At 39.1% G+C, this 72089-nt stretch overlaps 1 protein-coding gene across 5 annotated transcripts; it reads right to left on the bottom strand.

Annotated features, from left to right (window-relative positions):
• Positions 1–30846: 30846 nt before the first annotated feature.
• LOC104087280 (double-stranded RNA-binding protein 1-like) lies at positions 30847–44333 on the bottom strand. 5 transcript variants are annotated; one of them, XM_009591693.4, is made up of 7 exons: positions 43989–44330; positions 42763–42918; positions 39421–39656; positions 38550–38766; positions 37912–38082; positions 32355–32483; positions 30847–31315 (listed from the first exon to the last, which is right to left on the bottom strand). In XM_009591693.4, the coding sequence occupies exons 1-7, from the start codon at positions 44281–44283 to the stop codon at positions 30999–31001; spliced, it is 1521 nt and encodes a 506-aa protein (XP_009589988.1). In that variant the 5' UTR covers positions 44284–44330; the 3' UTR covers positions 30847–30998. The 5 variants fall into 5 exon arrangements, 4 of the variants coding, with proteins under 4 accessions (XP_009589988.1, XP_018623271.1, XP_018623270.1 ...); XM_018767755.3 differs by having other exon boundaries at positions 42763–42926; positions 43989–44320; XR_011412571.1 differs by lacking the exon at positions 30847–31315 and adding an exon at positions 36016–36258 and having other exon boundaries at positions 43989–44333.
• Between the last annotated feature and the right edge of the window lie 27756 nt (positions 44334–72089).

Raw genomic sequence — 72089 nt, 5'->3', positions numbered from 1 at the left:
AATATTTGTCACCATATGGCATTTAATGAAGAATATTTTCCAGTATTAAATATGCAGCCATTGCAGAAAATTTTGACATTCATGGCCTGCCGTTACACATTTATCAATGGCCCTCTTTTATTGTCATTTAAGAGGGCTTGATCCTAAGATCTTGTTTATGAAGTATAGCTACTTCAACAGCCATTGTAGAGACACGAAAGATTGAGAAAAACTTATGCTACATTCCACTCTCAAGATAAAGAATACAATTTTACTTTCTGTTTTATATTGCTATTATTTCTGTCCTTGGAGTCATCGCTCCCGGAGCCAGACCTGTCATTTCCTTTGATTTTTATACTAAGTCTTGTCTTTAATCTTATTAATTTATTATATTTGGATCAAATTGGTTCGCTTGTCTATAAACCACGTAACAAATTTAACTGTACCGTTTTACGGGTAAACAGGTTGGCGCCCACCGTGGGACTTAGATAGTTGCATAATTGAGTTAATCCTTGCTTCTATTACTAACTCGTTTGATTCTTTGTTTCATAGCAAAAATCGAAAATGGCAGCTAATGATGTCAACATCAAACATAATGTTGAGGCGCACAAAAATCTGCTTCAACATGAGGATTCAATCAGTGACACCCGCAGCGAGGGGGAAGTGGCAACGGGAGTTGGCTCCCGCACATGTCGGGAATATTGTCTGTCATGGACCGGAGAAGATCTGTGAATACCTCACAAGACACGCCGTAGAGATAGTTCCTCCAAATTTTCTATGTGTGAACAATAACTGCCAACTCTAAATCATGGATGGGGTAGTTCTTCTCATGGGGCTTCAGTTGAGGCAAAGCATAAGCAATCACTCTACCATCTTGCATTAAGACACACCTGATGCCAATCCGCAAAGCATCACAATAATCTGCGCTGACAGCAAAACTAGAACTGGACCTTTGGTCAAGGTAGTCTTGAGCTTTCGAAAGATTTCCTCACACTCATCAGATCACCTGAATGAGGCACCCTTCTAGGTCAATCTAGTCAAATGTGTAGCAATTGACGAGAAACCCTCCATAAAATGGGGATAATAACCTACCAAACCCAAGAAGCTCTGAACCTCTATGGCCAAAGACGGACTAGGCTAATTCTGAATTGTCCCAATCTTCTTTTGATCTACCTTGATCCCCTCACTACACACCACGTGGCCCAAGAACGCCACCGAGTAAAGCCAGAACTCACATTTTGAGAATTTAGCATATAGCTTATTCTCTCTCAAGGTCTGGAGTATAATCCTCAGATGTTGCTCATGCTCCTCCTGGCTGCGTGAGTACACCAATATATCATCAATGATACTATGAAGAAAGAATCAAGATATAGCTGGAATACACTATTCATCAAATGTATGCAGGCTGCTGGGGTATTGGTCAGCCTAAATGACATCACAAGAAACTCATAGTGACTATAGCAGGTCTTGAATGCCATCTTCAAAATATCAGAATCCTGAATCTTTAATTGATGATACCCTGACCTCAAATCAATCTTCGAAAACACTCTAACACCCTGGAATGGGTCAAATAAGTCATTAGTGCGCAGTAGTGGGTACTTGTTCTTAATTGTGACTTTGTTCAACTGCCTGTAATCAATGCACATCCGCATAGTACAATCCTTCTTCTTCACAAATAAAATAGGCGCACCCTAAGGCGACAAGCTAGGCCTGATGAAGCCCTTATCAAGCAACTCTTGAAGCTATGCCTTTAACTCTTTCAATTCCACTAGTGCCATGCGATACGATGGAATAGAGATGGGCTGAGTGCCTGGCACAAGATCAATACCAAAATCAATATCCCTGTCGGGTGGCATGCCAGACAGGTCTGTAGGAAACATATCAGGAAAGTCTCTCACTATTGGAACTGACTCAATGGTAGGAGTATGAGTACTAACATCCCTCATAAAGGCCAAATAGGATAGACATCCTTTCTCAACCATCCGTTGAGACTTCAAATATGAAATCACTCTACTAGGAACATAATCTAAAGAACCTCTCCACTCAACCCTAGGCAACCCCGACATCGCCAATGTCACGGTCTTAGCTGATAATCCAGAATGGCTTGACATGATAACAACCAATCCATTCCTAAAATCACGTCAAAATTAACCATGCTAAGAAGTAAAAGATCAACTCTCGTCTTTAATCCCTCATTACCACAACACACGAACGATACACACGGTCCACAATAATAGATATCACCCATCGGGGTAGATACATGAACATACATAACTAAGGAATCACGGACATATCCAAGTAATGAGCAAAGTATGATGACACATTTCGATAGGTGGAAGTAGGATGAAATAATACTGAAGCCTCCCTGTGGCATAATGAAACAATACCTGTGATCATGGTATATAAAGAAACTACCTCTGGCATGGCTGGAAATGTGTATAAATGGGACTAACCACCACCTGGTCGACTTCCCCCTCTAGGGCGACCTCGAGCTGACTAGGCCCCACCCTGAGCTGGCTGTGCGGATGGTGTAGCTATTGGTACTGAAATCATTGGCTGAGAGCTCTGTTGTGGAACTCCGCTCAATAGTCTGGGGCAATCTCTCTTGAGATGACTCAAGTCTCCGCACTCATAGAAACCCCACTTGATAGACTGCTGATCCTGATAGCCCGGAGAAATACCTGTGGAACCTGGGCAGAAGAAGCTTGGCGAGAACTCTATGCCGGCAACATAATGAATGATGACCGAGATGGGTGTGCACTGTAGGAACTATGACTAACTAAGGAACCATCAGGAACATGGCGAGCTGCCTGAATGGGTCTAGAATAACGACCTCTGATGTAGTAGGACTGGCCTCTAGATGAGGCACTGCTAAAATCACCTGAACTACGAGGCCTCTTGCCCTCCTTCTCCTCACGCTCCTACTTGCGAACCAGCTCTAAGCATCTAGAAATCTCGACCACCTAGTCAAACCTAACATCCGTCGCAACCTCCCGAGCCATAATAAAGCTTAAACCATAGTTGAGACCATCAATGAACCTCCTAATCTTCTCCCTCTCAGTGGAAACCAACCATACTGCATGATGAGCTAACTACGCAAACATCATCTCATACCGAGTCATTGTCATACCATCCTGGCGTAGGTGCTCAAACTGCCTACACAACTCCTCTCAGCAAGACTATGGGACAAACTTCTCTAAGAAGAGAGATCAGAACTCATGCTATGTAAGTGGCACTACCTCGCTAGCCTACTCAACTCATAGGCTTGCCACAATCGATAAGCTGCCCCAGTCTGCTAAAAAGTAGTAAATAAAATCCCACTTGTGTCCAAAATACCCGCTGGCGAAGAATCTACTAACATCGGTCTATAAAATCCTGAGCATCCTCTGACTCTACTCCGCCGAACTCTGGAGGCTTAAGTCTCTCAAACCGCTCCAATCTATTCTACTCCTCATCACTCATATGGGGACCAACCTCATCTCGAGCAGCAATAACCGGCTGAACTATAAATAAACTCGGTGTTTGGAGTCCTTGAGCTAGCTGCTCTGGAGTACGGGCGGCAGGAGTCTTGGCACATCCCCCGGCCTATGAAGTGGCTGGTAGAGCTGGAACTGAGACTGCCTGAGCCAGGCTCGTGCACACTGTCAAAATCTAGGCTAAGGCCTCCTGAAGGTCTAGGATCACAATGGGCACTGTTGGTACCTGCTCCTTAGCTGGAGCAACTGGTGGCTCTACAGGTCCTGCTCTAGCTACAAGTATGAGCCACACCTCAGCCTCTGCAGCGGCTCCGGCCTCTCGCGGCCCTAACTGGTGGCCATCTGCCTGATACAAGTCTGAAAACTATATAACAAAACTATATGAACTAGAAACAACAGTACATAAGAAAATACAAGCCAAGAGTGCGAGTGGAAAATGCAGCTCTACCTCGTCTCTCGATACTTAGCTCAACAAGCAACACTGCTACTGATAACTGGTACCAACACCTAGATCTACACAATTAAATGCAGAGTGTAGTATGAGTATAACCGACCCAATGTACTCAATAAGTATCGTAACTAACCTTGGCGAGGTAAAATAAACAAGATTTATAATTGATACATACTATAACCTGTACAATTTCATCAATTTAACAAGTACAAAACAATGATGTAATCAGGTCATAAAGCACAGAAAGAACCCTCTGTGTGTGTGCGCGCGCAATGACTCAAGTTCTCTATTCAGCAAATGATGTAGCATATAAAGATGATATGCAAGTAAATCAGTTAATTAACCATGGAAATCGCAAGTAGAAATGAAATACAATTCCAGACATAATACTAGCCATACTTTCCTCAGCCTTTCATATCCATTCCAAACTACTGATCAGTTTTCCTCAATATCCACGCGTACACCATCAAAAGAGAAACATGAGAGGGTGACCCTAGGGGGATGGACCCTAGAGGGTGACCTTGCAGAATCCTTCCGCATCTGCAGTACAAACCCAGGCCACGCTTCTCCACATCTACGACCCATAATCCACAGATGCAATCCTTCTCAGCACCTGCGATCTTCTCCAGCCTCCCCTCATTTTGCATATGCGCATAACTCGCCGCACCTGCGACGCCGCATCTGTAGCCATACCCAAGAAGCGAAGGTTCAGCCAACACTCCAAGATCAAAATGATCCGATAACCATCCAAATCACCCCTGAGGCCCCCGGGACCCCATCCAAACATACCAACCAGTCTTAAAACACAATACAAACTCGCTTGACGCCTCAAATCACATCAAACAATGCCAAAACCACAATTGTACATCGATTTAAGCTTAATGAACTAATGAACTTCCAACTTCTAAAACTAACGTTGAATCATATCAAACCAACTCCGATTGACTTTAATTTTTGCACACAAGTCATAGATGACAAAACGGGCCTTTTCCAACTTCTGGAACAAAAAATCCGAACCCAATATCAACAAAGTCAACTCTTGGTCAAACCTCTCAACCTTCCAAATCTTCAACTTTCCAACTTTTTCCAAAATGCACCAATTCAGCCTAGGAACCTCCAAATCCAAATACGGACAAACGCCTAAGTCCAGAATCACCATTTCAAGCTATCAGAACCATCATAACTCTATTCCAGAGTCGTCTACACAAAATTCAAACTCCGATTAACTCTTCCAACTTAAGATTTCAATTTTGAGACTAAATGTCCCAACTCAATCCAAAGCACCCATTAAAACAAACCAACCACCCTGGTAAGTCATATAACCACAAATGAAAATAGAAGAAGTGATAAAAAGGGGAACGGAACTATAATACACAAAACGACTGACCGGGTCATTACATTTATATAAGAGATGTTATATAAAATATTAATAAAAATGTTGATGGAAACTTTATTAAGTGAATTCCAATTTGAAATTGGATTCATGTCAAAGTCCATAAAGGACTCATCCACCACCGTAACAATATGGAATGGAATTGTATTTTTCTATTAGAATATTATGGAAAAGACCAATTATAGAATTGGTCTTCAGAATTGGTCACATTTTTTTATTTTGTCCTTAACTAATGGGAAATAGGTTGGTGATTGAATATATCAAAAATATCACTATATACTGTGTTGAACAGAGTTCTTCAAAGTAATGACACCGAGAGATATTTTTGACAAAGCAAATTACTATCTTTATCGCGTAGTTGGCTAAAAGGTTTTTAGAATAATTTCAAAACTATATATTTCATTCAATTTATTCGCGAGTTTCATTGATCAAAAAGTTGATAGAAAGGAACGGTCTTGGTGTGGATACGTATAGAGTCTTCGCACTATTGAAGAAAATTTTGAAACGAGGCTCTCTCCACCATGTACATCTTAGATCCGATCTTTGACATGTAAATAAATTTTAAACATGAAAAGATCTTACTAGGATTATTATTGTCTTCCACTGCGTGTTACGAAAATCTATATGCAATCCTACATAATGTCTATCCAGTTCTATTAATGTTAAGCCATAAAATAGTACAATTAAATTTGTTACGTGGCTTATACACAAGCGAACTGGTTTGATCTAAATATGATAAGGCTATACGGTTAAAATTGAAATTAGCAATTGAAATTGGAGAAAATGACAAGTCTGGCTCCGAACACAACGCCTCTGAGGACAAAAAATGAAAGTAATGATAAAATGCAAATAAAGTTGTTTAATTGAGAGCGAAAGTAATAAGATACAGTTTTGGTATGCATGAAGTTTCGTTTCCTTACAATGGTTGTTGAGCCTACTATTTATAGCTTTACATAGGGAAACAAGATCCTAGGATCAAGCTCATCTTAAATGATAATAAAAGTGCCATTGATGAACGCGTAATGGTAAACCATGAATGCAAATATTCTCTGCAATAATCGCTCATCCAAACATACCAACCATATCAATTACATTTGTTGATATTCTCCCGTCAGTTACGCTCCCTTCGGTTTATCCAATATTAATTACATTTGTTGTATTCAAAATTGGTTATTCTCTGACTTTTCCTTTGCCTATCTTCAGTTCCACATGTCATGTTACCATTCGACCATTTGTTATAATCCAATTTTATCCCATACAGATAGTGCCCCTACTTTCCGGTGATATTTCTTTGTGTTACTGGGAAGTTGGTAAAGATTTCTTTCTTGGTTTGAAAGTTCCTGAATAGTCTCTGACGCTTGAAATGACGCACGTCTTCTCACATTTAATACCCAGAACACGTGTTGCCCCATGATTCAGCAAATATTTTTGCCAGTTTTCAAGGTAATCATGACCACGATTTTTGCCGTCTATATCTTCTCTGCTATTCATCATTTTACTTCTTCACTTTTTCAACTTTCATAAGTCTTTCTTTTTCTCTGCATTCGCTTAGAAACCTCTCATAACCTTCAATTTTCTCAACAAGAATCTTACTAACCTTTTATTACCATGGCTTCTTACACTGCTTTCTCCGGCAACACTGGTCTTCTCTTCGGGGAGGCCCGAAGAAAAATAAGGACAAGAAGGTTGAAATCGATTCTGAACCTCCCATTGTTAGTACCATCATACCACATCATCATAGTATTGCAAATGATTTTCAAGAAAAAGGCTTCTTCCACATCTTCACGGACTTGTCCAGTTAGTAGGTATCCCTCATCCATTTGCTTGTCCAGAATCCCAACTATGAAGGAGGACTGCAACTGCCCCAATCTTGAAATCCTTGCCCCGGATATTATAGAGCGGGCTACCTTCTCCAAGGAGGGTTTTACATATGTCTACACGTATTCCTATACCTTGGGTCCATTTACCCTAGGATCGAGTGAAGGGCTCGACCCGATAATTTTGGAATTTTGCCACCGGTATCAGGTCTATTAGCACAAGTAGGCCCATATATATGGCGGACAGTGGCCTGCCTTTACCAATTATGCACATATACCGGGGAACCCTAACCCTTGCGCACATAATGAACCTTTATTCTCCCAAAATTTTCCGTGGGGGAGTAATAAACTTTAGCAAGCGTGGCCACCACGCTCTTCTCACCAGCGTAGATGATGACAACAATCACGGGTGGATGGAACGATTAGTCATCATTACTACCAAGGACATCATCCCGACTACAAATGCAACTTTTCCCGAGTTGTGGAATTGCTTTTGTAAGTTTTCGGTCATTCACTTCCTTCGTTCGTGAAATGATTATTTCCTTTCATTACTAATTTCTTGTTTCTTTTATTTCAGCTACCCAATGGAAACCACCATGTGTTCAAGGCTTGGACCAATGGGTTCAGAAAAATTTGGATATCACAACTCCAGAATCCCTACGGTGGAAGGAGATGCCCATAAAATACGGGTGGAAGGCCAAACATCATGGTAAGTCAAGCCTTTCTTTCTGTTACTTTTCTTTGAATACAAGAAATCTCCATGATCCACCTACTAATTCTATTTTTTGGCCCGATACAGGACTTTCGAGGGGCTCCGTCATCTACCATGAAGTTGACATTTTAGTAGACCCTGAGGAGTCCAGGAGGGTGCTGCAACATGCCCTTGCCCATAGCGGATCTTGCGAATCTACTTTCATTGAAGGATCCCCTTCTCGGAGTCCCCATCCCAAGACACTGAATAGAAGATGCTCCTTCTTGGCTAGATCTCAATAGAAGAAAGCGAGGAAGATGCCATCCATGATGACCACATTGGTCCTCGTTGATAAAGGTGAAGCCAATGGCGAATGGGCTTCCCTTAGAAGAAGAAAAGGATCTTCGTCAGATCTTCAAAACCCGACCATAGAAGAAACCTAAGCACTTTGGGGTGAGATGGACCTGGTAGAGAATGCCTATTCTCTATTCCCGACCCCATTGTTGTTTCCGGTCCAAGGAGTTTGGACCCTACGCCTCTTCTTCCTTCGACCATTAAGCAGATAATAATCAACACTTCTTCTGTCGCTGCTGCTTCTTCACCTTCCACACCAATGGGTTCACGTCTATCGATACCAGCTCTCATTCGCCATGAGCAACAACTACATCTCCTCCACCGGTACCATCTGAACAAGAATGAGACATCTCTCCTCCACGGTCTCCTGATCACGGGAACTTGGGCATGATTATTCACCCCCTTCTCCAGATCCTTGAGGGAGGAGAAGAACCACTCTTTTAATTTTGAAAGAGTGCCACCTCTTATCCAAAATGGTAGAGCTTGCAAACTATCTGAAGCCGCTTGCTTCGGAGAAAGACTGGAAGAAAATGCGCTCCCTTTCTAGAGAGTGTTTAATGAACAATGCCATGCATAGCGTGGCGCAGGTACCGTACTAGTTGCCTTATATCTTCTTTTCTATTCATATGTTGCAATGGAAATTCTAGCTTTAATTTTCGTTTTTACATGCCAACTTTCTTGCTTCTAAAGGCAAGCAAAGGTTGATCCTTGATAAGCAAGGACTTACTTCCGATCAGGATCAATTATTGGCCGAAAGGAACCAACTTATTGCACGCCTTCTGGTGTTGGAGGCAAACGTTGCTGAGGTGGGTGAGCTTGAGGCTCGGTTGCAGCAGAGTGAAAAAGAAACAATGGCCCACATCCAGGAAGCTGCTCAATTACACAAAAAACTTCAAGAGGATAAGGCTAAGTGGGCTGAGCTTCATGACACTGTTCTTTGCGCTGCCGAGCGTGAGTCTGCCTTCGAGGAGCAAATCAATATTTTGAAGGTAGACTTACATTCAAAAACTGAAGAGGCCAAGGCTACCGAGGAGAAAAAGGTCTAAATTGAACATAGGCTCAAGGGGCCATGGATCATAATCGGATTCACTCAACTACAAATGTTGGGCTCGACTCTCCCCTCAGTGCCATTAGATCTGAAAGGGACAACATTTAGGTCGAAATTGATAGACTCCAAGCAAAGCTTAAGAACCAAGAGGATTCCCTCATATTCGAGAAGAATTATGCTATATATCATATGAGGAGGACAACCTTGAAAGAGTCCAAAGCGGGCATCATCGATATGAATGATTGTATCATCAAGGCCCGAGAACAGGAGCTAACTGCTCATAAAAATCCTCCCGCTCGACCCGATGCAACTAACTCTTCGAGTACTGATTCTGAGTACTCGGGAATCGAATGGGAGATTGAAACCGGTAGTGGATACGCCTTCCTCTACCGGAGGAAACATAGATCCCTCTCTCCATTCGGGTTCTGGCGGCAATGATGCATAGATTCCTTTTTTCTGTACTTTGTAATTGTGCTAAATCTTTCACCGAGTTTGGCACTTGATAAATAAATAAAGAATTTTTGCTTAAGTGTTGTGCAAAATATATTCCTTTTTTATTTAATTGATTAAAGCTTCGAGTATATTTTTCATCTGATAGATTTTGATTCCGGGCATAAACTCTTTCGGAATCAACCCTTTCCTTTGAGGGTTTCATAAGAGAGCTCCCTTATGTTTACAGTTATCTTAAAGAGGACGTCTCATGTTCATTCCGGCACAAGCATTTGAAGTTTTTGTTAACTTTAAAATGATAAAACTACATCATTTGGATGAGAAATAAGATAAAAATAAAAGGACTTTATTTTATTCCTTCTATATTTAAAAGTACATAAGCATCCATTTGCTAAAGTAAATACTACCAATACATGTGGCTAACTTGTACAACTTATTTCTATGGAGCTGATCATGCAGTCCCCGGTATAAATGAAACATTGATCCCCATTCTTGCAGTCCCGATTTTTGTGGCACTCCTGGTGCCGTATCAGATATTATTTCCTCTACTGTTCGAATAAGAATTATAGGAATTCGAACACAGGAAGTCTTGCTTCATCGGTGAAAACAACTTATGAATGGTCAAATAATTCTTTTTTAGTGATGGAAGGCAAAGCTTTCCATCGAACCAAAAGATTATTTAACCATCCATATAACCGTTTGTCATCGATGTGAAAACTTAAGTTCCTTGATGTCTAAAGGTCTTTCCTTTTTCTAGATGGCGCTCCCTTCGTAGTATGATTTTCTTGTTGCCTCATTAAAAACCTTGCCAGAAAAACCCGATTGGGACAAAAACTGGTCGAAGAAAAAAAGAGTGCAGTACATACTTTCAGTATTGGTAGCATCCATCGGCAATAATACCTTTTGAGGTGAGTCACGTTCCAATTGATGGGCAATTTGACTCTATATTGATTTTCCAACTCGTACGACCCTTTACCGGTGATAGCTGAAACCCGGTAAGGACCTTCCCATGTTGGTCCCAGCTTTCCATCATTGACTTCCCGGGTATTCTAAGTCACCATTTGCTTTTAAGATACCATCCTCACGTATGCCAAGTCCCTGTGTTCATCGAGCAAGTCCAGCCTTACCGGTAACGCTTGATTGTTTGCTTCTTTGTTTGTTCGGGAAAACCTTAAAATTGGTTCCCCTACTTCCACCGGTATTGGAGCTTCTGCACCACACTTGAGAGAGAAAGGTGTTTATCTCGTACTCGACTTCGTTGTTGTCCGGTACGCCCATAGCACACCTGGTAGCTCTTCGGGCCATTTGCTTTTAGTAGCTTCTAACTTCTTTTTAAGGTTCTGGATAATCACCTTATTGGTTGATTCCGCCTGTCCATTAGCACTTGCATAGTACAGTGAATATGTAATCCTCTTGATCTTCAAATCTTCCAAACATTTCGTGACTTTTGAACCGATGAACTGCGGCCCGTTGTCACAGGCAATTTATTTCGGTATTCCGAATCGGCAAATTATGTGGTCCCAAATGAAGTCGACCACTTCGAGCTCACCGATCTTCTGGTAAGGACCTTCTTCAAGCCATTTAGTGAAGTAGACAGTTAAAACTAAAAGAAATCATATCTTTTTGGGACTCGGTGGAAGAGGACCAACTATGTCCATTCCCCATTTCTTGAATGGCCATGTGGACAACACCGAATGCAAGAGTTCTACTGGTTGATGCACCAATTGTGCATGGTATTGACATTTTTCGCACTTTTGAATGAACTTCATTTCTCCATGTTCCATTCGAGGACAATAGCAACCTGCTCTGATCAAATTTAGAACTAACGAATCTGCACCAGAGTGATTTCCGCAAATTCCTTCATGGACTTCCCTCATCACGTAGTCCTCCTCTGAGGCCCCCAGACACCTTGACAATGGTCCTTGGTATGATATTCTGTATAGCTGACCATCCATGATGAAGTAACGAGTTATTTTTGTTCATAGTGCTCGGGACTCCTTCGGGTCTTCGAGTAATTTGCCATGTCGAAGGTATTCGACGAACGCATTCCTCCAATCCTATACGAGGTTGCTCAAATTGACTTTGTAGTAACTATCCACATCCAATACCGAATGTAGATGTTGAACAAAAGTACCAGGGTCAAATCCTTTCAACTCCGTAGATGACCCCAAATTAGCCAAAGCATCTTCTTCCATATTTTCTTCCCTTGGAATGTGTATGATCGACCATTCTCTGAATTGCGCAAGAAATTCCACAACCTTATTCAAATATTGTTTCATGCGCTCTTCCTTTATGTCAAACATCTCGTATACTCGATTTCCTACCAGCATGAAATCGCACTTTATCTCTATGACCTCGGAACCTAGTCCTCGGTCCAGTTCATGTCCTGCAACCAAAGACTCATACTCAGCTTCCTTGTTAGTTAACGGAACAATTTTAATGGCCTGCCTTAGGGTTTCTCCCGAGGGCGTGACTAGAACTATCTGGAGACTGGACCCTATTACATTGGAAGCTTCATCCGTAAACAAGGTCTAAACTCCCGATGTCATTTTTGACACCAACATTACTTCCTTAGCAGCCAAGGGCATTAATCAAGGACTGAAATCGGCCACAAAGTCGGTAAAAACTTGTGACTTGATCACCATCCTAGGTATGTACTCAATGTCAAACTCACTAATTTTGACTGCCCATTTAGCCAAATAGCCTGACAACTCAGGCTTGTGAAGGACATTCCTTAAGGTAAAGGTTGTCACAATAGCTATCGGGTGGCATTGAAAATAAGGTCTAAGCTTTCGCGAGGTGACTACGAGAGTTAAGGCCAGCTTTTCGAGGTATGGAAAGCAAGTCTCTGCTCCCGATAGTATTTTACTAACATAATAAATGGGAAAGTGCATACCTTATTCCTCTCAGACTAAAATGCAACTTACCACTACTTCCGAGACCGCTAGATATATTAACAACTGCTCGCCTTTCAAGTCCTGTTGGCATTCTGGAGTCCATTCAAAATGATTCTTCTTTTTCAAAAGTGAAAAGAAGTGATGGCAGTTTTCAGAAGATCTCGAGATGAATCTTCTTAGAGCCGCCAATCTTCCGGTCAGCCTCTGTACTTCCTTCACATTTTTCAGTTGGTCTGAAATGTCCTTGATAACTTTGATTTTATTGGTATTTACCTCTATACATCTTTGTGAGACCAAGAACCCCAAGAATTTACTGGAACCAACCACGAACGTGCATTCCTCCAAGTTGCGTTTCATGTTATGTGTCACGCCCCAAAACTGAGGAGCGCGACCGGCACTCAACCGAGTGAACCCGACCGAGCAAGCCTATTAGATTTCATTCTCCCCAAATTCATCCATGAATGGAGATAATACATATTTTCATTAATTAGACAAAAAGGTGTTCATGTCTGCAATACCAATTCATTACCAATAGTTTCATCAATTTTAATGTCTCAAATGGACAAATAATACAACCACGACATAACATATCTTGACTTTCCCAGCACCAATACACAATCCACACTATGTCTACGGAGCCTCTATAGAGAAAGAAGAGTACAATGATAATGCTGGTAACAAGGCCCCGGCTATACCTCAAACAGAATACACATAGTACAAAAGATTCATGACCCCGGGATGAAGTGGGGCTCACCAAGTCAGTTGGGAAGAAGGTGTACTGCTATCACTGATTAATATCTCCTGATGTGGAACCACCAGCATCCATTTAAAGATGCAGTGCCCCTCGCAAAAGGGACGTTAGTACCGTCAAATAGTACTAATATGAAAACCAAATACCCTCTCAATAGAACAAATAATACAAACAAGAATATCATAATATCAATGAAAGCCTTAATCAACATCAAACATCAATTTAGGATCAAGACAGTGTTCAAATTAATTTCCATATCTCACATTGGGAGATTTTTAGTATCGATATTCCATTGTTCAGAATACCATTATTCACAATATCAATATTCACAATACCAATACCACCGTACTCTCAGCACGGAATCCGATCATGACCCGATCGGCTAGGCTATCTCATTAGAGACATCAACCACAATTACCCTCAATGTCAATACCACCGTATTTAACACGGAGTCCGATCACGACCCGATCAGCTAGGCTATCCATTAGGGACATCAACCACAATCACCATTCAATTACCATTTCCAGCACAATCACCACCATGTGTGCGGCATGGTGTCCAATCACGACCCGACCGGCTAGGCTGTCTTATTCGAGACATCAACCTTTTTATATTATCAATCATCGCATTTCGAATTACTTTCACATCTTTTCATTTCATTGGCACTAATGGCCATAATTATAAGATCATTCTTGGCACGTTGGCCATATTTAGTATTTCCTGCTCACCTTTTCACTTTCTAACATCAACATCATCAACAACAATTCAAATCAAGGCATGTAGTACACATGTGAACAATTAAGAGTCTAAGGCACATAGAGATTCTTCCCAAAATTTGCATTATAGCCTTCGTTTGAACTTAACTTGAAGTCGAACATTTCTAATGCACAGCCCATATTTTTAACACATCCTTAATTGATAACATAATATAAATAAAGCATTTGGAATACTTGTTGAACATATATCTTTTATCCTAATCTTACTCGTAATAGCCAATTTTATAATGATCTACTCGGGACTTACATAATTCACATGAATATCGTGGGATCCAATTCTAAGAGAAGAGTTTAGCCAACATACCTCACTTGAGCTTCCTTATACTCTAAATGTTCTGAAATTCTTAGCAACTTCAATCTATTGTAGAAATATAACAAATTGAATCAAAATTAGGAAGATGATCATGGTTCTAGCTCATTCGAGCATTTTATTAAATATTAGGTGTGCATAAGGTTTCAAGGTCCTTTTATGGATAATTCCATCATCCCACAACCAAAAATTATCTTACTAATTACTCATCTCTAGACAAAATTCGAAATTGAGGGTTAGGGTGTAGAATCTTACCTCTAGGATGAAGACCTAGTGAGTTTCCCTTCTTAATCTTCCAAAACTTCAGCAAGAATTGAAGAACAGTTATTGAAGAACACCTTCTCACTCCAAGGCACTCTCTCTCACTCTAAAATATCATATTATAGCTCAAAAATGGCCCAAAGAGTGTATTTAACGAAATAGGGTCGGGTTTTAAAAACCCAAAAATGGAGCTCCGGAATAAGGTCTGCGATCGCACATGTGATCGCATAATCAATATGCGAACCTCATATCGGTCGCATAATTGCTGACCAAAACGACCAAAAATATGTCTGTGTCTGCGGTCACTATGAGGTCCGCATAACTATTCTGCGGTCGCATAATGCACCACAGAACAGTTATGCGGTTGCATAGTCGACCGCATAATTGCTTCCAGACTGGCCCTCTCCTGCCTCACTCCTGCGGCCATTATCATCAAACACGTAAGCCTAGTCCGGCACCATGAAACATTATTATTCTTTTGCAAAATTTTACGGGGCCTTACATTCTCCCCCACTTAAGATCATTTATCCTCGAATGAGGGTAAAAATATGTTATGCAACTCAGTTTGCATACCACACACCAGCAGCCCCAAATTTGACTAACTCCCTAAATTTCCAAAGTTTCGCTAGAGTTTCCCTTGTAACTAGGCCTATCCACCTGTCAGAGAGCCCCAAAAAACATCCTAACAACATATACATAATCCAACAACGTAACATAATACAAAACAACACCAATTGTGGCCTCATAAGCAATATATTTCCAGAAAGGAACACCCTTAACGCCAATTGTACAATTGATACAAAGTTCATAGAAAGTAAGTCTTATAATTTTCCTAGATCACAACTTTATAAATACATAATTATTCAAACAAATAAGGATACTAATTCTTCATTTCTTCCTCGGCCTCCCAAGTAGTCTCTTCAACCTGTTGGTTTCGCCATAGCACTTTCACGGATGCAATTTCTTTGTTTCTCAACTTTTGGACCTGCCGATCAATAATAGAAACTGGAATCTCCTCATAAGTCAATTATTCATTAATCTCAATATTCTCAACCGGAACAATGAGTGTCGGATCTCCAACTACTTTATTCAACATAGACACATGAAACGCCGGGTGTACTAATGACATCTCAGGTGGTAGCTCAAGCTTGTACACCACCTCACCAATCCTCTGAATGATTTTTTACGGTCCGACATACCTCGGACTCAATTTTCCTTTCTTACCAAATCGCATTACACCTTTCATGGGGGAAACTTTTAAGAATACCCAATCATCTTCTTTGAACTCCAAATCTCTATGACGAACATCCGAATAGGACTTCTGACAACTCTGAGCAGTCTTCAACCGCTCCTTAATAATTTTAAATTTTTCCATAGCCTGATGTACAAGGTCTGGCCCTATCAACTCTGCTTCCCCAATTTTGAACCACCCAATGGGAGATCTACATCTCCCACCTTATAAATCCTCAAACGGTGCCATCTGAATGCTAGCATTATAGCTATTGTTGTATGCAAATTCTATAAGTGGTAAATAATCATCACATCTACCTTTGAAGTCTAGAACACAAGCGCGCAACATATCCTCAAGCATCTGAATAGTCTGCTCTGCCTGCCCGTCAGTTTCCGGGTGAAAGGCTGTACTAAGATTCACCTGAGTACCCAAACTGTGCTGAAATTTCTTCCAAAAATTAGCAGTGAATTGTGCTCCCCTATCAGAAATGATGGAAACTGGGGTGCCATGCAACCTGACTATTTCTTTGATATACAACTGAGCATATTGTTCCGCTGTATCGGTAGCCTTAACCGGCAATAAGTGTGCTGATTTCGTGAGTCGATTCACAATCACCCAAATCGATCAAACTTACGAGGAGTACGAGGTAATCCTACCACAAAGTTCATATTAATCATTTCCCACTTCCACATTGGAATTTCAATGTTCTGTGCCAACCCACCGGGCCTTTGGTGTTCGGCCTTCACTTGCTGACAATTCGGACATCTTGCCACAAAGTCCGCCACATTCCTCTTTATATCATTCCACCAATAGACTTCCTTAAGATCATGATACATTTTTGTAAAACCTGGGTGCACGGAATACCTAGAAGTGTGAGCTTTAGTCATAATTCTTTCACGGAGACCATCCACATTTGGAACACATAGTCGCCCTTGGAACCTTAGTATACAATCATCCATTCCAAGAGAAAAGGCCATGGTCCTATGTTTATTAATCCCCTCTTTCAACTGGACCAACAATGGATCGTTGTATTGCTTCTCTTTGACTTCCACAACAAGCGATGATTCAGCCCTATTTTGCGCAATTACCCCTCCTTCACAAGAGTCCGTAAGATCAACTCCCAAACTAGCCAATCAGTGAACTTCTTTAGCCAATGGCCTTTGATATGCCTCCAAGTGAGCCAAACTACCCATAGATTTCTGGGTAAGAGCATCCGCCAAAACATTGGCTTCCCCGGATGATATAGAATATTGATATCGTAATCCTTACGTAACTCATACCATCTTCTCTACCTCAGATTCAATTCCTTCTGCTTGAAAATATATTGAAAGCTTTTATGGTCTGTGAATATATCCACATGGACCCCATATAAATGCCAAATTTTTCAATGCAAATACCACTGTCGCAAGTTCTAAATCATGTGTTGGATAGTTCTTTTCATGATTCTTGAGTTGCCTAGAGGCATAAATGATCATCTTGTCATATTTCATCATTAGTGAAACATCTATATCAGATTTCTCTTGCATATGACCTCCTAGGAATTGAGTTCTACAAAAGTTTCCTTGATACAGTTACAATCTTATTAGTACCTGCAACTTATTTTTCTAAATTTCTCAACAAAAGATATTACTAGGTCAGTTTTCTTATGGGACCATCTGTTTCAAATGAATAACATCTACTAGCTTGCGCGCACACCCTGATAACATCAACCTACATGGCATTGCCTCAAATGTGAAGTAACATCGTGCTCAGACCTTTCTTAGCCACCCTCTTTCCTCATTATAAGTCTTATAGGATTTTAAGAAACCACTCTACTTCCCTGGTGAACATTCTCACGATTCCTCTTTAGTGCTAAACACTTTCCAAAACATATATCGATACCCTTCATATATATATATTTAGCCCGAACAGGGACTTTTCTAAAACTTGAGATCCTCCTAAATTCTTTAACGACGACTTCTTGCTTTCCTTATAAGTGTAGGAATTAGTCCACCTGATTCTATCCTCTATGAGCAACTCACCTTATTCCCAGTATTGTGGTCACCAATATTGCTTCCTGGTATTGCAGCCTAAGAACTATCATGTTAAACATGTTTGATTCGTAACAAGTGTTCATCCTTTCTCAATCTGTTTCGAACATTTCCCCCCCTTTTTTTTTCTTCCTTTGGTCTAGACAATATGCTGGTAATATATTTCCTTTATGACTAGAGCATTCATTCCCATCCCATTTTGCCCTTAATTCATAGTTGACAGCCTTATTGTGCCACACACTTATCTGCCTCCCATGAACTCGTAGTATCATTGTTCCTGGTTTGTTCAGTTTATCACACCACCAGTTTATCACCAGTAGTCTCACTTTCCAATGTAATATGTAGACATGAACTCCCTCCAAATCTTTTAGTTTATATTCAGTGCCACTCAAGTCGGCTTCATTACAGTTGATCATTTATATCTTCTATTAACACTTGTGCTCTAGGCGAGTCCACCATTCTGATATGAATTATTTTGCGATAACCATGGCCACCTAAATTTATAGATTTTTTTTCCAATTCTTCTCGCCCCATTCTTCCTAATTAGTGAATAGCCATGTGTTCTTCCATATGTTACGTGGTCTTTTCCCTTAGTTGGGAATTCATCCTGCTCGCCTCTCGGCACTTGTTGGGATATCCGTGGAAAAGTGTGTTCATCCGTGTATCTCTTAACACTTCCTTTCTTGTAAGATTCTTAATAGATTCTCCATCAAGTCTCGATGCACTCTTGGGTTATTATAACATCACCTTTATCTCTCCCACTCTTTCTGTCTTTCTTAAAGACTTGAAACTTTAGCTAAATTGCAAATCCGTGATTAACTCATTCTAAGAACTCGCAAGCCTTTCACATTTGATATGTAGCACTTCCTTGGGTTCCATTGTCCCTGTCTCTCTAACAAGTACAAAACCCTTTTGCAAACCCTACTCTTAGTTTCTAGTATCGTTGACCCTGTCATGTATATTGTCACATACGAAGAATTTACATCTCTTAACCTTCCACATTATTTTTGTACTAGTGGTTTATCATTTGGATATCCTCTCGGATAATCACGTTACCCCTTACCACTTTTCTAGACTACACATGTATTCAAAAAAATATCCAAACATCATAGCTACACGGCCCTACTCTCGTTTTATCGAACTTAAGTAGCCTCACCATGAACCTTCCCTCCCCACTTGGGGTGAATGTTTCACATTTCGACATAAGTATTGAATTTAGCAATTTGAGGGACACATGTTTCGCATCTCTAGTCCTCCTGTATATGATTCACTACTAGGGAGATTTAAATCCCCATGGTATTAACCTCATAAGTTCTCTACTCTTATTCAGCCATATAGACTTGGGATCCAAATCCCTCATGTCAATATCCTTTTTGGAATGTGACACCACTTCGCACATTCATGGGATTTTTATAATATTCATAGTGCCAGGGTCTTCTCATTGTAGGTTCGCTTAACTCTCCTTTAATAACTTCTTGTCTCCCATGAGAGACCTACACATTTATCATTACTCTCCAGGCCATGCCTTTCATATATCACGTGCCTATGTAACAAATTTACATCTTTGAATCATACACATGGTTCCCACACTATCCACATGTACTAGTTAAGCTTAGGTCTCATTTATCACGTCAATGGCTCTTTGGAGGTGGATAATCACTTCTAGCACTCTTCTCATATAAAGTATGCTCATGGTACTATATACTTGTCTCATATGGTCATACTATTCATTCAACATGATACATGTGCCATCTATTTAATATTCAGGCCTTTACCCCTTCGTCATATCACATGACAACATTACTTGGAATAAATCAAAAGAGCATTTAAACTTACCTTGAACCTCAACGCATGAGTTGGAGCAAGAACAGTTTCACAACTAGTTTCATCGCACGATTCAGAATATCAAAGAAGGGTATTATTCCTAAATGCCCATGTAGCATCCTAATTATACATGTGGTCGACAACACACCGATAATAAGGACTCTACTAGACACGGCTTCGAGACATCCTAGGACACATTACAACCTTAGGCTCTGATACCAAGTTTGTCACACCCCAAAACCGAGAAGCGCGACCGGCACTCAACCGATGAACCCGACCGAGCAAGCCTGTTAGATTCCTTCTACCCAAACTCATTCATGAATAAAGAGAATATATGTTTTCTTTAATTAAACAATAAAGTGGTCATGTCTGCAATTACCGATTTCTTACCATAAGTTTCACCATTTTTAAAGTCTCAAATGGACAAGTAATACAACTACAACATAGCATAGTTTGTCTTTCCCAGCACCAATACATAACCCACACTATGTCTACAGAGCCTCTATAGATAAAGAAGAGTACAATGATAATACCGGCAACAAGGCCTCGGCTATACCTCAAACAGAATACATAAAGTACAAAAGATTTATGACCCCGGAATGAAGTGGGGCTCACCAAGTCAACTGGGAAGAAGGTGCACTGCTATCACTGACCAATATCTCCTGTTGTGGAACCACCTGCATCCATTGAAAGATGCAGCGCCCCCGGCAAAAGAGACATTAGTACTGTCGAATAGCACTAGTATGTATAACTAAACACCCTCTCAATAGAAGGACAAATAATACGAATAAGTTTATCATAATATCAATGAAAGCCTTAATTAACATCAAACCTCAATTTAGGATCAAGACAATGTTCAAATTAATTTCCCTATCTCACATTGGGAGATTTTTAGTATCGATATACCATTGTTCACATTACCAGTATCATTATTCACCATACCAATACCACTATTCACAATACCATTATTCACAAAACCAGTACCACCGTACTCTTAGCACGGAGTCTGATCATGACCCGATCGGCTAGGCTATCTCAGTAAAGACATCAACCCCAATTTCTCTCGATATCAATACCATCGTCTTTAACACGGAGTCCAATCACGTGCCGATCGGCTAGGCTATCCATTAGGGACATCAACTACAATCACCATTCAATTACAATTTCCAGCACAATCACCACCATGTGTGCGGCATGGTGTCCGATCATGACCCGACCGGCTAGGTTGTCTTATTCGAGACATCAACCCTTTTATATTATCAATCATCGCAATTCATATTACTTTAACATCTTTTCATTTCATTGGCACTAATGGCCATAATTATAAGATCATTTTTGGCACGTTGGCCATATTTAGTATTTCCTGCTCACCTTTTCACTTTCTAACATCAACCTCCTCAATAACAATCAACAACAATTCAAATCAAGGCATGTAGTACGCATGTGAGCAATTAAGAGTCTAAGGCACATAGAGATTCTTCACAAAATTTGGCATAATAGCCTTCATTTGAATTTAACTTGAAGTCGAACATTTCTAATGCATAACCCTTATTTTTGACACATCCTCAATTGATAACACAACATAAATAAAGCATTTGGAATACTTGTTGAACATATATCTTTCAACCCAATCTTACTCGGAATAGCCAATTTTATAATGATCCACTCGGGACTTACATAATTCCCATGAATATCGTGGGATCCAATTCTAAGAGAAGAGTTTAGCCAACATACCTCACTTGAGCTTCCTTACACTCTAAATATTCCGGAATTCTTAGCAACTTAAATCTATTGTAGAAATATAACAAATTGAATCAAAATTAGGAAGATGATCATGGTTCTAGCTCATTTGAGCATTTTATCAAACATTATGTGTGCATAAGGTTTCAAGTTCCTTTTATGGAGAATTTCATCATCCCACAACCCAATCTTTACCATTTTTAGCTCAACAATCTTCCTACATCTTTTGATAACATATGCATGTAAAATAAACAACTCTCATGCCCAAATATTATCTTGCTAATTATCCATTTCTAGACAAAATTCAAAATTGAGGGTTAGGGTGTAGAATCTTACCTCTAGGATGAAGACCTAGTGAGTTTTCCTTCTTAATCTTCCAAAACTTGAGCAAGAATTAAAGAACAATTATTGAAGAACACCTTTTCACTCTAGGGCACTCTCTCTCACTCTAAAATGTCAGATTATAGCTCAAAAATGGCCCAAAGAGTGTATTTAATGAAATAGGGTCGGATTTTAAAAACCCAAAAATGGAGCTCCGGAACAAGGTCTGCGATCGCATAATCAATATGTAGACCGCATATCAGTTGCATAATTGCTTACCAAAACGACCAAAAATATGTTTGTGTCTACGGTCACTATGCGGTCCGCATAACTATTCTGCGGTCGCATAATGCACCGCAGAACAGTTATGTGGTCGCATAGTCGACCGCATAATTGCTTCCAGACTGACCCTCTCATGCCTCACTTCTGCGGCCATTATGCGGCCCATAGAGTGATTCTGCGGTCGCATAATGGACCGCAAAAATATGTTTTTCTGCCAAAAAGTTTTCTTTACTTTTCGGTGCATTGTTCAACCCCAAAAAGTCCGAGCTTCTACAATCCTCAAACATGTAAGCCTAGTCTGGCACCATGAAACATTATTTTTCTTTTATAAAATTATACGGGGCCTTACATTATGCTTCCTCAAGATGTCGAAAGTCTCTTGGAGGTTTTTCAAATGATCTCCTGCATTCAAAGACTTGACTAGCATGTCATCAATGTATACCTCCATTGTTTTGCCTATCTGATTCTCAAATATTTTATTAACGAGGCTCTAATAAGTGGCTCCGGCATTCTTAAGCCCAAATGGCATCACATTATAACAATATGTGTCAAAGTTTGTTAGGAAAGAAGTTTTTTCCTGATCCTCCTGGTTCATCTTGATTTTATTGTACCCGGAGTAAGCATCAAGGAAACTCATTAACTCATGTCCAGCCATAGCATCAATCATTTGATCAATGTTCGACAATGGAAACTAGTCTTTAGGGAACACTTTATTTAAATCCTTATAGTCAACACACATCCTAAACTTGTTATTCTTTTTTGGCACTACAACTATGTTGGCTAACCATTTTGGATATTTTACCTCCCAGATTGAACCAATGTTGAGTAATCAAGTTACCTCTTCTTTAACAAACATATTCTTGATTTCTGCTATTGAGTGTTTCTTTTGTCTTACCGGTGAGAAATTTGGGTCCAGACTCAGCTTGTGAACGGCTACCTCAAATGGGATACCTGACATATCTGAGTGCCACCACGCAAAGTAATCTTTGTTAGCTTTAAGGAAATTTATAAACCCTAACCTGATCTCGGGATTTAATCCTGTCCCCAGGTGAAACTTCCTCTCCAAAAACTCTTCGAATAAGGCCACTTGCTCGAGATCCTCTTCGGTTGACTTGGTTGCATCCATCTCTTTCGGTACCTGAAAATATCTTGGAACCTGATAGGATTCTGATGAGTCCTCGCTCTTTTTATCTTCATTCGGAAAGGGAGAAGGCATCGGTTCCTATGGTTTCTATTTGTTGGACTCTTTCCAGTTGCTCCTAGAAACAGTCAACACGTGCATCTCCCTTGCCGCTGGTTGATCTCTTCTTATTTTCTTGATTCCTTCAGGGGTTGGGAATTTCAACAATTGATGATTTGTTGAGGGTACAAGGCCTTCATCTCATGTATCCATGGCCTTCCGAGGATTATATTATAATTCATATATCTATCTACCACTTCAAATAGAGTGGTATTTGTTACTTCTTCAGCGTGTGTGGGCAGCAAAATCTCTCCTCGGGTTGTCATGCTTGTCAAGTTGAAGCTAGCTAAGAGCTTTGTTGCCAAAATGATGTTCTTGGTTAATTTTGCTTGCACCATAACTCTCTAGTGTATTATGTTAGTTGAGCTTCCAGGTCAACCAAAACACATTTAATTTTGAAATCTAAAACATAGAGAGAGATTCCATCTTCTTTAGCCGATGGTCTATCGTAAACAGTCTCTCTGCCCCTTCTAGGATAGGGTATGGCTGCGTATATCCTACCCTCCCCAGACCCCACTTGTGGGATTATAATGGGTTTTTGTTATTGTAAAACATTGAGAGAGATTACCAAAGCATCGTTTTATGGCAGAGGAAGTCTGTCAGCATCTTCCTCCATGGAAGTGACGTCATCTTCTGCGACTTCCCGAAGTCTCTTGTTGTGAGTCACCGATATCTTCATTTTCTTTGCTGCTGAAAAGGTTACACCCTTGACTTCATTTATTCTGAAAATCATGTTGATAGTCAGTCGAGGGGAGCCTTTTGTTACCTTCGAAGGCTCAACGCTGTCCTGGATTCGACCGTAGCTATTCTTAGCTCGGTCACTTAAAAATTCCCTAAGATGGCCAATCTTCAAAAATGTCGCCACCTCTTCACGAAGATGTCGGCAGTCCCCAGTTCTATGTCCATGAGTCCCACGGTATTCACACCATAAATTGGGATCCCTTTGGCTTGGATCCTTATCATGCTATATTGGATTGTCATGCCAAGACAGTGACCCTAGCTATGCCGAGGTTACCTCGGTTAGAGTGGAAAGGAACTCCTGGTCATTCTGCCAACAGGGTTATTTCTTATATGAAAGCTCGGCATATGGTAGAGAAAGGGTGTCTAGCCTATTTTGCTTATATTCGCGATCCCAGTGCGGATGCTCCTTCTATGGACTCAGTACCAGTTGTTCGTAAATTTCCAGAAGTATTTCCTGCAGATTTGCCGGGGATACCACCTGACATAGATATTGACTTCTGTATTGATTTGGCTCCGGGCACTCAGCCCATTTCTATTCTACCATACCGTATGGCCCCGCCGGAGTTAAAAGAATTAAAAGTGCAGTTACAAGACTTGCTTGATCAGGGACTCATTAGACCCAGTGTCTCACCCTAGGGTGCACCAGTATTATTTGTAAAGAAGAAAGGCGGCTTTATGCGGATGTGTATAGATTATCGGCAGTTGAACAAAGCCACTATCAAAAACAAATATCTGCTGCCAAGAATTGATGACTTATTTGATCAGTTTCAGGGTGCCAAGGTATTTTCGAAGATCGATTTGAGGTCTGGTTACCATCAGTTAAAGATTAGGGCATTTGATGTCCCTAAAACATCTTTTCAAACTCGGTATGGGCATTACGAATTCTTAGTGATGTCATTTGGGTTGACAAATGCCCCAGCAACATTTATGGATTTGATGAATCCGGTGTTCAAGCCTTATTTGGAATCTTTTGTGGTTATATTCATTGATGATATCTTAATTTTCTCCAGCAGTTGAGAGGAGCATGAGAAGCATCTTCGAAGTGTGCTTCACACCTTGAAGAATAATCAGTTATATGCCAAGTTTTCAAAATATGAGTTTTGGTTAGACTCAGTTGCCTTTTTGGGGCATGTTGTATCGGCAGAAGGCATAAAGGTGAATCCTAAGAAGATTGAGGCTGTTCAGAATTGGCCTAGACCTACTTCAGTTACAGAGATCCGGAGTTTCCTGGGTTTAACAGGTTATTATCGTCGGTTCGTGGAAGGGTTTTCATCTATAGCAAGCCCATTGACCAGATTGACCCAGAAAGGTGTCCCATTCAGATGGTCAGACGAGTGTGAGTTGAGCTTTTAGAAGCTCAATACCGCTTTGACGATGGCACCAGTGTTGGTATTACCCACAGGTTCAAGATCGTATGCGGTGTATTGTGATGCATCTCACATTGGGCTTGGTGCAGTATTAATGCAAGATGGCAAGGTAATTGCATATGCGTCGCGACAGTTGAAAGTTCACAAGAAGAATTAGCATGTTCATAACTTAGAATTGGCAGCCATTGTTCATGCGCTGAAGATTTGGAGGCATTACCTCTACGGTGTCTCGTGTGAGGTATTTACTGATCATCATAGCCTTTAGTATCTGTTCAAATAAAAAGATCTTAATTTTAGGCAGAGAAGATGGTTGGAGTTGTTGAAAGACTATGATATCACCATTTTGTATCACCCCGGAAAGGCCAATGTGGTGGCCGACACTTTGAGTAGAAAGACTGTGAGTATGGGCAGTCTTGCGTATATTCCAGTTGGTGAGAGGCCATTAACTGCAGATGTTCAGACTTTGGCTAATCAGTTCGTGAGGTTAGATGTTTCAGAACCCAGTCGGGTTCTAGCTTGCACAGTCTCTCGGTCTTCTTTATATGAGCGCATCAGAGAGAGGCAGTATGATGATCCTCATTTACTTGTCCTTAAGGACACGGTGCGGCACAGTGATGCTAAACAGGTTGTTGTGGGGAGAGATGGAGTTCTGCAAATGCAAGGTCGTATTTGTGTGCCTAATGTGGATGGGCTTCGTGAATTAATTCTTGAAGATGCACACAGTTCCAGGTACTCTATTCATCCAGATACCGCCAAAATATATCAAGATTTGCGGCAACATTATTGGTGGAGGAGAATGAAAAAGGATATAGTTGCTTATGTAGCTCGGTGTCTGAATTGTCGGCAAGTTAAATACGAGCATCAGAGACCTGGTGGTTTGCTTCAAAAGTTAGAAATTCCTGAGTGGAAGTGGGAGCGTATCACTATGGATTTTGTTGTTGGGCTCCCACAGACTCAGAGAAAATTTGATGCAGTTTGGGTCATTGTGGACAGGTTGACCAAGTCAGCACATTTCATTCCAGTGGCAGTTACCTATTCTTCAGAGAGGTTAGCTGAAATTTACATTCGTGAGATTGTCCGCCTTCACGGTGTGCCCGTGTCTATTATTTCAGATCGAGGTACGCAGTTTATCTCACACTTCTGGAGGGCTGTACAGCGTGAGTTAGGCACGCGGTTTGAGTTGAGTACAGCATTTCATCCACAGACAGACGGACAGTCAGAGCGTACCATTTAGATATTGGAATATATGCTTCGCGTTTGTGTTATAGACTTTAGAGGTTCTTGGGATCAGTTCTTGCCACTTGCGGAGTTTGCTTATAATAATAGCTACCAGTCGAGCATTCAGATGGCTCCATATGAGGCATTATACGGAAGGTGATGTCGCTCGCCAGTTGGCTGGTTTGAACCGGGAGAGGCTCGGTTGTTGGGTACCGATTTGGTACAGGATGTCTTGGATAAGGTCAATATTATACAGGATCGACTTCGCACAACTCAGTCTAGGCAAAAGAGTTATGCCGACCGTAAAGTTCGTGATATTGCATTCATGGGTGGAGAAAGAATATTGCTCCGGGTTTCACCTATGAAAGGTGTAATGAGGTTCGGGAAGAAGGGCAAGTTGAGCCCTAGGTATATCGGACCCTTTGAAATTCTTGAAAGGGTGGGTAAAGTAGCCTACAGGCTTGCATTACCACCTAGTTTATCAGCGGTTCATCCGGTGTTCCATGTGTCTATGCTCCGGAAATATCATGGTGATCCATCCCATGTATTAGATTTCAGCTCAATCCAATTGGACAAAGATTTGACTTATGAGGAGGAGCCGGTGGCTATTCTAGCCCGACAGGTCCGATAGTTGAGGTCTAAGAGTTATCCTTCAGTTTGGGTGCAGTGGAGAGCTCAGCCGGTAGAGGCATCTACCTAGAGTCCGAGTCGGACATGCGGAGTAAATATCCACACTTATTCACCAGGTCAGGTACTTTTTCTAACTCCGTTCGAGTACGAACGTTTGTATTAGAGGTGGAGAATGTGATGACCCAAAATGTCATCTTTAAATTTAACAAATAATTCTGTATTCTAAGACCTCAAAAATTACCATTTATCATTCTCGACTTGCGTGCGCAATCTGTAAAAATTTTCGAAAAGTTTTTATGTGAAAAATGGATTAAAATGCGAAATAGAGCTTTAAAAACTCAACTAAGTTGACTTTAGTCAACATTTTGAGCAAACAGACCCGGATCAGTATTTTGACAATTCTGGTAGGTCTGTATCATAATGTGGGACTTGGGCATATGCCCGGAATCGAATTCCGAGGTCCCTAGCTCGAGATATGGAATTTTGATAAAAAAAATTAAAAGCTCGAAAGCTTAATGATTTTTAAGAAATTACTGATATTGGATTTATTGACCTCGGGTCTGTATTTTGATTCTGGAGCCCGGTATAGGTCCACTATAATATTTATGACTTTTCTGCCCAATTTGGTGAGAATCAGAGTTGATTTGACGTGATTCGGACGTCTGGTTGTAAAAATATAAGTTCTAAAGTTTTCTGGAAAATTTCCTTTGATTTGGTGTCTGATTCGTAGTTTTTGGTGTTATTTTGGCGATTTTATCGCGCGAGCAAGTTCGTATGATATTTTAGGACTTGGGTGCATATTTGGTTTGGAGCCCCGAAGGCTTCGGTTGGTTTCGGGTGGTTAACGGATCATTTTCGGACTTAGAAAATTTGGTTTTCTGCAGACTTCAGGCTTCTGGTGTGTTCTTCTTCGCGTTCGCGAAGGTACTCTCGCGAACGCGAAGAGCAAATTGGGACTGGCACGTTTTATGCTTCGCGTTTGCGACAGAGTGACCGGGTTCGCGAAGGCTTGAGGTTCAAAGCTTCGCGTTCGCGAAGGGAAAGAGGCTGGACAGGATTATTGCCTTCGCGTTCGCGAAGGGCATCTCACGTTCGCGAAGGACAAGCTAGGCAAGCTTCGCATTCACGAAGGGTAAAATGGGACATAATAAATTTATGCGCGAACGCGAGGCACTGACCGCGTTGGCGAAGGGTAAAAGTCCCAGAAATAGAACTTAAGTTCTAGAAAATGGGATTCGTTCCATTTTCAACCCTTTTCCATTTTTGAGCTCGGGTAAGGCGATTTTTACGGGAAAATATTGGGGTAAGTGTTCCTTATCCTATATTGATTATATTTCATGATTTTATACTCATTTATATCATGAATCCGTGAATTTATGGAAGAAAAATCAGATTTTTATAAAATCTTCCAAAAATAAAAATTTAAGATTTGAAAGTCCATTTGACATCGGAATTGGATAATTTTTATATGGTTGGACTCGTCTCGGAATGGGTGTTCGGATTTCGTAAGTTTTTCCGAGATTTGAGACGTGGGTTCCACTGCCGAATATTTTAATGAATTTCGGATTTTTATCCGGAAAATTTATAAATTCATATGGAATTAATTCCAATGATTCGTATTGAGTATATCGAATTGTTTGTGAATAGATTTGAAGCTTTTGAAGATAAATTTAAAAGGAAAAGTTGTGGTTGAGTTGAATAATTCATTGGAATTTGCAAAGCGAGGTAAGTGTCATACTTAACCTTGACTTGAGGGAATAGAACCCTTAAATTATTTGTTATGTGAAATGCATGTGAACGATGTATAGGTGAAGTGACGAGTGTCTACACGTCGTGTAATTTATTGTTTGCATGCTTACTTGAAAAACCATAAATTGTTTTAAACCATAAATTAATTGTTATAATAATTGTTTCTCTCCTATTCTTTGCCAAATATTAATTCTTAAATTCCTGTAATAATTGCTACATGCTTATTTGAATTATGTGCATTAATTGCTACTTGACATTTAGCATATTAAATATTAAATTGTCTATTTTCTCCCTGATTTCCAAAATAAATTGTTATTACCATTGTTTGTTCATAAAAAAATTATAATTATTGTGTGCCTTGATGTTTAATTGTTTCTCGTTGGACGTGGTATTTATTGGAGTAATTTTTATTTACATTATGAGTTGTTTAAAGTTATATATATATATATATATATTGGGGGAACGGGTTGCACGCCGCAACGGAAATAAAAGTAAATATATCAATATTGGGGGATCGAATTGCACGCCGCAATAGACTTATTTAAAAGTGAATATTGGGGGATCGGATTGCACGCCGCAACAGACTTATTTAAAAGTCTATATATATACTTGATTGAAGTAAATATATGACAGACTTGATTAAAAGGAATATATATATTGGGAGAGCGGGTTGAACGCTGCAACTGAATTAAGTGTGAATATATTGTGAGAGCGGGTTGCACGCTGCAACAGAGTTGGTTGAAATGATAATAGATTATGACTGCTGAGTTGGCTTCAATTATTATAAATGAGTTACCTGTTTTATTTCTATTATTTGTTGTTATTAATATTGCGTACAGGTTAATGTAAGTGAACCGCCTTAGTCTCGTCACTACTTCGTCGAGGTTAGGCTCAGCACTTACCAGTACATGGGGTCGGTTGTACTGATACTATACTCTACACTTCTTGTGAAGATTTTGGAGTTGGTCCCAGCGGCGTACCATAGACTTGCTCGGATTTCAGCTACCAGAGGAGACTTGAGGTATAACTGCATGGCGTCCGTAGTTCTGAAGTCCCCGTTTATTTTACTTTAGCTGTGTGTTTATTTCCAAACAACTTTATTTTATTCGAACCTTTATTTATATTTATTCTAGAAGCTCGTGCACTTGTGACACCAATTCTTGGATGGTATTTAGACACCGTTGTTTTTATGGATTATTTCACCATATTTCAAACTTTGCTTCCGCTTTTGTTTCCTTGATTATTAATAAATTAAAAATTATTTAAAAATTGATTAATATTATTCTAACGTTAGCTTGCCTAGCAAGTGAAATATTAGGCGCCATCACGGTCAGAATGAGGGAATTTCGGGTCGCGACAATCTTGCAGATGAAGTACTTCCTTCGGGAAAAGGACAAACCACTTCTAAAGATAAGACAAAGTTAGAAGGTACTATTTATCTGAGGCAAATTGAGATTAGCCAAATCTAGTGATCAAATACCAGATGATTGAACAAAAAACTTAAAAACTCTCAACTTTGAAATGACTTTGTCATTTGATCCAATTGTACTCGTTTAGATCGGAACACAAGTATGACTTCGCATAATATCCAAAATTGATCTGGCAAATGTTAGATTCAAAAGCAATAATTTGAACCTCCTAGCCATAAGAGACATAGGGCTAAAGAGTGCCAGCAAAGGATATCTCAGAATTGGCTAAACTGTTTACTCTTGTGTTTTCTTGCTTCGCAAACTAACATTTTGCCCGTCTTCTAAAAAGTATTACGGAATCTAAAAATTTCTTCATAAACATACACTACATAGCACTTACTCAGACGAGATAGCCTAGATTAATTTCTATATCAATTGTCAGAAGATGGTTTCTTTTACACAAATATATAGTACTAACTCCTAGAAAAGAAAGCAGCATTATCTGAGTTGACGCTTATCAACAAGATTCATCAAAAAGCATCACAAAAGTAAGTTTTTGCAATTAGCGATTTCGATTCAATTCTAAGCTAGCAGCAACCCATTTTTCATCGCTGCAAGGCAAAACACAAGCACCATTTGGAAGCTCCATATTTTCATTCCGGGGGAAAATGAAAATCTTCTCGTTTGGCAAAATACTGGTCCCAGCATATGTACCAGAATCAACAGACTCCGCAACTGAATCAGTTGAATGATCAAAGACCACTGAAGCAGAAGACTGCCCATCAGGCAAGCAGGAGGCAGCAGGACATGGATCCCTGATAACAGAATATGTTTTGGATGCAGTTGAGCATCTGTGTCTGTTTGCATTTGTATCTGTCTCTGCAGATCAGGCCAAATAATGAGTACTGGCACATAACATAACTGGAATAGACTAAATGATGCAGGTGATAAATTGGAAGAAACACAAAGTGCATGTAGATAATATGCCTATATAACCTTGTTGTTTAAGTTGTAAAGACTAAAAGCCAGAACCAAGATGCATGGCTCCAAGACAGTAGGAGACTGAGTTGGACGAAATGCAGCTCTTTACTTCTAAAGAATAAATGTGATTACTAATTGATGTTTCCAATAAGACTAAATAGGCTGCTCTATAAATGGATATTCCCTGGTATTGACCTCAATGATATACAGCCCAACTAAAAGAAACCCTCATAACGACATTGTTCTGAGATATTGAGCAAAAAAGGTATTTGGCCTAAATGATGTAGAGCCATATCACAGTTCCCAACTTGATATCATGATATGCATGTTATTGATCAAACCTATTATACATTAATTTAAAAACGCAGCACTTTGTTTTGTTTGCTGAAAAGTTTAGAAAAATGTTTTTCATGTCTACTTTTGCAGTGATGCATTAAGAAATTATACAGTTCCTTAAAAGAAACAATCATTAACAAGAATTTAAATGTCAGCGATACTCAGTTTGATTCTATCAGCAATATTTACAAAATACCATGAGGGTCCAACACAGCTTACCTGCTTTACACGAATTGAGTGAGAAAATCTCGTGTCCAAATGCTTGGTTCAATCAATGAATTTGGACTTCAGGAATTACCATATTTAAAGTTTGATAATACCATCTAAGACTTTTATCTTTCTTTATCTTGACCTCAACTACTTTCCATGACATAATAAAACCCTCTACAGCTAAGAATGACCAAAACAAACTTGTGACAATATTTTTCCTTTCCAATACATGAAGTTACAGTGACACAGCTGGTAACGCGACACCCGTATATTTTGTTCGATTAAGAGCCTCCACAGACAAGAAAGCTATCACACCAAAACTGAAGAAAGTCAAAGTAAAAAAATCGAGTTAAATAAATGATGTCAAGGGGTTTCAGATTACAGAAAGCACCTTCTTTTTGCAGATTTAGTTCTTCAATTATCAATTTGGTTTTCTGCTGAACAACTGGTTCTGGTACATCGGTAGCAGCACATCCTGAACTGGCTGGAAGGACCTTAAGAGATTCACCTAGTTGACCGCCTGTAACACAAAAAGTATGAAATTGCATACCTGACTTAGAACTTGCCAATGAACCCAACCCTTCCGAGGTTAACGGTGTTGGCTTCGGAAGAAAAACAAAAGATATTTTCTTTAAGTTACAGGAAATAAAGAACATAACGATTGAGCAAATAACCTGATAATTGAGCAGAAATATTTGGATAAATGCAGGATAATTGAATTGTGAAGTGGGAAAATGTATCCAGTCTAGGATCAGCCGAAAGAAGTTCAAATAAAATGACAAGTAGATTAGTACCATCGGATTTTTATATCTTGTGGAGCGCTTTTAAAATAAGACCAAAAAAAGTTTTAGCAACTTTCTAATGCTCCTATTTATAGGTAAAGAAAGGTGAATAGCAGAAGCCATGTGTATTTCTCTCGGTAAAAATGAGCACTGAGGTTATTAATATATTCATACTCAACTTAGTATTTTACCATTAGTATCTCCAGATCACAAAATCTAAATGACTATGATTTTCGAACATTTGCTGATTAAACAGTATGTGGTCGTTCTCAACCAAGGATTCAGGGATTTGAAGAACAAGACATTTTGCTTATTCAAAAAAATAAGCTTTAATTAGTAATTAAAGAAAAATGTTTCTATGAGTTGTCAATCATCTACTGTTTCAAGTTGAGCAGGACCAAGACAGAATACTTGGAGTGCAAGTACAGTGAGGTGATTCATGAAGCGGATGTGGACGTGAGGCTTGATACTCAAGTCATCCCCGGGAGAGGAAGTTTCAAGTATCTTGGGTAGGTAATCCAAGGAAATAGAGAGATTGACGAGGATGCCGCATATCATATTGGAGCGGGATGGATGAATGGAGGCTCGCATCCGGTGTTTTGTGTGATAAGAATGTACCAGCAAGACTTAAAGATAAGTTCTATAAAGAGGTGGTTAGACCAACTATGTTGTATGGGGCAGAGTGTTGGCCAGTCGAAAATTCTCATGTACAAAATATGAAGATGGCAGAAATGAGGATGTTGAGATGGATGTGCAGGCATACTAGGATAGATAAAATTATAAATGAAGATATTCGGGATAAAGATGGGTGTGACCTCAGTGGAGGAAAAGATGCGGGAATCGAGGCTTAGATGGTTCGCGCATGTGAAGAGGAGAGACATTGATGCCCTAGTAAGGAGGTGTGAGAGGTTGGCCGTGGTGGGTCTAAAAAGAGGTGAAGTATTGAGGAGAGGTGATTAGGCAGGACATGCATGGTACTGCTTCAACTTGCCGAGAACATGGCCCTTGCTAGGAGAGTGTGGAGGTCGAGAATTAGGGTATAAGGTTAGCAGGTAGTCGTGAGTTTTCCTTGTCAATACCAGTAGTATTAGTGTTAGTCCTGTACTTTCTTATTTTTAGATTTCTATTATTATTTGTTGTTTCTTTCGCTTCGGCTTCTTGCTATCTTGTTGTTATTACTGCATGTTGCTACCGCTTCTTTTCTCATCCTTGAGCCGAGGGTCTATTGAAAATAGCCCTACCTACTCAGGGTAGGGGTAAGGTTTGCGTACACACTACCTCCCCGGACTCCACTTGTGGGATTACACTAGGTTTGTTGTTGTTGTTGAGCAAGTGTTTTTTCTTTTTATTTTATTTTATTTTATTTCAAAGCTATTCTGACTCTTCCTTCATAATAGGGGTAAGGTCTGCGTACACACTACCCTCCCTAGACCCCACTTTTGGAATTACACTGGGTTTGTTGTTGTTGTTGTTGTTGTCGTCGTCGTCAAAGCTACTCTGAGTAAGAGTTAAAAAGGATGTAACTATCATCTTGCTTTAAGTTCAACAACCTTACTGTACACCAAGAAATGGGTATTGACGCAAGTATTGAACGGCCACTTTCATCAAATATTGTAATATTGTGAGTAAACAGAAACTGCCGAAGTACTTTATGTCCTTGCAAACTTTCCAGACAAGCGATTGAACAAACTAATCTCATTTAATGATGTAAAAGCATATAGTATCTTGTTCACATCATTCCCAAGCAAAACGACATTATCACATTTTTTTCACGCAGATGTAGCCCAATTAAAGAAGAGACACAATGCCATGGTAGCTCATGCAGACTGAACAGATCAAACTAATAATGACGAGGCAGTAATGGAGCTTTGGTGCATTTTAGCTGATCAGAAGGAAAATAGTATATTAGTTGTGAGAAAGCACGGCAGAAAAATATATTATTGATATTCTATTAAGTATTTATAATAGCCCGATTTATAACTATACACAATACATATTCAACTCCTATTCCATGTGGGACTAGGGTTATTAACATAATTATCTATCACTCTCACTCGAGTCGGTGCGTAACAAATCATACATACCGAGCTTGTTACATATATAACTAATATGAGGACTACTGAGGGACTTGGCGAAAATATTTGCAAGCTGATCATTCGACTTCGCAAACTTTGTAGCAATATCTCCTGAGAGTATCTTTTCTCTGACGAAGTGACAGTCAATCTCAATGTGTTAGGTTCTCTCATGAAACACCAGATTTGATGCAATATGAAGGGCAACTTGATTATCACACACAAATTCCATCTTGCTGATCTCACCAAATTTCAACTCGTTGAGCAAATGTTTGATCCAAACTAGCTCACATGTTGCCACAGCCGTTGCTCGATATTCTGCTTCTGCACTAGACCGAGCAACCACATTCTGTTTCTTACTCTTCCAAGACACCAAACTACCTCCTACTAAAACACAACATCCGGACGTAGAACGTCTATCAGAAGGTGACCCTGCCCAGTCAGCATCTGAGTATCCAACAATTTGCTTATGGCCTCGATGTTCAAACAATAATCTTTTGCCTAGAGCTGATTTTATATATCGAAGAATGCGAACAACTGCATCCCAATGACTATCACAGAGAGAATCCATAAATTGAGAGCACGAGGAGCTAACTCATCTTTTGCTAGAGTAAGGTTATGAACAAAACACGTTCTTCCAAAGACACGGGGTGGAAGAGAGAAGTGGGGAAACAAGACAGAGAATGGAACTAGATTCTGGATAGCTGAGGATGGCATACGATTAATAAGATAACAAGATGTAAGACCTGCATCCCCCAAAAACGCAACGGAACATGAGATTGTATGAGTAGGGTACGAGCAGTTTCAATAAGGTGTCTATTCTTTCTTTCAGCTACCTCATTTTGTTGAGATGTGTATGGACAATATATTTGATGAACAATCCCATGAGAGTTCATAAACTACTGAAATGTGGAAGACAAATACTCTAGGGCATTATCACTACGAAATGTGCAGATAGAAACCCCAAATTAATTTTGAATTCAGCGTGGAAGGGCTGGAAAATAGAAAATAACTCAGATCGATTTTTCACCAAAAATATCCAAGTGCACCTCGAATAATCATCAATGAAACTGACAAAGTAGCGAAATCTCAAGGTAGAACTGACCCGATTAGGACCCCAAACATTTGAATTGACTAAAGTGAAAGGTGACTGCTCGATTATTAGGACGCCGAAGAAAATGGGAGTGAGTATGCTTACCGAGCAGTCGAGCTGACATGACTCACTCTCTACAGTGGACAAGTGAGATAAACCAGGAACCATTTTCTGAAATTTTGACAAACTGGGATATCCCAATCGTTTATGTAATAAGTCTGGTGAATCAATAGCAGGACGAGTTGTTGAAGAAAGATAAGATGTGAGTCCATGTGATTTTCCAAGGATAAGGTAATAAAGTACATTTGATTCACGCCTGGAACCAATGATCCGCCATGTACTGTATTCCTGTAAAAAAAAACAAGGTCATCAAGAAATAAAACAAAGCATTTAAGTGATTTGACTAAGCGACTAACGGCTATGAGATTAAAAGGACTACCGGGAACAGAAAAGAACTTAATCTAAAGGTAAGGAAGGAAGTGGACTTCCTTGACCTATTCCAGTTGTCATAGTTTGAGAACCGTTGGCCATTGTGACTGTTGGAAGAGATTGAGAACAAGAAATAATAGTGAAAAGAGATTTGTTACCAGAAATGTGATCAGATGGGCACCTGAATCATAGACCTAAGACTCGGAGGATAAAGATTGGGAGACACAAGTCACGCTATTACCTGTTTGAATAACGGAAGCTATCTTTGAAGATGTATGTTTACATGTTTTGTACTGAAGGAACTCAATATAATCCGGTAGAAAAACCATCTAATTATTCATAGTATTGGATCCCATTTTGCTACAACCAATTTCTCAACTTCTTGACTAAAAGTTGTATGGTTAACCTTGGAATGCCAAATCAAAATACTTCTTTTTTAAAACATTGTTCACTCGCCAGAAAATAAAAAGGTAGTCGGAATTTGATGAAACTTGAATGGACAAACTCGAAATAACCTCCTGAGCAATCTGTCCAAAAGAAGCTTTGTCGGAAACTAGCCGGAAGGTGGGCCATGCGCCTGTGCGTGGACAAATCTCGCCGGAAAAAAAAATCTAGCTCTGGTCGGCGCGTGGATGGGAGTTTTCCGGTGGGGTTTGGTCGCCGGAGGGTGGAGAACACTGTTGTGGTGTTGGTTTATGCACAACACCGGTAAAAAAATAGTTTTGACGCAAACAGCCACCGGAAAAATTGCACGGCGACTGTTTCTTCAAGGAATCATTGGTAGATTGCACAACGAGTATTTTCTCACTACCGCTCTGATACCATGTGAGAAAGCACGGGAGAAAAATATATTATTGATATTCTATTAAGTGTTTTACAATAGCCCTATTTATAACTATACACAATACATTATTCTAACTCCTATTCCATGTGGGACTAGGATTATTTACATAACTATCTAACATCAGTTACCAGTGCTACAACAGGGTGAAGTACATAACAGGATAGCAAGCTTGTAGCCAAAACGGCTCAGGCCAGAAATGATACAGAGATACAAAGAGCGTGCAAAATGTGAAATTCTCTCAAGGATAGAAGAAAATAAGGAAACAAAAGTGACATGAGAGAATCCGGGTGAGATAGTGGAAATGATGTAGCTGGAAAATCAAAAGAACATGTTTGTTAAAAACAATTGACTGATTCTGATTCTAAAGAAGGAAATGAAAGGAACACATAACGCCGCGCTATATATTTGTTGGGACTCTGCAGTTCGTAGCTCCATCCAATTAATTCCAACGGATGGAGCTATTGCAAGTTTGTGCATTAAGGTGACATGCAACCACCCCATTTACAGGTTTTGTTTCCCGTATTTACCAACCATCAATAATCAGACCATTTATACATGCCCAAAGGTTCAAAAGGGGTCCTGTGTGACTTTTTACAGAAAATAGGAGACTCCACTTTCACCAGAAATTATAGGGGGAGTCAGTCGAATTCTACTAGTTGGTTCTCCTGGCCTTTATTTTCATTTTCTTTCACGGGGAGAGGGGCATGCTAATAAATCATGAATGCTACCTTTATTAACAGACACGCCAGTATGCCTCCTGTTACAAGCATCGTTTTCAACTTCATTTGCCCTGATTGTGTGCTTTGCACTATCTTCGATAGTTGACTGCGAGCTAGAAGATGCAACCCCTAAGATACTCTTCAAATTACCATCAGGGAGATCAATTTGACTACCCTTACCTGAAAGGAGATGGCAATGTTATTCCATCAGATATTGGACATTCATATTCACAACAGAACAACAGGAAGCTGCAAGTCTTTAAAACCTATAAGATGCTGGAAATATTGTTAGGTCTAAACAAAATATTTCAGTCACAAATAGATCTTAATATCTCCATAGAAACTCGCGTTAAGCATCCTTTCATAGGTGCAAATGTAGGTTCTTGAACTATTTATGGTACCTTAATGGTTGTTTAACCAGCTGTAACGAAACTTCAACTTGATTGGTGTGCATAGTTTTCCTAGTTTATTAATTTCTGCAGTTCGGAACACCATGTCCTCCTGCTTAGTTTTATATTGTCTTTAAAAAGATCATGTTTCCTTATCATAAAATTCCATGTGATTATTCCTTGTCCCACAATCAAAAAGAAAATCATTGATTGTCAAGAAAACTAGCAATTGTGCTACTGAGTGTATATCTTCCTTACGTTTCACAAGGGCATTGTAAGCAACCTTTGCAGCATTCATCTCTGCTTGCTTCTTGGTTTTAGCTTCTTGTCCTTGAAAAGTCCCACCTCCAACTTCCACCGTTGAACTGAATGTTGGTGCATGAGGTGGGCCAGCTCTGGCTGTATCATAAACTGGAAAAAGTAAACCCTCTTTTTGAGCCAGTTCTTGCAAAAGTGTCTTGTATAAACCTTCATCCTGATGTATTCAAAAAATAAATATATAAATACATAGAAGAACTAAGAAATGTAGTGCACGAATGATCTCCCAGCACAAAGTAAAACAAAGACTGTTTAAATACTCCCCCCCCCCCCTCCCTTCCCATTTTACTTGATGGTGTTTTAATGGACACGGAGTTTAATGTGCTAAGTTGACTTACACGTCATATTAGTAATAGAAGAACATATTAAAATAATGGTTGAAAAACCAATTTGATAGAGAAAATACCACATCAAAATTTAAAATTTTAGCTGAACGAATTTGAATTTTGACAGAGTTACCCGGTACTTGTGTTGGTGGGAGGTAGCGGTATCAGTTACCCCGTGGAATTAGTCGAGGTGCGCACAAGCTGGCCCGGACACCACGGTCATTAAAATTTACCACATCAAAAATTAAAATTTCAGCTGAACGAATTTGAATTTTGACAGAGTTACCCGGTACTTGTGCTGGTGAGAGGTAGCAGTAGCAGTTACCCCGTGGAATTAGTCGAGGTGCGCACAAGCTGGTCCGGACACCATGGTTATTAAAAAAAGAATTTGAATGTTGAAGTTTTGAAAGTTGTACAGAAATAGAATGGATCAAACATTTCGCACCAAAGAGCAAAGAGTGTTACATTAACTGGAAGAGACTAACCTCCTGAATGTCATTCAGCGCTAATGACTCAAAAGCACCTTTTGCAGCTGCATGTTCAGCTTCCTTCAATGTAGAGAAGAATTCCTGAGTTTCATAAGTTTTTCCATCAATAGTCACTTTTGACCTAAAACGACAGGCGTGCGGAGGGCCATCAAGTTCAGAAGAATACACGGGTAAAGTGAGATTTTGCTTTTGGGCATACTGTTGTAGTCGATTCTTGTATAGATGAAGCATCCCTGCAACATGGATGAAGTTGTAAGAGTTAGAAACTTGACATAAAAGTATGAGAAATATCTAAAGTCAGTCAGATGAACTTAAAGGCATTCGCACATTCTTGAAAAGTTGTTCAGAAATGAGGCATCCAGAAATATGAAATATGAAATACTTCAACAGTATCTCCCATTGCTTCCAAGCATATATATTACTGTTTAGCTACAATAAGATCAAAGCATTATCCGTCTTTTAAATGTATCCTTGAACTTAACCACATCTTCTTCAGCAACTTTCTCTTATGAATTTGAAGCTCTGTAGAGATTCACGGAATTCAATCACTGGTAAATTCCCTCACACGCCAACTCTCATTTTGATAAGAAGATGAATTATAAATATGCGAGCAATGAGTAGTCAAGTACAGAGAGATGAACAAAATATTTTTAAAAGCACAATGGAAGGAAGGAACATCTGAAGGAAATTGCTAAGAGATCTCATCTAAGATCCACTATAGCCACCGTTTGAAATTAATGTGCTCACAAGATAGAGACACCAAGAACACTATTGCAGTGGACCATCAACCGCATACTGATATAGAATGAAAAAGTTACACTGGTCCAGTTGACAGATAGGTTGAACCTTCTACTTATCCAGAATTAGAAGTAAGCGACATTCCCACAAATTTCCTTTCCTGGTTTAGGCTTTATGTGTCAAATCTCGACTGCTTACACATGCTTTCTTCCAGGTACTGATGAAGTAATAACTCATAAAATCCAGAAGGAATTTGATCCATTTACCAGGTGTTCCAATTCGCTGAATAAACTTATGCTTTCACCCCACAACTGTAGGTTTATCGCTCTTCTTGTCTGATTTACCTTAGTTTTAAGGGGCATGTATTCAGTTTGAAGCTTTTAAAGGATTAGGTAGAATATTATACAATTGCCACAGCAGTAATACAAAAAAACAACACGAAACAGAGCTAAAAGAAGAGAAAATAGCTAGAAAGATGCAACTCAGTAGGGCAAATAATCATCGACTTCTATGCCACAGAACATAACCTTAGAACCAATACTGCCTCCAAAAACCTCAAGTATACTAGTATGGTTGAGAAGCATGAAATCTACTGTTTCTTTAATTGTCTTGTTCCTTTTTTTATGTTCCTAATGGTAGCTCAGGGTTTAAATGCAATATGTGCAAAACATATAGAGAATACACCATTAATAACCAACATAATCACACAAATAAAATAAATTGCTTAACCAGTAAAATTACTGGTCCTTAGTCATATACAACAAATCCCATCCAGAACTATCATCTATAACATCAAGCAATGAACATAATTAGCATTGCATTTAACTTTAGAGGGTTAGCCGGAGAGGAAGCCAGACCATTTCATCACATCTTCAATGCACTGGAACCAACTTTGTCCTCATCATTTTCAATGTGGTACATTCACATTTAACTCTTTTATTGTTATTATATTCCCTTTTGACAGAGCATTCACAGTTAACTCTTGTAGTTATCATTTACCCTTTTGACAAATATTTAAAACTCTTGTCATGGAAAACATAGACTTTTTATTTCTTCATAGCTTTTCCAAAGAAGCCAAATAGATTACAATCAAAAGTTATTCACCAAATTGTAGAAATTCATATGATTTTACATTTCATTAGCTTATTATATCAGGAGAAAAAAGCTGATTATGAACGGGGTAATCAAGATGAAATTACATGAATGAGAAAAAACATCTTAGATAAAAATAGGGCATCATGACTGACCATTTAGAAAACAGACGAACTGCTCGTGAAGTTTTACATGATCAAAACACTTGCTCACTAAGCTGGACGGAGACATTGGCTTAACAAATGTGGAATAAAGGAAATTGCAAGCTGAACTGAATAGAAACAATTGTACAAAACATGTGGAAAAATGAAAACTAGGAGAGTGTTTGAATCTGGGTTTGAGAAGGAATTTTTTTTTAACAGGATGCAGAAAGAGCGGCTTCCTGATGGAAACAATTGGAAGTCTGAGGTTGCTGCCTGACAAAGAAGATCCTCCGTCATTGAAAGGGGACAAGAAGTGCAAAGTTCACTATAAAATGCTACAATATTCTGCCAAAAGGACCAAATGCAAAAGAAAATAGGTCTTGGAAGGCAGTATGAACACTAGAGCCATATCCAGAGCTGCAGTTTTTGGTTGGATTGCTATTAGTATTGCCTGCCTAAAAGAAATTGAAAGCTGAACTGAATGTGGAATAAAAGAAATTGCAAGCGGAACTGAATAGAAACAATTGCACAAAAAATGTGGAAAATGAAAACAAGGGGAGGGTTTGAATCTGGGTTTGAGAAGGAATTTTTTTTTATCAGGACGCAGAAAGAGTGGCTTCCTGATGGAAACAATTGGAAGTCTAAGGTTGCTGCCTGACAAAGAAGATCCTCTGTCATGGAAAGGGGACAAGAAGTGCAGTTCACTATAAACTGCTACAATATTCTGTCAAAAGGGCCAAATGCAGAAGGGAATAGGCCTTGTAAGGCAATATGAAGACCACCCAGAGCTGCAGTTTTGGTTGAATTGCTATTAGTGTTGCCTGCCTAACACAAGACAACCTACAAAGTAGAGGATATCACATTGATTTAGCAGTAGATGCTATTTATGTAATTACAAACTGAATCGCGGGAACACTTGTTATTGCAATGTAGATATTCATGGGAAGTATGGTCCATGTTCTTGAATATATTTGGGGTGAAATGGGTGGCCCCTTTATCAATAGCAGATGCAGCAAGAAGCTGGAGTGATCAGTAGATCAGAAGGGAGCTCAAATGCATCTGGAAGACAGTGCCTCTATGCATTTTTCTATAATTTGGAAGGAGAGGAACTATAGGTGTTTTGAAAATCAAATATTCATCCCTACCATGTATACAATTTAGTGTTTTGCAGTCTCTATAATCTTGCTGTAATATGAGAGATACTTAAGGTGTAAATGCTTTTGTGGGCATTCTAAACTCCTTACAGATTTGAGGGTCTAGAAATGCTTGTTTCTACACATATTAGCACATTCTTGGTGCCTAGCAATAAAATCCACATTCTATCCAAAAAAAATGAATGAAAACGAGGTGAATGTTTTATTCTAACCTTTCGAGGTATTAGCGTCCCTACCAGCCAATGGAGTTCCATTGACACGAGAAGGTTGTCCAGCGTTATTCTGTCTTTGTTGAAAAATATCCATATTTGGAGGTCCAACATCCACCTTCTCAAAAACATCCACCTTACTGCTTGATGTTGAAGCGCCTGCCCAACTAAGTAAAATGTAACAAATTAACAATATCAAGGCAATTTTCCAAATACCGCATAAGTATTCCCATTAAATGAAAACGAATATTTTTTCTTGTTTGGTTCTTTTTTTCAGTTGACTGTAAACTTGATCATCAAGGATAGAGACACAGCACAAGCTTTGGCTTAAACAGTTAGACAAGCAGCAAAAAACAGATAACAATAGTAAAATTATATTCTTATTCAGTTAATTCAATTTACTATTTGGTAAAATAAGAAATTATTTTCAAAACATGAAAAGAACTTGGATATTTGTCCCCATTTTCTATCAAAGTAATGTGACCAGGAGGTCAAGGGTTCATGTTGTTGAAACAACCTCTTGAAGAAATGCAAGGTCGGGCTGTATACAATAGACCCGACGTGGTTTGACCCTTCCTGCACATAGTTAAGGCTTACTGCACTGGGTTGCCTGTTCCTTTTTTAAATAAAAAAAAGGAAAATACCAAACCAGTTAGGTAAACAACTACTCCCTCAGACATTGTTCCCGATTACCTTTCAGGGATCAAAACTTGACCATATTCCGAAAACTTAGACGTGAATAAATTCCTCAATGCATAAGTAAATGCCAACTCTTTAACTTATACGCATAACAAAATAAAATGAGACGTCTACATTGGGAAATAAAAAGTACTCCCTTTGTTCCCATTTTATATGACACATTTTCTGTTTTAGTCTGGCTTAGGAGAAATGAGACCTATGTAAATTTAAAAATAATATAACTTTAAACTTCTCATTTTACCCTTAATGTCAATGATTTATGGGATGTGTATGGATTATTGTAGACCACTCTGCTGCGGAGGGAGTAGTAAACTTATCGTAAAAGTACGACACCAAAGCACAACGTTCAGCAACTACAGCATGAAGTACAACAGCAAAAACAGCACCCATAACCATAACCTTATACTATCAGAGAACTTCAAAACCCAAGAAGAACAATCAAAACTGGTCGCAAATCAATTACTTACATAAAAAATGACTAAATATACACTTTAAAATCCATATAATAGCCCAATCAGTTAGGAACTAACCAGAAGAAGAGGAGGCTGGTAGTGCAGCAGCAGGTGAAGGTGAAGGAAGGTTGTGATGTGAGAAGGCCTGGGCGGATTTGGGGGAAGTGAAATGGGCAAAGGCGATATGGGCAGCAAGATTTTGGGCTTCTTTGGAGGATCGGCAATGGTCCTTGGGTGACGCAAAGGAGAATCCATTGACGGTAACAGTGGCTGTGAAACGAGGGTTGTGATCAGGTCCCTCTTTCTCCGTCCCGTACTCTGGCAAATTCCACCCGTACTGGTGGCAAAGCTCTTGTAGCTTCGTCTTGTACATTCTTTGTGACTCGAGAGAGTTAGGGGCAACGAGTGATAGGGAGGTTCCGTGGAGTTGTACATATTTATAATGTAGAAATACTTCTTTTTTGGGAAAATAAATATTAACAAGGTGGTTGGATGGATGTTACATATCGTTTACGGTGTATTATTGTATTGTACTGTATCGTATTATTTGATGAATACAATGTTTAGCTAGATTGTATCGTTTGTTATCATTTCATGATATCACACACCAGCAATATTTTACAATAAACTTACAATATTATAAAAATAAATTATGATACGGTATATAAAAAGGTAGGGTAAATGATAAAATAAAATTATTTAATAATAATAAAGGGTGAGATTGAGAGAAAAAGACATGTCAACGATGCGACCACACCAAATCGGTCGTTACATAAAGTGGCACATTTCGTCGTTACGTAACGACGGATTTAACGATACGATACAATAAAATTTAAGTAACAATCAAAACAAACATCATATTTAAAGTAACAATACGATACAATACAATAGGTAACAACCATCCAAACAAGATGTAAAGAATATTTCTTTAATGTTTCTTCAAGTTTGGCTAATAAATTACCATTATCTAACTATGTTATGTTATTATAAAAATACAAATAAAAAATGTTGATCTATTTGTATACTCGTCAAAAATCACATTAAGTTGCATTCTCCGTTAGATAGAAATTGTAATCATGCATACTTTATGTAGAGGGTAAAATATGTTTATATTAAATGATCGCATGAGAAAATTATAATCATGACCGAAGACAGAAGATAGTTGAATCTGAAGGCAACGATCCTGTTTGTTACAAGAGAGAATGATACCCATAAAGATGAAATAAATGTCTATCACTCGGTAACATTTAATGAAGAATATTTTACAGCATTAAGTACACGGCCCGTTACAAGGAATATGACATTCACTGCTTGCCGTTACATATTCTTCAATGGCCCTCATAATTGAAATTAAAGAGGGGCTTGATCCTAGGACCTTGTTCCGTGGGTGCAGCTATAAATAGTAAGCTCTATTATCATTGTAAAGGACACGAATTTTCTGGCAAACATACGCTACACTCTATGCAAAGCTCAATATAATTTCATCTTCTTGTTTATTGATATTGTTACTATTGTCCCCGAAAGCCCCGCTCCCGGAATTACTATTTCTGCTATTTTATCTCAATCTCAAGGCTAAGTATTATATTTTTGTCTAATTCATCTATTATTTTAGGATCAAATTAATTCACTTATCTATAAACCACGTATAAATTCAACTGTACCATTTTACGGGTAAACAGTTTGGCGCCCGCCGTGGGGCTTTGTGTAATTAAGTTGGCCCTTGCCTCTTTTACTAACGCGTTTGATTATTTGTTCTTAGCAAAAAATTATAGAAAATGACAGATAATGGTGTTAACAACATACATAACCTTGAGGCCCAAGGAAATCAGCCTCAGCACGAGGATTCAATCAGTGATACCCGCAGTGAGGGGAACGAGGCCACACTAGTCCACGGCACACGGTACACGCGACATGTTCAAGAGGCAACTCTTGATGATGCTAAAGAAGAGCACGTCGTCGAAGCGGTAAGGGTCTTGCAGGAGCAACAAGAGGCCATTTTAGGCCATCTCACACGGTATGATAAGGTTATCACAAAGTTGAAGCAGGCATTATCGGGTGCTTCCAATAACGTGAATGAACGAGATCCAGTTCCTCCGGTGCTCCCCCAAATCAAACAACGCAGAAGGTCGACAACAACACCCCGAGGGGAGAGGTCGTCTTCGATGGGGCAGAGGGGAGCGGATCCGATCACAACAACGAGAGTGATCCCTTCAAAAACGAATTCATACAGTTTATGAGGGAAGTAAACGTCTGCATGGACCAAATTATGGGCGCACCACTAGTGCTGAAAGGGCCGGACTCAAAGAAGTACACTCAATTGTCGTACATACCAAGCGCGACACCAGAATTGATCCTGAAGCGGTTTAAATGCCAGATGTGTCGAAATATGATGGAACTTCATATCCTCAGGAGCATATCACCACCTATACAACGGCGGTGAAGGGGAACGATTTAGCTCCCCACGAGATAGAGTCAGTTTTGCTGAAGAAATTCGAAGAGACTCTCACGAATGGAGCCTTGACGTGGTATTCATTTTTTCCCGAGCATTCCATAAACTCCTTCGATATGCTCGCATATTCTTTCATTAAGGCCCATGCCGGGGCCAAAAAGGTACAGGCCCGAAAGGCCAATATATTCAGGATTACACAAGAAGAGTCTGAGTTGCTGCAAGAGTTTGTAACCCGATTCTAGAAGGAAAGGATATTGCTACCGGGCGTTTCGGATGAATGGGCGGCTGAAGCATTCACCAAGGGTTTGAATCCGAGAAGCTCCAATGCTTCCCGGAAGTTAAAAGAAAGCTTGCTCGAGTTCCAAGCAATAACTTAGGCGGATGTTCACAACCGGTACGAGTCAAAGATAAGGATTGAGGATGATCAACTCAGTTTCCCGGTGTTGTTTAAGGGTCGGGACTGGGAGAAGAATAAAGAGAAATCAAAAGACGATTTTGATACAACTCGACGGTCTTCGAGGAGCCGGTTTTTGCCATATGAACGGTCCGAAGAATGCGACAGAGGTTTCCGATCGGCGGATAGGTGCGTTATAGATAGAAGAATTGATCGCGGCTGGAATAACAAGTCGTTACAGGTTAAGGAAACGTCAGGTTCTCGAGATTCTCCCTACCTTAAACTTTCAGAATATAACTTCAACGTCAGTGTAGTAGAGTTGGTGTCGTCCATGAGGAATATTAAAGAAGCACAGTTCCCAAAGCTAACGAGATCCGATCCCAGTCAGAGGGATCCTAATTTGTGGTACGAATACCACGGGACAAATGGTCACCGGATCGGGGACTGCAGGTATCTGCACGAAGAAGTAGCGACACTGCTGAAAAATGGCCATCTCATGGAATTTTTAAGTCACCGAGATAAAAACAATTATGGTCGCAATCGTGATAACACGGAGCCCTCAAAAGCAGGAGAAGATCCCCTGCGCCTGATGATCAACATGATTTTTGGGGGAACGAGATTAACGGGGTTACATTCTCGGCAGCAAAATAGATGAAGGTATCAGTAACCCGCAGTAAGAGGCTCCGGGAAATCACTAAAGACCACATCACTTTCACGGAGGAGGATGCAGATTGTTGCTACCACACAAGGACGCATTGGTAATCTCTTTAAATGTATTAGATTTTAAAATTAAACGTGTTCTGGTGGATCCAGTGAGTTCGGTCAATATTATACAATGGAGGGTATTGGAGCAAGCCAAGCTCACCGAAAGCATCATTCCGTCCACAAAACTCCTCGTCGGGTTTAACTTAGCCAGCGTGACAACCCGAGGAGAGATCCTGCTGCCCATGAATACCGAAGAGGTGATGAAGACGACCCCTTTCGAGGTGGTGGATGGTGATATAGGCTACAATATTATCCTGGGAAGACCATGGTTGCACGAGATGAAGGTTGTGCCATCAACATACCACCAATTGCTGAAATTCCCAACCCCCGAGGGAATTAAACAAATAAGAGGTGACCAACCAGTGGCAAGGGAGATGAATGCAATTTCAGTCTCTAGTAGCAAAGGGAAGGAGCATGCGGCATAGCAATTATAGGAACCGACGCCTGCTCTCGAGTTAAGTGAAGTCAACTGGGGAAGAGGCGTCAGAATCTTATCAGGTGCCAAGGTATTTCCAGGTACCAGAAGAGACGGACACAACAAAATCCACAGCGGAAGAGGTTGAGCAAGTCACATTATTCGAAAAGTTCTTGGAGAGAAAATTCCACTTGGGGACAAGACTGCACCCCGAACTAAGGTCTGGATTTATTAAATTTCTTAAAGTTACGTCGATTGCTTTGCATGGCCACATGCGGATATGACATGTATCCTATCGGAAGTGGCCGTACACAAGCTAAGCTTGGATCCCAGCATTCCTTCGGTAAGACAGAAAAAATGTCCTATTGTTGAGGCTAGAAACAAATTCGTCAAAGAAGAGGTAACTCGCCTACTTGATATCGGTTCAATCCGAGAGGTAAAGTATCCAGATTGGGTAGCTAACGTAGTAGTAGTTCCAAAGAAGAAGAATAAATTTCGCATGTGCGTAGACTATAAGGACTTAAATAAGGCGTGCCCAAAGGACTTGTTCCCATTGCCGAATATTGATCAAATGATTGATGCAACGGCCGAGCATGATTTAATGAGTTTCCTCGATGCTTACTCTAGGTACAACAAAATTAAGATGAACCCAGAAGATCAGGAAAAAACTTCGTTCATAACGAATTTAGGCACATATTACTATAATGTGATGCCCTTCGGGCTAAAGAACGTCGGAGCCACTTATTAAAAAACAAATAGGGAAAACCATGGAAGTTTATATAGACGATATACTTGTTAAGTATTTGAACGGAGGTGATCATCCTAAACACTTGTAAGAAACTTTTGACATCCTAAGGAAGCATAACATGAAGATTAACCCCAAGAAGTATGCGTTCGGGGTCAGGTCCAGCAAATTCCTGGGATTCCTGGTGTCACAAAGGGGGGTTGAGGTTAACCCCGATAAAATCAAAGCCATCGAAGATATCCCGGACCAACTATCAAGCGTAAAAGAGGTTCAAAGGCTCATGGGGAAATTGACCGCTTTGAGAAGGTTCATTTCCCGGTCTTCAGAGAAATTCCATCATTTTTTCTCGTTACTCAAAAAGAAGAAGAACTTCGAATGGACCCCGGAATATCAAAAGGCTTTAAGAGATTTGAAAAGGTACTTGTCAAGTCCTCCGTTATTATCGAAGCCGGAGGAAGGCAAAAAACTATTAATCTACCTAGCAGTCTCGGAAGTAACGGTAAGCTTTGTTTTAGTCCATGAGGATGAAGGTGTGCAATCTCCCATTTAATATGTTACTAGAATTTTAACGGGAGCAGAAACTCGCTACCCACATTTGGAGAAGTTGGCCTTAGCCCTCGTAGTCGCCGCTCAGAAGCTAAGGCCTTATTTCCAATGTCACCCGATAGCTGTGGTGACCACCTTTCCCCTGCAGAATATCCTTCATAAACCCGAACTTTCGGGTAGGCTGGCTAAAAAATTTGACATAGAATATAAACCTAGGACTGCGATTAAGTCACACGTTTTGGCCAACTTTCTGGCCTATTTCAGTCCGGGATTATTACCTTTGGCAACCAAAGAGGCAGTGATGGTGTCAGAATCGACATCAGGAGTTTGGACCCTATTTATGGACAGAGCTTCTAACGTAAAAGGGTCCGGGCTCGGCATAGTATTAACCACGCTTTGGGGAGAAACCCTAAGGTAGGCCATAAGAACGGTTCCTCTAACTAACAATAAAGCATAGTATGAAGCTTTGATTGTAGGGATAGAATTGGCTCGGGGACTAGATTCTGAGGTCATAGAAATCAAATGAGACTCCCAACTAGTGGTAAATTAGGTCTACGGGATCTTCGAGGCCAAAGAGGAACGCATGCAGTAATACGTAGTGAAGGTTCAGGCTCTGCTTGCTCGGTTCCGGGAGTAGTTAATTACGCATATTCCGAGGAACAAAAATGCAGAAGCGAACGCATAGGCTAACCTTGGCTCATCTATGAAAATAAAGGGATCGGACTATGGTACGGTCGTACAGCTTATGCACTCGGTTCTTGATGTAGATAGCTACTACAAGATAAACGTGACTAATTTGGTCTGGGACTGGAGGAATGAGATCATTGATTACCTCAAGCAAGGAAAGTTTCCTGAAGATCCCAAGGCATCCCGAGCGTTACGCGCTAAAGTAGTGCGATATTATTTCAAAGGAGGCCATGTACTGGTAAGTGCTGGGCCTAACCTCGACGAAGTAGTGACGAGGTTAAGGCAGTTCACTTACATTAACCTGTACGCAATATTAATAACAACAACAAATAATAGAAATAAAATAGGTAACTCATTTATAATAATTGAAGCCAACTCAGCAGTCATAATCCATTATCATTTCAACCAACTCAGTTGCAGCGTGCAACCCGCTCTCACAATATATTCACACTTAATTCAGTTGCAGCGTGCAACCCGCTCTCCCAATATATATATTCCTTTTAATCTAGTCTGTCATATATTTATTTCAATCACGTATATATATAGACTTTTAAATAAGTCTGTTGCGGCGTGCAATCCGATCCCCCAATATTGACTTTTAAATAAGTCTATTGCGGCGTGCAATCCGATCCCCCAATATTGACTTTTAAATAAGTCTATTGCGGCGTGTAATCTGATCCCCCAATATTGATATATTTACTTTCATTTTTATTGTGGCGTGCAACCCGTTCCCCACATAATATATATATATATATATATATATATATATATATATATATATATATATATATATATATATATATATATATAACTTTAAACAGCTCATAATGTAAATAAAAATTACTCCAATAAATACCACGTCCAATGAGAAACAATTAAACATCAAGGCACACAATAATTATAATTTATTTATGAACAAACAATGGAAATAATAATTTATTTTGGAAATCAAGGAGAAAATAGACAATTTAATATTTAATATGCTAAATATCAAGTAGCAATTAGTGCACATAATTCAAATAAGCATGTAGCAATTATTACAAGAATTTAAGAATTAATATTTGGCAAAGAATAGGAGAGAAATAATTATTATAACAATTAATTTATGGTTTAAAACAATTTATGATTTTTCAAGTAAGCATGCAAACAATATATTTCAAGACGTAAAGACACTCGTCACCTCGCCTATACGTCGTTCACATGCATTTCACATAACAAATAATTTAAGAGTTCTATTCCCTCAAGTCAAGGTTAACCACGACACTTACCTCGCTTTGCAAATTCCAATCAATTATATAACCACAATTTTTTCTTTTAAATTTGTCTCCAAAAGCTTCAAATCTATTCACAAACAATTCGATATACTCAATACGAATAATAGAAATTAATTCCATATGAATTTATAAATTTTTCGGATAAAAATCCGAAATTCATTAAAATACTCGGCAGTGGGACCCACATATCAAATCCTGGAAAAACTTACGAAATCCAAACACTCATTCCGAGACGAGTCCAACCATACAAAAATTATCCAATTCCGATGTCAAATGGACCTTCAAATCTTAAATTTTCTTTTTTGGAAGATTTTATAAAAATCTTATTTTTCTTCCATAAATTCACGGATTCATGATATAAATGAGTATGCAATCATGAAATATAATCAATATAGGATAAGAAACACTTACCCCAATATTTTCCCGTAAAAATCGCCCAAAAATCGCCTTACCCGAGCTCAAAAATGAAAAAGGGTTGAAAATGGGACGAATCCCATTTTCCAGAACTTAAGTTCTGTTTCTGGGACTTTTACCCTTCAGGAACGCGGTTAGTGCCTCGCGTTCGCGAAGCACAAATTTGTGCTGTCCAATTTTACACTTCGCGAACGCGAAGGCAATAATCCTGGCCAGCCTCTTTCCCTTCCCGAACGCGAAGTTTTGAACCTCAAGCCTTCGCGAACGCGGTCACTCTGTCGCGAACACGAAGCATAAAACATGCCAGCCCCAATTTGCTCTTCGCGTTCACGAAAGTACCTTCGCGAACGCGAAGAAGAACACACCAGAAGCGTGAAGTCTCCAGAAAACCAAATTTCCTAAGTGCGAAAATGATCCGTTAACCACCCGAAACCAACCCGAGCCCTCGGGGATCCAAATCAAACATGCACCCAAATCCTAAAATATCATACAAACTTATTCGCGCGATCAAATCGCCAAAATAACATCAAGAACTACGAATCGGACACCTAATCAAAGAAAATTTCCCAGAAAACTTTAAAACTTATATTTTTACAACCAGACGTCCGAATCACGTCAAATCAACTTCGATTCTCACCAAATTAGGCAGACAAGTCATAAATATTATAGTGGACCTTCACCGAGCTCCGGAACTAAAATACGGATCCGAGGTCAATAAATCCAATATCAGTAATTTCTTGAAAATTATTAAACTTTTAAGTTTTTAATTTTTCATCAAAATTCTATATCTCGAGTTAGGGACCTTGGAATTCGATTCCGGGCATACGCCCACGTCCCAAATAACGATACGGACCCACCGGAATTGTCAAAATACTGATATGGGTCTGTTTGATCAAAATATTAACTAAAGTCAACTCAGTTGAGTTCTTAAAGCTCTATTTCACATTTTAATCCATTTTTCACATAAAAACTTTCCGGAAAATTTTACGGACTGCGCACGCAAGTCGAAGAATAATAAATTGTGCTTTTCGAGGTATTAGAATATAAAATTACTTGTTAAATTTAAAGATGATATTTTAGATCATCACAAAGATATACAGTTTAGATCAATTCATCAAGCTTTTTCCGAGTGGAATAAGAAAATGAACTTTTTGATGTTAATACATAGTGTCGTGAAAAGGAACACTTACAGAAGATCTCCACACAATAACTAAAGATATAATAGCATCAAGTTTTATTGGCGCGCAAAACGTGGCACGTTCGCTGAATTCTTCCGACGCTTGTCCTATGAGCATTCTTCCGACGCTTGTCCTATGAGCATAGGTAGGGTGATTTACAAGAATGATTTTGGTGGTAGGTAGTCTTGAATTTTTTGACTCCATTTCTCTTATTGGCAAACGTTCAAATTTCAAAAAATTTACCCCTGGCAATTTTTTCCCAAATTGTATTGTTCGCTATGTGCTACATATTTGGGGATAACGTATATGCAAGGTAACTAATGTATATGTAGATGTCATATGCTTCCATACTTAGGTAGAATAATAAGCTTTATATGCTTTATCTATTGCTTTACTTGTATCATGATTACATATAGATCTTCACATGCTAGTATCATGTTATACGCATCTCTAATATGCTAGTGTAACATACATAATAGGATATTGTATGTCAAGACTAGTTGCTGCATGGTTATCTAAGTATTTCACTTATGCTAGTATAATATTATAGGAATCCTTCACATGCTAGTTTGACATTGTAATTGACATATATGTTGGATTACATGTTTAACCTGTTAGTCATGCATTGGCCATATGCATTATTTGCATATGAATTTCGTACATAGATGTGGTTATGGGATGTTGTGCTGATCATGCGGGGTTATGATAAGCACGTTGGTTTATCAGTGTGGGTTATAAGATGCACATTGAGTTATCCATGCTAGTTTATGATATGCATATTGAATTGGCCATGCACTTGCGTGTGCATATGGATTTGTCCCTCTAGAGTCGCCCAACTATATTTCTTTCTTGATGGTGTTAACGCGATTTTGTGAGAAAATAATGAGTTTCTTGCTTGTCACTTAGAGAATGTCGGTTGATGTAAAGTTTGAGTCTTTATCATGCATAGCATTTATAAATATTGTTTATGCATTTCATATAAATATTACTCTATACATATATTATATATGCTGTTTTGGATGTATCAATACATATATTGGATTTGTTTAGCTGAGATAGGTTGTTTCATGTCATGCCATATTTGTGCATATTATTATATGCTTTGACTATGATTAACTTGTTATGTTGCTTATGCGCATTTCTTTGTTGTTGTTGTTATTGTTGTTGTTGTTGTTGTGTATATAAACTGTAGAGGTTAAAAAAGAGAGTACTTTGAATAAACCTTAGCCATTATTTTATTGGAAAAAACAGTCAATAATACTTACTGAGTACTTTTCACGATCTAAATCCCATCATAATCGTGATTGTAACGACCCGACCAGTCATTTTGTATATTGTAGCCCCGTTTCACTATCTGTCGCTTTTTATGTTCATTTATGATTATATGACTTGTCAGGGTAGTTGGATTGGTTTTGGGGAGGTTTCAGAGTGAACTGGGACACTTAGTCCTAAGGTTGAGACTTATGTTGAAAGAGTTAATCAGAGTTTGACTTTTGTGTAGACGACTCCGGAATGGAATTTCGATGATTCCAATAGTTTCGTATGGTGATTTTGGACTTAGACGTATGTCCGGATACCGTAGGTTGGTTTGAGGCTTTTTGGTAAAAGTTGAAAAGTTTGGAAGGTTGAGAGATTTGATCGAGATTTGACTTTGTTGATACGGATTCGGATTTTGGTTCCGGGGGTTGGAATAGGTCCTTTGTCTCATTTGGGACTAGTGTGCAAAATTTTAGGTTACTCGGAGTTGATTTGATATGGTTCGGTATCGTTTTTAGAAGTTGGAAGTTCACTAGTTTCATTAGGCTTGAATTGAGGTGCGATTCGTAATTTTGATGTGATTTGAGGCTTTGTGTAACACCCCGAAAAATTTTAAAGTACTTAAGTGCAAAGCCCGGTAAAATTTACAAAGAAAATAATATTTCATGGTGCCGTACTAGGCTTACGTGTTTGAGGATTGTAGAAATTCTTCGTGGTGAGCTTGCGAGCCGCGACTCGGACTTTTTGGGTTGCACAATGCACCGGAAAGTAAAGAAAAATTCTCGGCGGAAAAATGCATTTCTGCGGTCCATTATGCTACCGCAGAACCTCTCTGCGGACCGCATAATGGCTGGAGAGTGAGGCAGTTGATTGGGTCAGTTGGAAGCAACTATGCGGTCGACTATGTGACCGCATAGCTATTATGCGGTGCATTATGCGACCGCATAACAGTTATGCAGACCGCATAGTGACCGCATACACATGCAGTTCTTTTGGCTATTTTGTAACCAAATATGCGACCGATATGCGGTCCGCATATCGGTTATGCGATCGCATACCTTGTTCCGGAGCTCCATTTTTGGATTTTTAAAACCCGACTCTATTTCGTTAAATACACTATTTGGGCCATTTTTGAGACATAATCTGATATTTTAGAGTGAAAGAGAGTGCCCTAGAGTGAGAAGGTGTTCTTCCATAATTTTTCTTCAATTCTTGCTCAAGTTTTGGAAGATTAAGAAGGGAAGCTTACCAGGTCTTCATCCTAGAGGTAAGATTCTACACCCTAAACTCTAATATCAAAATTTTCTGAAAATGGGTAACTAGCAAGATAAATTTCTGGGCATGAGAGTTGTTTATTTTACATGCATGTGTTATCAAAGGGTGTAGGAAGATTGTTGAGCTAAAAATGGTAAAGATTGGGTTGTGGGATAATGAAGTCCTTCATAAAAAGGACATTGAAACCTTATGCACACCTAGTGTTTGATAAAATGCTCAGGTGAGCTAGAACCATGATCATCTTCCTAATTTTGGTTCAATTTGTTATATTTCTAAAATAGATTAAAGTTGCTAAGAATTACGGAACGTTTTAGAGTGTAAGGAAGCTCAAGTGAGGTATGTTGGCTAAACTCTTCTCTTAGAATTGAATCCTACGATATTCATATAAATTATGTAAGTCTCGAGTGATTCATTATGAAATTGGCTATTCCGAGTAAGATTGGGTTGAACGATATATGTTCAACAAGCATCACAAATGCTCTATTCATGTTATGTTACCAATTAAGGATGTGTTAAAATATGGGCTGTGCATTAATAATGTTTCGACTTTAAGTCAAGTTCAAATGAAGGCTATTATGCCAAATTTTGTGAAATATCTCTATGTGCATTAGACTCTAAATTGCTCACATGTGTACTACACACTTTGATTTGAATTGTGTTTGTTGTTGATGATGAGGATGATATTTGAAATTGATAATGTGAGCATGAAATACTGAATATGGCCAACGTGCCAAGAATGATCTTATAATTATGGCCACTAGTGCCAATGAAATGAAAAGATGTAAAAGTATTATGAAATGCGATGATTGATATAAAAAGGTTGATGTCTCAAATAAGACGGCCTAACCGATCGGGTCGTGATCGGACACCATGCCGCACACATGGTGGTGATTGTGCTGGAAATTGTAATTGAAATGGTAATTGTGGTTGATGTCCCTAATGGATAGCCTAGCCGATCGGGCCGTGATCGGACTCAGTGTTAAAGACAGTGGTATTGATATTGAGAGAAATTGTGATTGATGCCTCTAATGATATGGCCTAGCCGATCGGGTCGTGATCGGACTCCGTGCTGAGAGTACGGTGGTACTGGTTTTGTGAATAATGGTATTGTGAATAATGGTATTGTGGACAATGGTATATCGATACTAAAAATCTCCCAATGTGAGATATGGAAATTAATTTGAACATTGTCTTGATCCTAAATTGAGGTTTGATGTTGATTAAGTCTTTTATTGATATTATGATAATCTTATTTGTATTATTTGTCATTCTATTGAGAGGGTGTTTAGTTATACATACTAGTGCTATTCGACGGTACTAATGTCCCTTTTGTCGGGGGCGCTGCATCTTTAAATGGATGCAGGTGGTTCCACAGTAGGAGATATTGATCAGTGATAGCAGTGCACCTTCTTCCCAGCTGACTTAGTGAGCCCCACTTCATTCCGGGGTCATAAATCTTTTGTACTTTGTGTATTCTATTTGAGGTATAGCCGGGGCCTTGTTGCCGGCATTATCATTGTACTCTTCTTTATCTATAGAGGCTCCGTAGACATAGTGTGGGTTGTGTATTGGTACTGGGAAAGACAAACTATGCTATGTTGTGATTGTATTACTTGTCCATTTGAGACTTTAAAAATGATGAAACAATTGGAAATGAATTGGTATTGTAGACATGAATACATTTTCGTCTAATTAATGATAATATGTATTATCTCTATTTATGGATGAGTTTGGGTAGAATGAAATCTAACAGGCTTGCTCGATCGGGTTCACTCGGTTGAGCGCCGGTCGCACTCCTCGGTTTTGGGGCGTGACACTTTGCTAAGTTTGTGTTATGTTTTTGGACCTGTTGGTATGTTTGGATGAGGTCCCGGGTGTGATTCGGAACATGGTTGCACTTAGTGAGATGGTTGTTGGCTTTAGTTCTGATGCGATCGCACCTGCGAAGGAATTTTCGCTGGTGCGTATTTGGCTAGGCTGGTGATGGGTCGTAGATGCGAGGGATTTGCCGCATCTGCGAGCCTGCATATGCGTTTGGTTTTCCACAAAAAGGGATTCTAGCTGGGCAAGGTAGTGGTCGCAGATGCGGTGGGAGAACCACATTTGCGGAAGCGCAAGTGCGAAGCTGGTCCGCAGAAGCAGACTCACAAATGCAGAGCATGGTCCGTAGATGCGGAAAGACGGAGGCTTCAGGGGGAATTGCAGAAGTGTGATTTGGTTGCACCTGCAGAACCGCAGATGCAGTTAGTTGAGTTGCAGGTGCGAGAATCGCTGGGCAAAACCCTATTAAATCTCATTTCGAGGGTTAGAGTTATTATATCGTATTTTGGGTTGTAGAGCTCGATTTTGGGCAATTTTGGAGGGGAGTTTCACGATTTGGATCGGGGTAAGTGTTTTTAACTCGGACTTATTCATTATTCATTATTCCATCTTAGTTTTTATCATTTATTTGGGGATTTGAAGTAGAGAAACTGGGAATTTTGTATAAACTTCTCAAAATGAAAATTGAGGATTTGATGGTCGATTTGGAGTCAGAATTGGATGATTTTGGTATGGTTGGACTCATATCAGAATGGGTGTTCGAAATTTGTGAGTTTGACAGGGTTCTAGGGTGCGGGCTCGGGGTTGACTTTTTGAGTTAACTTTTTTAGTTTGATAAAAAATCAAAACTTTATTGTTTGAAGTTGTTTCCTACAATATTATTTATGATATTAAGTTGTCTGTGACTAAATTCGAGCCGTTCGAAAGCCGATATGCGTGGGAAGTGCTTTTTGGAGTATTAAGTTGCGCGTTTTGAGGTAAGTAATATTTCTAAACTTGGAATTGATGGTATTATCCCTGAAATACATGTTATTTGTGTTATGTTGGGGTGACGCACATGCTAGATGACGGGTGTGTGGGCGTGCACCGTTGTTGTTGTTGTTGTTATTATTACTATTATTATTATTATTAATATTATTACTACTATTATTATTACTACTACTATTATTATTACTATTACTATTACTATTGTTATTATTACTATTATTATTATTATTACTATTATTCTTATTATTGTTATTGTTATTCTTATTGTTGTTATTCTTATTATTGTTATCGGGCTGCACACCGCAACAGGACTTATAGGCTTTGATTAGCGCTTGGGCAGGATCCGCCCCTCTGGAGTCTGACATACCAGCAGTGAGCGCATGCACAATGATATATACACGTGCTTTGGTGAGGGCCATTAATGCCAGACACCCGTATAATGCTGAGTGATTGTATGTGTGATGAGTGGGCATTTGAGATAGACAGATTGAGTATTCTGAGAGTGTGAGTACTTGGGAATATCACTGAGAAATCATAATTTGACATGCATATTTGACATGTAAGCATAAAGATGTACCATTCCTCATGCTACCTGTACTTGACACGTTCCTATCAATGTTGGACTTTAATTGTTAAACTTGAAAGCATGTCTAAATTTTTGTACAATGGACGAGCTGATTCTGAGTTATTTATTGTTATTGTCATTATTATACCTGTGTTGTCATTATACTGGACCCTGTCTGTCTTCTTCTGAGCTCGTCACTACTTTCAACCCAAGGTTAGTCCTGTTACTTATTGAGTACATATGGTTGGTTGTACTCATACTACACTCTGTACTTCGTGTGCAGATCCATGTGCATTCGGACATGTTGATTGCTAGATTAGGGCTAGCACCAGCGCTTGGAGACTTCAAGGTAGCTGCTATGACGTCTGCAGACCTTGACTCTCTTTTCGTTTATTTCTTCAGTATTATTCTATTACTCAGACAGTTGTACTAAGTATTTGGTTATGTTTTGATACTCAGTAGTGCTCATGTACTCGTTGACACCGTATTTTAGGGTGGTTGTAGTAGTATTTCAGTTATTTGTGGAAGATATTATAATATTTCCGTTGTTGAGTTTATTGAACCATGTTTATTCAAATGTTAAGCTATTATGTGACTGTTGGATTGCGTGGCAAGTAGTGTTAGGCACCGTTGAGGCTCCGATGGGAGTTGGTCAACGGTAAAATGAGACAACAATAATAAAGTCTAACAGTCATAATATAAATAAGGTGCGATAATAAATCTTGTACAATATGAAATATTAAATAACCCCAGGAATTGATAGTACAAATCATGAGCTCCAAGGAACAAAATACAAGGCTGTCTTAAAATACATAATACTTTCTGGAATAAAGAAAGTAAAGAAAAATAGATGGTGACTCCAATAACTGCAAACAAAGCGAGGTAGCTCACTACAAAGACCTTAAATTACCTCCTAAGCTCCCTCAGGTACTCCATTGGTACTGGGACCTGAATCTACATAAAAATATGTAGAAGTATAGTATATATACACCGATATAGTACTCAGTAAGTATCACTGATAATATCCCCCAATAAAGTAGTAGCGAAGATTTAGTCAAAAGCTACTTTAATCACCTCTGTAGATAATAAATATATAAAATAGTAGAAATAAAACATGAAATCTAATTTGTATTAAGACTCGGGGGGTTCATGGGTAATCAAGATTTTTGACAATTTCGAATTTCGAGCCGAGGCACGATGTTGATTTTTGTTGACTTTTTAGTTTGAGTTAAAGGTTGAATATTTTGTATATAAAGGCAATTCTTAAAACTTATATTGACTCATTTAAATAATATTTGACTAGATTCGAGTCGTTTGGTGGTGGATTTGAAAGGAAAAGTAGTTTTGGAAGGTTGAAGATATTCCGGGGAAGAGGTGAGTCTCTTGTCTACCTTTTAAGAGAGAATACTTTCCATAGGCGATCTATTTGCTACTTGTTGCTTGATTTGGAAATTACGTATATGCGAGTTGATGAGCGTATATGCGTTAGCTAGGTTATGATCATGTCCGGATAGAATTAGGCTTGTGATATGCTTTATTTGGATTGTGTGAATTATTTATCCATATTTCCTTTATTCTATAACTATGTAGTGAATCTTAACTATGATTAGAAACCATGCTTAAAGTTATGACTTGTTGATTTGGGCATGAAGGACTTCTTTCTTCATGTTGAGATTTCTAATTACTGCATATGCTTGTTTTACTTGATTTATGATTTAGTGGCTACTTGGATTACTTTACTCATGTTAGATATCATGATTAGACTTATGAATATTGAATAAGCATATTGAACTATTATGAAAAGTTGAATTACATGATTAGCCATAGCCATCTCTTATCCATGTGAACATTCATCCGTATTTTATTAATATGCCGTGGTGCATCTTAATTATATTATTTCATAGGAATATGCATGATTTTGGAGAGTTGGATATTGAGGAAAACTTGAGAATTTTAGTACCAAGGACATTGTGAACAAATATTGACTATTGATCAGTTACTGTAATTTGATCGACGTTGGATATGGATCCGCCCCTCCGAAATCAAGTGATTACCCATGTTACTTTTGTCTCTGTGAGCATAGGCACTCAGATTGGTGCTTGGTTTTGGTCATGTGGCATGTGTCAGGAACATAGTTTTGTATTGTAATATATTGAGAGTGGGTCCTACACATGCATATACATCTTAGATTCTTGTAGTAACCTTCATATAAATGTTGATTAGTATACACCATATCTTTATGCAAACACTAAAGTATTTGAGATCGTATTTAATCTCTTTTCATCTAAAAAGCATGCTTAAATTTCATATTTACTGCATCTATGCCTTTTGTACCTATTTGATGATACCATACCTTATTTCATATCCTATTTATACCTCTATTTGTTTATTGGACTGTTAGTAAGTGTCGATGTCGACTCCCCGTCAACACTTCTTCAAGACTAGACTTGATACTTACTGAGTACCATGGTTTTATACTCATATTATACTCCTACGTATTTTGTGTAGATTCTGAGGCAAGTACTAGTGGTACCCATCTAGCTATGTAGGAGCATACTTGGAGACTTCGTAGTGGGATGCCTGATTTGATCCGATCGGTAGCATATGGAGTCTCCCTTCCCTACTTGTCTACCATTGTCTATTTATTTCTTTCCACACAGATGTTTTGTCGAGAAAGTTTACTCTTATTAGATGCTCGTAATGATGTGACACTGGGTCATGGGAGATTAAGAGACAGTTTTGGTCGTGTTTAGACCCTGTCATAGATTTATGTATATTAGGATGTTATTCTGAGACTTATTCCGCTTTCTTATTTATATTATTACTCTATTGATTCCTTAATAATCTTCTTATATCATTGGTGTTGAGTGTTTGCTAGCCTAACAAGCGGGTTAGGCGCCATCACGATCTTTGATAGGATGTTTGTAATGACCCAACCGATCATTTTAACTTTTAAAAACCCGTTCCCTAAAATAAAACTCCCCGAACATGCTTTTATTAATTTATGACTCGCAGGGATGGTTGGTTCGGGATTTGGAAGTGTGTGGGTTGAAATCGGAACACTTGGTTCCTTAAGTTAGCTTTAAATGGATAAGTTTGACTTCGGTCAGCATTTTGAGAAAATGACCCCAGAATCGGGATTTGACGGTTCCAATAGGTTCGTATAATGATTTTGAACTTGGGCGTATGTCCGAATCGGGTTTTGGATAACCCGGGAGCGTTTTAACGCTTAATAGTAAAAATTAACTATTTGAAGGTTTAAAAATTCTTTAAATTTGGTTTGGGGTAGGTTTTTGAGTAATTGAAATCCGTTTGGAATTCCGAGTTTGGGAATAGTTCCTTATAGTGATTTAAGACTTGCACGCAAAATTTTATGTCATTCCGAGTAGTTTAAGTATATTTCGGCGCATTGAAAGTAAATTGAACAACTTGAAATTCTTAAGTTTGAATCAATTTGGTTTAGGGTATGATTCTTAGATTTGATGTTGTTTTACGCGTTCCGAGAGTTCGAGCGAGTCCGTTTTATGATTTCAAACTTGTTGGTATGTTCGGGCGGGGTCCCGGGGACCCCGAGTGTCAATCGGACGAGGTTCGGACCAAGTTGGAAATTGGGAGCCAGAACTGAATCTCCCAGCTACTGTCAGAATCGCACCTGCGCTTGGCCAGCCACAGGTGCGACATCCACAGGTACGGCAGAAGCTCGCAAGAGCGACACTCGCAGATGCGAGATTTATTCGCAGAAGCGAAGAGGGAAAGGGAGGCCTGCTATCGCAGGTGCGGAATCTCGGGCGCACCTGCGAACGTGCATGTGCGAAATCAAGAGCACAAATGCGGAGTTGGGCTGTCAAGCTAAGCTTGCACCTGCGAGGCTTTTCTGCAGGTGCCAAAGCCGCAGGTGCGTTGCACCTTCCGTAGGTGCGAAACCCCTGCTTGGCAGAATGTGTTAAAATCGGGGCTCAGACATTTTGAGCCCATTTTTCCTCCATTTCCGGGCGATTTCAGAGCTTTTGAGAGGGGGATTTCAACTAGCAATTTGAAGGTTAGTTAATTCCATACCCCTTGAGTTAAATACACAGATTATAAGTAGATTATAACTAGTAAATCTTAGAAATCAAAGATTTAGATGAAAAACCTAGATTTTTATAAAAGCGAGATTTTAACCACAAAAATAGTTATGGAATTGGGTAGAAATTATATATTTAAGTTCTTGAGATTATGGGTAACGTTTTCATCCAAAAATTTCCAGAATCCAAGCTCGTGGGCCCGGGGTGAATTTTAGGAATTTTACCATTTTGGATAAGGTAATTTATTTAATAGATACACTTCGAATCATTTAGCATATATTAATTATTGTGTATAATATTTGGATAGTTTCGGATCTTTCGACGTCGAATCAAGAATTCAACTCGACGTGGTAATCGGAAAGTGGACTTTGAGACGAGGTAAATCTCTTGTCTAATCTTGTGAGGGAGAAATTACCCTATAGGGATTAAATTGAATAATTGTTGCTAATTGCGGGGGCTACGTACGCACGAGGTGACGAGAGTCCATGCGTAGCTATTATTAATGCTAAAGTCCAGGTAGTTTAGGACTCAAAGCATGAATTACATGTGTACATTATATTCTTTGTTTAATTAATTTTAATTGATATATATATATGAATATATTGTGAATTGTCAGATAAAGATATTAAAGTATGAAAATCTTATATGCTTAATTTTTTGTTTAAATTAATTAATTATTAAAACAAATTGTTCTTCCTCCCGAATTTATCTTATAATAAATATACTCTCCTTTCGGAGGTACATAAGAAAATATCCTCCTTTCTTGTGGAGCGAGCCGAACGCCTCGGCAGGATAGATACATCTATGGATCGTGCCGCACGTCCCTCGGCAGTGTACACGACACTCTGGATCGGGCCGTACGTCCTCGGCAGAAATCGTGCTTAATAATAATAATTATACGATACTTTAATAGTTATTTCAGCTTGCGAAGCTAATTGATAAATTGGAGAATCCTTGAAATTTAATGAATTATTATTCCTGCTTGTTGAGGAATTAATTGTTATTCCTGTAAATGAGATTAATTGATAAATTAAAAATTATTTGAATTTAAAGGAATTTAATTAATATATTGAGAATTGTTGCATTTGAAGAAATATGATTATTTCCGCTGGTTTAATAAATTATTGTAAATTCTGTGAATCATGCTGATTTAGATATTCTAGTTTTATTTTAATTATTATTATTGACCCATAGTGAGTGTCAAAGTCGGCTATCTCGTATCTACCACTTCGAGATTAGGCTTGATACTTACTGGGTACACGTTGTTTTCGTACTCATACTGCACTTGCTGCATATTTTATTGTGCAGGTACATATATGTATAGCGGCCTTGTGGGCGCAGGGGTGTGGTTAATAATTGTGGGGACATAGGTGAGCTGCATTCTATATTACGATCCGTAGCTAACAGAGTCTCCTTCAGAGTTATTTTATTTTCTTGTCTAATTTGTATTCTGGACAGATGCTGTATTTTATTTTTAATTTCCTAGTAAATGCTCATGCACTTGTGACACCGGGTTTTGAAAATGGTTGTGAATTGTTTAGAAATTTAGTTGCTAAAAATATTTATTATTTACTCTATGAGTTTTATCTTTAAAATTTCATTAAAGAAATTTTTATTTCAAAAATACTAAAATGGGTAATTAAGTTAATTGATTATGGTTGGCTTGCCTGATAGTGGTGTTCGGTGCCATCACGGCCTTTTTGGATTTTGGGTCGTGACAACATGGTATCAAAGAACTAGGTTCATTTAGGTCTCAGGAGTCATGAGCGAGTCTAGTAGAGTCTTGCGGATCGGTACGGAGACGTCTGTGCTTATCTTCGAGAGGCTACAGGGCTGATAGGAATACTTCCCTTTTTGATTCCTCATCGTGCGATTCGATTCCTTTTACGCTTATGCCTACATTTCCTTCCTATTCAATCTTATGCAACGTGAAGCGCTTGTTATAAATTGGGGATCGAGGAAATTTTTAATGGTACTACTGATGAAGTGTGGGATGCTTCTTCCTGTGTAATTAATTGGGCTACTGTCGTCGCCCTGCAGAAGGCTGCTCTATCGTTTCAGTTCAGTATCAATACTACCTAAGGTTTTGAGATTTTGCATTGATTGTTATGACGATTCATGCGTTGTTATCGCATAGTGTTTATGTAATGGTAGAATGCCTGTCTATGTGCCAGAGCATTAAACGACTTGAAAGAAGGTTTTTCTCAGTACATGATTCAGAGGTTCCATGTTTTAATTTCTGCGGAGAAAAGACAATCGAACTATGAATGTTCAGGTTTGGGGTTGATGGAGTAACGAAGCTTGATATTTTCGAGTGTGGTAGAATTCTCAATTTTGATGTGGTGTCATCGCCTTGTAAAATACGTTAAGGTTCGCCGGTGTTATGGTTTTCTTCAACTCGCCTTCACGACGGGGTGTTAGGAATTTGTATAGGGGAAGCAGTCGTTAGAGATCTTGGTGTGCAGTGATTCAGGATCGAAGCAGCATTCCTAGTAATGATGTCTCGAGAAGGATGATCGTCAAAAAGGTTTAAAGCTGATAACGAGCTATTGGTTCAAGTGCTACAGAGACGGATTTTTAGTAAGGCAACAACTGGGCAGCGAAGGATGAGAAAAGACATGTGGAAGGTGTCTTGTGGTGGTTAAGTTCCTAGAAGGCCAAGTGTAAGAAAACAAAAGTCGAGTAGTTGCTTAAAGGAGAAGGGTTTGACCAAAGTGGGAGAGTGGCAAAGTAGCATATGGGTTACGTGGTAGGATAACTACACGGCTTGAGGAAAGTTTGAAGTGATTTGGGATCCATGGTGGACAGTGACTATGTCTACGGGCTTAATTTGGAATATTGGCTGCTATATTGAGGAAGATTTTGTGTGATAGGAGAGAGTTGCTTGATATGAAGAAGGATACAACATGACTTTGGATTGGAATGTATTATCGCACCTTTAGTTGATGACCATGAGGAGTGAACGGACTGATGCAGCTGGTGAATGATCTTGGACTCAGAATGATCTACTGATTTCGTAGTATTTGCACCCAGTGCAACAACGTTGGAATATGTCGGCACGTAATTTCCACAGGTGGGTTATCTCCTGTGAGCAGGTTAGCAGTTGCGTGGTATTGACGAAGCTTCTGCGAAGAATTCTACTGGCTACCTGGTAAGAGATTTAATATGTAAATGTGGCTAGTGGTTTAGAGTATTTATTAAAGGTTGATAGAAGGATTTGGAGAAAATTTGGCGAGCTGCGTGTGTAGGATCATGTCAACAATGAAGAAAGAATCTCGGTGGATTCTAAAAATTTTGTAATTGTAGCTTCAAGCTAAGTGGGCAAGCCCCACCGTCTATGATTGGATTGCGTAGTGTCAACTTATGCGGTTTCTGGTTATCGGTGTATTGGTGGGTCATTGCAACTAAGGAAAGAAAACATCAGTGGTAATTTGAGCAAAGTATTTGGGGAAGTGTGCCATATTTGGCCTTATCAATTCATATTCAGGTTTTTGGAAGACTCAAAGTTTATGTTTCATGTAAATGTAATGCACATGAAAGTGAAACAGTCGGATGTTTCCTTGATAAAGTGTCCATGTGCTAGCAGGGCCTTGGAATTGATCATGTTTGGGAACAAGTCATAGCAAGTGACTCTGAATAACGGTCCTAGTGGATTCAAAAATTTAAAGTGTGGTGTCTAAGGATCTCGAGTCTGTAGTATGGTTGAGTATCGAGCTTTTGCAGCAGATTATGAAACGGGGCTTGGAGTACTCTGCGTTATCTTCAGGTTGTTGTGTAGCAATATAGAAATGGAAGAAAATAATTTCGGATTCATAAAAGAAGTATCAGAATGGGTGTACCAATTGAAGATGTGAAAGTGCGCACAAGAAGGGATATGAGATAATTAGCGGGTTTTGAAATAGCGTGGTCTCGTGAAATAAGGTCACTTGGGATGAGTGCGGATTTGAGTTCGTGATGTAATGAATGGAGCCATCATTATTTCTAAGGCAAGTTGAGAGTAAATTGAGAAATGACAGACCGGCTAACAATGGTTGAATCGGCACGATGGTGGCAATGATCAGTTCCTTCAGCGTATTAAATTATGCATGTGATTTGTGGCGGTACGTGCGAGGCTTAACGGCCGCCGTAATTGATTTTATATGGAGGAATTCAAGTATTATGACATGTTATGTGTAGAGGGATCCCAGAAGAGTTATGGTGGTTTAGACCACTGCTTGAGGCCGGTATTTTCTACGGATATGGGAATTCAGTCACATGTTGCAATGGTTCTCTTGAAATGAGTTAAGAAGAAGGTTTCTATATGATGAAGTTTTTACCCTATTAGTGGTTTGGGAGTTATGATGGATTTCTTGTACTCCTGTGCATTGGCGTGGTTAAGTGCACTAAGTAGCATGGGATTCGAAAGTTGAAGATTTAAGATTTCGGTTCGGTGTTGACAAGGATGTCATGAGCTCGGATGAGCAGGAAAGGGATTTAGATGTTTAAAGTAAGATGGTATTGTTTTTGGAATCATCTAAGGTCGATGTCAGGTGTAAGAGACCTTGTGTATTGATTTGTGAATTCTTGATATGCTTTACAACATTAGTGTAACCGGTAGCATGGATGTGCAGACTTGTTACCTGGTGCAGAAGGTCGTGGGAGCGTGTCTCACGGAAAGATTGTGTAAAAGTGACATGTAGTCACTTGATTGAGTGAAGATTGAAACCAAGTATGAAGATTGTGGTAATATCGCTGATTCGAGAATTTATACCTGGAGGGTGCTCGGTTCATTTGGTTGTGGACTGTGGAAGTTTGTTCCGATTATGATGGCTATTCTTGTGTCTTATGGGAAAAAAGGTTATTATGGATCCTTGAAAGGTTATTAGCCTAGTACGGTGCGATCAGAATCGGCTTGAGTTTTATGGATAGATTTAAATATGAATACGGGCTCTATATCGGGTCAGATGTGTTCATTTCAGCATAAAAGCTCCCTATGGAGGAGTATTCAGATGTTGGATGTCGTTTCGTCATCGGTTATTTCATGTAATACTATATTGTGCCGTGTGAGTTATGAAACAACTTGATAAAATTCTTATGTGTTGAGGTTCCGCGTAGCGATGGTGTTGTGTGAGCAGGATGGCTCTCGAGATTCAGATCATATATCGCACCTTAGTTGTGCTTGAGTTTTGTAGCGTATGGCGCTGTCAATCCTTCTAGGGATGATATTATGCACTGAGCGTGCTTGTGTCCGATATTCGAATATTTTGTAGTAATGAGCATTCTAGCTCGGTAAGTATTTTCTTATAGATTCTTTTTGTGTGGATCGGGTGGCACGCCACCACGAGTATGTTGTTTGAATCAGATTGCACGCCGCAACGGTATCATGTGTGGATCGGGTTACATGCCGCAATAGTGTGATGTTGAGTACAGTCACCTATATTTTATTTTGTGTGTTTTATGTCCTGTTTTCTGAGGAAGGTTCATGACACCTTTTCAGTTGTCTAATTAGTTATGTGGGTTGAGTAATCCTTTCCCGAGTTCATTTTCCTTATGTATCGCAATCGAGTCCGTAGCTTATTAGCTAATTGTGGCATCATATGAGACTTTTTGATCGTGTCTGAGGTGGTTTAATTGCATGAGCAGCTTATACTTGGTGAGACGAGATTATTGGATTCGGGATCAGTGCGATCAGATTATATGGAGTGTAATAAAGAGCAAATACCATTATTTGGTTATAATGAGGCAATGGTTCTTGTTAGAAGGTGAAACTCAATAATTGTTGACTCGGCAGTTGGTTATGAATTTGTACACATTTCTTCTATCGTGGAAGCATTTCAAGAGTTGGAACAGGACTTATATGTATCATGAGGTGTGTTGTGAACATCAGATTCATGGAATTTTGGCTATTGTTATCGGAGGATGTTATTATAGTCATGTGAATGATGCAGTACATGGTCTAAATTCAACAAAGGTATGCAATCATGTATTGGTGCATCGTGTAGTAATTGATACGACATTCATAGGTTGGAAACATGCATGGTGGAGAATTTTGGATGTTAGAATTGGGCTCTAAGGCTTATTTGCCTAAATAAAGGGGAGAATTTTAAATTGGCTCGAGTTAATGTGCTCAACTGGGTGTGGTAGCACGGGTAGGTGCACGAGGTGTTAAACAGTAATTTTGGATAACTCTGGAACACTCCTTAGCACGTTCGAGGATGAACGTATATTTAAGTGGGAGAGAATGTAACGACCCAATCGGTCATTTTAACTTTTATTAACCCGCCCTAAAATAAAACTCCCTGAACATGCTTTTATTAATTTATGACTCGTGGGGATGGTTGGTTTGGGATTTGGAAGTGTGGGTTGAAATCGGAACACTTGGTTTCTTAAGTTAGCTTTAAATGGATAAGTTTGACTTCGGTCAACATTTTGCGAAAACGACCCCGTAATCGGGATTTGACGGTTCCAATAGGTCTGTATGATGATTTTGGACTTGGGAGTATGTCCGAATTGGGTTTTGGAAAACCTGGGAGTGTTTGACGCTTAATAGTAAAAATCAACTATTTGAAGGTATAAAAATTCTTTAAATTTGGTTTGGGGTAGGTTCTTGAGTAATTGAAGTCCATTTGGAATTACGAGTTTGGGAATAGTTCCGTATAGTGATTTAAGACTTGCACGCAAAATTTCGTGTCATTCCGAGTAGTTTAAGTATATTTCGGCGCATTAGAAGTAGATTGAATAACTTGAAATTCTTAAGTTTGAATCAATTTGGTTTAGGGTATGATTCTTAGATTTGATGTTGTTTTACGCGTTTTGAGAGTTCAAGCGAGTCCGTTTTATGATTTCAAACTTGTTGGTATGTTCGGGCGGGGTCCCAGGGACCCCGAGTGTCAATCGGACGAGGCTCGGAACAAGTTGGAAATTGGGAGCCAGAACTGAAGCTCCCAGCTACTGTCAGAATCGCACCTGCGCTTGGCCAGCCGCAGGCGCGACATCCGCAGGTGCGGCAGAAGCTCGCAGGAGTGACACTCGCAGATGCGAGATTTATTCGCAGAAGAGAAGAGGGAAGGGGAGGCCTGCCATCGCAGGTGCGGAATCTCGGGCGCACCTGTGAACGCGCAGGTGCGAAATCAAAAGCGCAGATGCGGAGCTGGGCAGTCAAGCTAAGCTCGCACCTGCGAGGCTTTTCCACAGGTGGGAAAGCCGCATGTGCATTGCACCTTCCGCAGGTGCGAAACCCCTGCTTGGCAGAATGTTTTAAAATCGGGGCTCAGACATTTTGAGCCCATTTTTCCTTCATTTTCGGGTGTTTTCAGGGCTTTAGAGAGGGGGATTTCAACTAGCAATTTGAAGGTAAGTTAATTCCATACCCCTTGAGTTAAATACATAGATTATAAGTAGATTATAACTAGTAAATATTAGAAATCAAAGATTTAGATGGAAAACCTAGATTTTTATAAAAGTGAGATTTTAACCACGAAAATAGTTATGGAATTGGGTAAAAATTATATATTTAAGTTCTTGAGATTATGGGTAACGTTTTCATCGGAAAATTTCCAGAATCCGAGCACGTGGGCCCGAGGTAAATTTTAGGAATTTTACCATTTTGGATAAGGTAATTTATTTAATAGATACATTTCGAATCATTTAGCATATATTAATTATTGTGTATAATATTTGGATAGTTTCGGATCTTTCGGCGTCGAATCAAGAATTCAACTCGACGTGGTAATCGAAAAGTAGACTTTGAGACGAGGTAAGTCTCTTGTCTAATCTTGTGAGGGGGAAATTACCCCATAGGGATTAAATTAAATAATTGTTGCTAATTGCGGGGGCTACGTACGCATGAGGTGACGAGAGTTCGTGCATAGCTACTATTAATACTAAAGTTCGGGTAGTTTAGGACTCAAAGCATGCATTACATGTGTACATTGTATTCTTTATTTAATTAATATTAATTGATATATATATATATATATATATATATATATATATGAATATATTGTGAATTGTCAGATAGAGATATTAAAGGATGGAAATCGCATATGCTTGATTTTCTATTTAAATTAATTAATTATTAAAGAAATTGTTCTTCCTCCCGAATTTATCTTATAATAAATATACTCTCCTTCCGGAGGTACATAAGTAAATGTCCCCCTTTCTTGTGGAGCGGGTCGAACACCTCGGCAGGATAGATGCATCTATGGATCGTGTCGCACGTCCCTCGGCAGTGTACATGACACTCTGGATCGGGCCGTACGTCCTCGGCAGAAATTGTGCTTAATAATAATAATTACACGATACTCTTTAATAGTTATTGCAACTTGCGAAGCTAATTCATAAATTGGAGAATCCTTGAAATTTAATGAATTATTATTCCTGCTTGTTAAGGAATTAATTGTTATTCCTGTAAATGAGATTAATTGATAAATTAGAAATTATTTGAATTTAAGGAATTTAATTAATATATTGAGAATTGTTGCATTTGAAGGAATATGATTATTTTCGCTGGTTAAATAAATTATTGTAAATTCTGTGAATCATGTTGATTTAGATATTCTAGTTTTATTTTAATTATTATTATTGACCCATAGTGAGTGTCAAAGTCGGCTATCTCGTCTCTACCACTTCGAGGTTAGGCTTGATACTTACTGAGTACACGTTATTTTCGTACTCATACTGCACTTGTTGCACATTTTATTGTGCAGGTACATATATGTATAGCGGCCTTGTGGGCGCAAGGGGTGTGGTTAGTAATTATGGAGACATAGGTGAGCTGCATTCTATATTACAATCCGCAGCTAACAGAGTCTCCTTCAGAGTTATTTTATTTTCCTTTCTAATTTGTATTCTGGACAGATGCTGTATTTTATTTTTAATTCCCTAGTAAATGCTCATGCACTTGTGACACCGGATTTTGGGAATGGTTGTGAATTGTTTAGAAATTTAGTTGCTAAAAATATTTATCATTTACTCTATGAGTTTTATCTTTACAATTTCATTAAAGAAATTTTTATTTCAAAAATACAAAAATGGGTAATTAAGTTAATTGATTATGGTTGGCTTGCCTGACAGTGGTGTCCGGCACTATCACAACATTTTTGGATTTTGGGTCGTGACAATGTTGGGTCGTGATAGCTTGGTATCAGAGCTCTAGGTTCTAAGGGTCTCACAAGTCACGAGCAGGCCTAGTATAGTCTTTTGGATCGATTTAGAGACTTCCATATCTATCTACGAGAGGTTATAGATCTTTAGGAACTTTCCTCCTTCTTGATTCCTTATCGTGCGTTAATGTGATGACCCAAAATATCATCTTTAAATTTAATAAGTAATTTTGTGTTCTAAGACATCGAAAAGTACCATT

The sequence above is a fragment of the Nicotiana tomentosiformis genome, chromosome 1 (genome assembly GCF_000390325.3).
Source record: "Nicotiana tomentosiformis chromosome 1, ASM39032v3, whole genome shotgun sequence".
In the NCBI taxonomy this organism is placed as follows: domain Eukaryota; kingdom Viridiplantae; phylum Streptophyta; class Magnoliopsida; order Solanales; family Solanaceae; genus Nicotiana; species Nicotiana tomentosiformis.
The sequence above is the reverse complement of the archived record's forward strand: the minus strand, read 5'-3'. Positions and strand labels throughout refer to the sequence as shown.

Coding starts and splice junctions, on each gene's coding strand:
- LOC104087280 (XM_009591693.4), bottom strand. CDS start 44,283: ATGTACAAGACGAAGCTACAAGAGCTTTGCCACCAGTACGGGTGGAAT. Junction 38,767..39,420: donor CGCTGAATGACATTCAGGAG/GTTAGTCTCTTC, acceptor TGAATACATCAG/GATGAAGGTTTATACAAGAC. Junction 38,083..38,549: donor TTACAATGCCCTTGTGAAAC/GTAAGGAAGATA, acceptor ATCTCCTTTCAG/GTAAGGGTAGTCAAATTGAT.